At 34.4% G+C, this 72,089-nt stretch overlaps 2 long non-coding RNA genes across 2 annotated transcripts; one reads left to right on the forward strand and one right to left on the reverse strand.

Moving 5' to 3' along the window:
- Window positions 1-17,724: 17,724 nt before the first annotated feature.
- On the reverse strand, window positions 17,725-49,063 carry LOC127841372 (uncharacterized). Its single transcript, XR_008030949.1, has 2 exons — window positions 48,588-49,063; window positions 17,725-20,728 (listed from the first exon to the last, which is right to left on the reverse strand). It is a non-coding gene; the product is annotated as an uncharacterized LOC127841372 (long non-coding RNA).
- LOC127841373 (uncharacterized) lies at window positions 35,705-37,415 on the forward strand. Its single transcript, XR_008030950.1, has 3 exons — window positions 35,705-35,756; window positions 36,289-36,518; window positions 37,379-37,415. It is a non-coding gene; the product is annotated as an uncharacterized LOC127841373 (long non-coding RNA).
- Window positions 49,064-72,089: the final 23,026 nt, after the last annotated feature.

Consider the following 72,089-nt stretch of genomic DNA (forward strand, 5'->3'; position numbering starts at 1 on the left):
TTGCACAGTATTTTGTATTGTTTTCATTGTGTTCAACATGATGTGCCTGGCTCGAAGTATTATGCCATTGAGGTGTGTGTGATAAATTCCTTCTATTATATTTTTTTTGGTAAGATTTTCCTTCTTCAATGGAGGTGGTATAATTTGTGTTTCTTTTATGCATCTGTTTTTCAAGTGCTTCAATGACTTTTATGGCTTTATTTTCAAGTTTGTGTGTTTCTTTTTTTTTAGCTCACCTGAGCACAACTTGCTCATGGTGAGCTTTTGTGATCGCCTTTTGTTCGTCGTCTGTCGTGCAGCGTCAACATTTACCTTGTTAACACTTTAGAGGTGACATTTATTGTCCAATCTTCATGAAACTTGGTCAGAACATGTGTACCATTAATATCTTGGACGAGTTCGAAAATGATTCTTGTTGTTGAAAAACCTGGGTGCCAGGAGGAGTGGCAGTTTTCCTAATATGGCTATTGTAAAACCTTGTTAAGACTCTAGAAGTTACATTTTTTGTCCAATCATCATGAAACTTGGTCGGAACATGTGTCCCAATAAAATCTTTGACAAGTTCAAAAATGGTTCCGGTTGGAAGAAAAACATGGCCGCCAGGGGGCGGGGCAGTTTTCCTATTATGGCTATAGTGAAACTTGTTCACACTGTAGAAGTCAAATTTATTGTCCAATCTTCATGAAACTTAGTCAGAACATTTGTTCTAATGATATCTTGGACGAGTTCGAATATGGTTCCGGTTGGTTGAAAAACATGACTGCCAGGTGGCGTGGCAATTTTTCCTTAAATGGCTACAGTAAAACCTTGTTAACACTCTAGAAGTCAAATTTTTAGTCCGTCAGAACATGTTTCTCAATAAAATCTTAAACGAGTTCGAAAATGGTTCCAGTTGAATGAAAAAAAATAGCCGCCAGTGGTCGTGGCAGTTTTCCTTATATAGCTTTAGTGTATAGTAAAACCTTTTTAACACTCTAGAAGTCACATTTATTGTCCAATCTTCATGAAACTTAGTCAGAACATTTATTCAGACCATATCTCGGATGAGTTTGAAAATGGTTCTGGTCTGTTGAAAAACATGGCTGCCAGGGGGCGGGCCAGTTTTCCTTACATGGCTATAGTAAAACCTTGTTATAACGCTAGAAGTCACATTTGTGGTCCAATGCCTATGAAACTTGGTCAGAATATTTGTACTAATGATATCTGGGCTCAGATCGAAAATGGTTGAGGTCCGTTTAAAAACATGGCCGCAAGGGGGCGTGGCATTTTTCCTTATATGGCTATTTAGTAATGCGACTCTTTATATGTTTGCGATGAGTATAACAAGTAAAAAAATCCTTTTTAGTCATTATAGACATAACAAAAAACGCACAAAACATTTTTGGCCTGGGGCGAAGCTCCTAGGCCATAGTACTCATAACCGTTTTTTGAGTTGAGCTGACTTGGCTGGCTGCCAAAACAACCACGAATGAATGAATTTGGAAAAGTCCGATTTACCACTTGGCGGTCATTCATGCGCAATCAAAGAAGAGGGACCTATACAAACAAATAGGTCCCTGCAAAGAAGTTCTCAATAACCCGCATTGTGAATACAGAACATCACTATATAACATGACAGTGTCATAAAACGTGTAAAAAATATTATTGAAGCAAAATTCCTGAGCATTGGGTACGGCATAGTTTTTATTATTGTTTTCATATTCATGCGAGAATAAGTTCCCCACTTGACGGTCTAGGCCGAAATTATACGAGTGTCTACGGAGACAGTAAAAAGAATTTTTTCAGATACATTTTTTTAAGGTATTAGCATTCTTATGAACTTTGTGCTCCTTCTTTCGTACATATCCGTCAATCCGAACGTTATCCGGGAATGTGCAGAAAACTACGAATATTCTATAAATACGCTAGAAATACTAAATGTGGGATCCGCTAAATACAAAGACAACAAATATGGCCGACATTGTACCTGACAGATTTGTCGTTTAAAGAAAAAGCAATTTGCTATATTGAAAGAGAACGATTAATAAAAGTGTTATTATTGTTCATATAAATGTGACTGGAGTTAATGATAAACGTCAACTAATGCATGGCAGTGTTGATATTTATGGAAAAAAAAACGATTCCTGGAAATACGAACGATGTCAAACGGTTGAAAATTTTGACCACTGTGAAGAATAACGTTTAGAACCCGTGTCACTTACAACATTTTATATTGTTGGTGAGAAGTAAAAGGGGATAAAGTGGATTTATGCTTGTGTGATGACTGTAGCCATGTGAACGGGTAATCGTACGGCAAAACCCATCACGTAAAGAAGAGTCTTCAACTTTTCAAGAAAGGAATCCCTTGTTTTGCTATCAACACAAAGCTCGGAACAGGAAGGTACATAGATTTTTTTTTCAAGTATAACAGATTCATTATTCATAATTGGAGTAAAGTAGATTTTGTAGGAAAAGTGGACCCTGTCAGTGATTTTTACCACATAATCAGGCTCATATTTGCTTTCATTTTGAAAAAGAGATCGTGCCACCAAAGTGGGATGATTGAACTTTACCGGTACGCAACACTTAAAGTAACAATCACGCTCAAAAATATCGAATATTTCGTTAAATAAAGCTAACCCATAAAAAAATCAATGTTCCTTTTAGCAAAATGCAAAATTTCAACGTTAGATGTTGTCTGGTAGAATTGATTTAAGGAGATACAAAATGCTCGTTTTTATTTTTTTGTGGCCACAAATAATTCCATTTATATCTCCCGTGAAATATCCGAACATTTACGGGCGAACACGAGATTGGATACGGTAAGCGTCGGAAGCATGACGTAGCTCTCATGAATAATCATTCTGTGAAATCAAAATGAATTCTGGGTAACTGGAATTTAGCGAATGCGAAAATGGCTTGTATAAATTATGCAAAATAACGCAACCCGAATGAATCCGATCCTGACTCGAAAGCGAAAGTAGATTACATCGTGGAACGATATATAGATATTTAGATGCTTAAAACTTGCCGAATGCTTGTAATACAACGTTTTTACATCAATGTTTTTTGTTTTTAGGGTCTTCCTATTGTAATTAACCATCGTATGGTACTACTTGTTGTCGAATGTTTTTATATAGCATAATACAGTAGCCGTATGTATTGGTGAGCGTGATAGTGACTTTAACATCAAACAGCGTACCCTAACCTTAACCCTTAACACCTAACACATAGCAACTAACGCAACACCTTATAACTATTTATCCTATATATTTCCTTAGTATCGGGGGCTACCGCCCCCAAACCCCCGCTTTGTCGATAGTGGTAAACAACTGCGTACCGGTAAAGTTCAATCTAGCTGAAAAAATTTGAAAAAAAAAAGCATATTTGAATTTTATGACCGAGTATTGATGTTTTCCTCAAACAAACAACAAAAAAGTATATTATGTCCCAAATACAAAAATTACTATTATGAAAATGATAAACTTTTTGTGTGTTCATCTATATATATACATTCTTCATCCAAATGTTAACACCAAATACATGTATTATCCCTACTGGATATGTGGTGTTTACACTTACTTATTTATCAAGTTTAAAGGGGTTTATCATATAAAATACTAGTAATGACATGCTATGTCGTGAATTTCTGAATAAATAAAAACGATGACGCATATCATAATGGATCATTTCACACTTCTCATGAAACACTAATATCAGTTCTTACTCCTATACAAGTGCTTGTGTATTTGATATCTGTATATAATTATTTTGTATAATAACTTGAAGAAAATGTTGTCAATTTATAGAAACAACTTTGAGAAGGCTTGTTGAAGCCAAATTAATAAGAAAAGACCAAATATTTTTATTTTAATAAATACAAATGGTTAAAATTATTCATACACAATTTGCAATTGTGCATAATTTTGTTCGACTGAAACTTATTGATGAGTTTATGAACCTGTCTGAATATAACTACATGTACTAGTCAAATATCAACTTCAACATTTCAGTGATACATTGTATGCTGATTACCTGTGCAGGAGGAAAATGAAACCAGACAGATTATGGACTCAAATTCAACCCGTAAAAAAGCTAGGAACTTGCAATCACTGAGTGTTCTTGTTAACAGTCATGTGTTCAATGCTGCCACAACATAAATATTATAGCTGGCTCTGGACTCGACCTTATGCATCTTAAAATGTTCTTTGAACGCGATGGTCTCAAGAACATTTTTATAATGAATAACTTTGACGGTCAGCCCAGGGTCACCAATGCCAAGCGTCTTTTGGAGACACTTATTCCAACCTGTCGAAGTTCTTCAAAGAACTACCATGACAATCGTGTATTTGTTTTGTTTGTCATAATAAGTTTAATGTTTAATATCACTAGTATCACTAGTCATTGATACATTGATAAATCTATTTTCCTTTAAACGTGTTCGATTGAATGATTACATGTGCCTTGTTACTTAATTATTAATGTTCTTATTTCCATGTAACATTTTCAAGTCTTATTTATAGAAGAACCCATTTCACGTGCAATTTCAAACAAGGTTAGCAAATCTTACTGCACTGAGTAGGTTCCATCTCACACATGATATATGAGATGTATGTATGTTTATATGTTTATGGGTTTATTATAGGCTTTTCCTCTTTTTTTATCTTTTTATAATATTTTTTGAACATTTAGCTAATCTTAATGCCCACATAAAATTATAAAAATCTCAAATTCAGTATGGCGTTTCTGGAAAAGGGGGGTAACCTTGATTGTAAAGCGGGAACTTCTTGTTTTCACTGGTGACCCCCATTTTTAGCTTATTATTATAAAGCAATGTCTTTGCCATCAACTACTAGTTTCTGTATAGTTTTTTGTTCGTTTGTAAGTTTTTCATTGTTTGCAAAGTATTTTGTATTGTTTTCATTGTGTTCAACATGCTGTGCCCGTGCACGAAGTATTATGCCATCAAATTGTAGTTTTCAACTATGTTATTCAAAATGTTCCTATTTTTGGAGTAAGTATAAAGATTTCCATTATTTTTATCTCTAATTATGCGTTAAGAACAAAATTGAAATCACCACCAACTAAAATGTTAATATCTTTGTTATTTATTTTGTTGGAATGTAATGTTTCATAAAATTTGGATTCATCTATATTCAGGCCGTAAACGTTTATTAATGTTAATTGTGTTTCGTGTATTATTATCCCCCGCCAGAGGCGGAGGGATATTGTTTTGGCGTTGTCCGTCCGTCCAGCTGTCCGTCCGTCCGGCACTTTTGTGTCCGGAGCCATATCTTGGAAGTGCTTTGGCGGATTTCATTGAAACTTTGTATGAGTATATATATGCATAAGACGATGATGCACGCCAAATGACATTGTACACCATTTGTTAAAAACAGAGTTATGGCCCTTTGTATCTTAAAAAAAAGCTTTTTACTATAGGCACTTTTGTGTCCGGAGCCATATCTTGGAAGTGCTTTGGCGGATTTCATTGAAACTTGGTATGTGTATATATATATGCATAACAGGAAGATGCACGCCAAATGGAATCGTACACCATCTGTTAAAAACAGAGTTATGGCCCTTTGTATCTTGAAAAAATTCTTTTTACTATAGGCACTTTTGTGTCCGGAGCCATACCTTGGAAGTACTTCGGCGGATTTCATTGAAACTTGGTATAAGTATATATATGCATAAGAGGATGATGCACGCCAAATGGCATTGTATACCATCTATCTGTTAAAAACAGAGTTATGGCCCTTTCTTTGTATCTTGAAAAAATGCTTTTTACTATAGGTACTTTTGTGTCCGGAGCCATATCTTGGAAGTGCTTTGGCGGTTTTCATTGAAACTTGGTTTGAGTATATATATGGATAAAAGGATGATGCACACCAAATGGCATTATACACCATCTGTTAATAACGGAGTTATGGCCCTTTGTATCTTAAAAAAATGCATGTGTTTGCGTGTCGGCAGCCATATCTTGGAAGTGCTTTGGCGGATTTCATTGAAACTTGGAATGAGTATATATATTGATAAGATAATAATGCACGCCAAATGGCATTGTACATTATCTGTTAATAATGGAGTTATGGCCCTTTTTATCTTGAAAAAATGCTTTTTTGAGTGTCAAATATAACACTTTTGTGTCCAGCAGCATATTGGCGGGGGATATCAATTCAACGAATTTGCTTGTTATATCTATACTTGCTTGTCTGCCAATTATTATTTCTTTCAAGTTATCCACTGTTATTCCTGTATTACTTTTGATCAGTAAAGTGATGCCTTGTTTATTTGTATGTTGTCCGCTAAGATAAATATCTCCGTCCCATGCACTTTTCAATGTTTGTGCGCAGGTACGTGTGATGTGATTTTCCTGTAAAAGACTTTTTTTCGTCTAACCATTTGAAAATTTAAGTGTGTTTGTCTTTGTTATTTAGCCTTTTTACATTTAGAGTACATATGTTAATATTCATACAAAAGGGGGAGAAATACATGCCACTTTTCTTGTTTCTAACATTTTAAAATCATTTTGTAGAGCTAGATTATTTGTTGATACTAAATTATGCAAAATTATATTACGCTTTGACGTTAAAAACAATAACCTTCAATGTCCTACAGGTTGTTGATACATTCTGTTCATTAAATTGATCTACGTACTTGTTCATTTATTATGCCCCCCTTCGAAGAAGAGGGGGTATATTGCTTTGCTCATGTCGGTCTGTCGGTCGGTCCGTCCACCAGGTGGTTTCCGGATGATAACTCAAGAACGCTTGGGCCTAGGATCATGAAACTTCATAGGTACATTGATCATGATTCGCAGATGACCCCTATTGATTTTGAGATCACTAGGTCAAAGGTCAAGGTCACGGTGACCCAAAATAGTAAAATGGTTTCCGGATGATAACTCAAGAACGCTTAGGCCTAGGATCAAAGGTAGATTGATCATGACTCGCAGATGACCCCTATTGATTTTGAGGTCACTAGGTCAAAGGTCAAGGTCACGGTGACCTAAAATAGTAAAATGGTTTCCGGATGATTACTCAAGAACGCATACGCCTAGGATCATGAAACTTGATAGGTAGATTGATCATGACTCGCAGATGACCCCTATTGATTTTCAGGTCACTAGGTCAAAGGTCAAGGTCACAGTGACCCGAAATAGTAAAATTGTTTCCGGATGATAACTCAAGAACGCTTAGGCCTAGGATCATAGGTAGATTGATCTTGAATCGCAGATGACCCCTATTGATTTTCAGGTCACTAGGTCAAAGGTCAAGGTCACAGTGACCCGAAATAGTAAAATGGTTTCCGGATGATAACTCAAGAACGCTTATGCCTAGGATCATGAAACTTTGTAGGTAGATTGATAATGGCTGGCAGATGACCCCGATTGATTTTCGGGTCACTAGGTCAAAGGTCAAGGTCACGGTGACCCAAAATAGTAAAATGGTTTCCGGATGATAACTCAAGAACGCTTATGTTTAGGATCATGAAACTTCATAGGTACATTGATCATGACTCACAGATGAGACCTTTTGATTTTCAGGTCACTAGGTCAAAGGTCAAGGTCATGGTGACCCGAAATAGTAAAATGGTTTCCGGATGATAACTCAAGAACGCTTTTGCCTAGGATCATGAAACTTGATAGGTAGATTGATCGTGACTCACAGTTGACCCCTATTGATTTTCAGGTCACTATATCAAAGGTCAAGGTCACGGTGACCTGAAATAGTAAAATAGTTTCTGGATGATAACTCAAGAACGCTAATGGCTGCGATCATTAAACTTCATAGGTACATTGATCATGACTTGCAGATGACCCCTATTGATTTTGAGGTCACTAGGTCAAAGGTCAAGGTCATGGTGACCCGAAATAGTAAAATGGTTTTCGGATGATAACTCAAGAACGCTTATACCTAGGATCATGAAACTTCATAGGTACATTGATCATGACTCGCAGATGACCCCTATCGATTTTGAGGTCACTAGGTCAAAGGCCAAGTTCACGGTGACCTGAAATTGTAAAATGGTTTCTGGATGATAACTCAAGAACGCTCATGGCTACGATCATGAAATTTCATAGGTACATTGATCATGACTTGCAGATGACCCCTATTGATTTTGAGGTCACTAGGTCAAAGGTCAAGGTCATGGTGACCCGGAATAGTAAAATGGTTTCCGGATGATAACTCAAGAACGCTTATGCCTTGGATCATGAAACTTTATAGGTACATTGATCATGACTCGCAGATGACCCCTATCGATTTTGAGGTCACTAGGTCAAAGGTCAAGTTCACGGTGACCCGAAATAGTAAAATGGTTTCCGGATGATAACTGAAGAACGCTTATTCCTAGGATCATGAAACTTGATAGGTAGATAGATCATGACTCGCAGATGACCCCTATTGATTTTCAGGTCACTAGGTCAAAGGTCAAGGTTACGGTGAGCTGAAAAAGTAAAATGGTTTCCGGATGATAACTCAAGAACGCTTATGCCTAGGATCATGAAACTTTGTAGGTAGATTGATAATGGCTGGCAGATGACCCTTATTGATTTTCAGGTCATTTATTGACCCGAAATAGTAAAATGGTTTCCGGATGGTAACTCAAGAACGCTTTTGCCTAGGATCATTAAACTTGATAGGTAGATTGATCATGATTCGCAGTTGACCCCTATTGATTTTCAGGTCGCTATATCAAAGGTCAAGGTCACGGTGACCTGAAATAGTAAAATGGTTTCTTGATGATAACTCAAGAACGCTAATGGCTACGACCATGAAACTTCATAGGTCCATTGATCATGACTTGCAGATGACCCCTATCGATTTTGAGGTCACTTGGTCAAAGGTCAAGGTCATGGTGACCCGAAATAGTAAAATGGTTTCCGGATGATAATTCAAGAACGCTTATGCCTAGGATCATGAAACTTCATAGGTACATTGATCATGACTCGCAGATGACCCCTATCGATTTTGAGGTCACTAGGTCAAAGGTCAAGTTCACAGTGACCCGAAATAGTAAAATGGTTTCCGGTTGATAACTGAAGAACGCTTATTCCTAGGATCATGAAACTTGATAGGTAGATAGATCATGACTCGCAGATGACCCCTATTGATTTTCAGGTCACTAGGTCAAAGGTCAAGGTTACGGTGACCTGAAAAAGTAAAATGGTTTTCGGATGATAATTCAAGAACGCTTATGGCTAGGATCATGAAACTTCATAGGTACATTGATCATGACTGGCAGATGACCCCTATCGATTTTCAGGTCACTAGGTCAAAGTCACAGTGACAAAAACATATTAACACAATGACTGTCGCTACAACGGAGAGCCCATATGGGGGCATGCATGTTTTACAAACAGCCCTTGTTACAATGGTATTGGTAACTATGCCCTGCCTTCATTTAAATTGATCTCGATACAATTTTTTAAACATTTCATTATCATTAACACTTTGCTTTCCGCGTGGTAAGACCACCATTGTTAAATGAATGAATAATTTAGTGAATTAGTTAAATGTGTTTGAATATCGTTCCATAATATTTTATAACACTTGTTAGTGATGCTATCAGATCCCGAACTTTTGTTATTTTGCATTTCTTTAAGAGCTATTCCACATTCATATTCAGTTAGTAATCTGTCACATACTTCTTTTTCCTCTTCATTTAAAGCATGATGTGTTTTTTTACAGAGGGTGTTATTTCCGACAGTCTTTCGTTTATAGTGTTTCAAAAAAAATAGGCTTGTTCTATTATTTGCACAATATTCATATTCAGTTTGTAATCCTTCACATACTTGTTATTCCTCTTCCTTTAAAGCATGATGTGTTATTTTACAGAGGTCGACATTCTTTCGTTTATAGTGTTTCGAAAAATAGGCTTCTTCTATTATTTGACTTTTATTTGTTATGACTTTGCCATTAACTACTAGTCTGTGTACAGTTTTGTGTTTGCTTCTACGTTTTAAAATGTTTGCACAGTATTTTGTATTGTTTTCATTGTGTTCAACATGATGTGCCTGGCTCGAAGTATTATGCCATTGAGGTGTGTGTGATAAATTCCTTCTATTATATTTTTTTTGGTAAGATTTTCCTTCTTCAATGGAGGTGGTATAATTTGTGTTTCTTTTATGCATCTGTTTTTCAAGTGCTTCAATGACTTTTATGGCTTTATTTTCAAGTTTGTGTGTTTCTTTTTTTTTAGCTCACCTGAGCACAACTTGCTCATGGTGAGCTTTTGTGATCGCCTTTTGTTCGTCGTCTGTCGTGCAGCGTCAACATTTACCTTGTTAACACTTTAGAGGTGACATTTATTGTCCAATCTTCATGAAACTTGGTCAGAACATGTGTACCATTAATATCTTGGACGAGTTCGAAAATGATTCTTGTTGTTGAAAAACCTGGGTGCCAGGAGGAGTGGCAGTTTTCCTAATATGGCTATTGTAAAACCTTGTTAAGACTCTAGAAGTTACATTTTTTGTCCAATCATCATGAAACTTGGTCGGAACATGTGTCCCAATAAAATCTTTGACAAGTTCAAAAATGGTTCCGGTTGGAAGAAAAACATGGCCGCCAGGGGGCGGGGCAGTTTTCCTATTATGGCTATAGTAAAACTTGTTCACACTGTAGAAGTCAAATTTATTGTCCAATCTTCATGAAACTTAGTCAGAACATTTGTTCTAATGATATCTTGGACGAGTTCGAATATGGTTCCGGTTGGTTGAAAAACATGACTGCCAGGTGGCGTGGCAATTTTTCCTTAAATGGCTACAGTAAAACCTTGTTAACACTCTAGAAGTCAAATTTTTAGTCCGTCAGAACATGTTTCTCAATAAAATCTTAAACGAATTCGAAAATGGTTCCAGTTGAATGAAAAAAAATAGCCGCCAGTGGTCGTGGCAGTTTTCCTTATATAGCTTTAGTGTATAGTAAAACCTTTTTAACACTCTAGAAGTTACATTTATTGTCCAATCTTCATGAAACTTAGTCAGAACATTTATTCAGACCATATCTCGGATGAGTTTGAAAATGGTTCTGGTCTGTTGAAAAACATGGCTGCCAGGGGGCGGGCCAGTTTTCCTTACATGGCTATAGTAAAACCTTGTTATAACGCTAGAAGTCACATTTGTGGTCCAATGCCTATGAAACTTGGTCAGAATATTTGTACTAATGATATCTGGGCTCAGATCGAAAATGGTTGAGGTCCGTTTTAAAACATGGCCGCAAGGGGGCGTGGCATTTTTCCTTATATGGCTATTTAGTAATGTTAACACTAGAAGTCACACTAATTATCCAATCTTTATGAAACTTGATCAGAACATTTGTTCTAACAATAGCTCAGCTGAGTTTGAAAATGGTCATGATTCGTTGAAAAATATTGCCGCCGGGGGGGGGGGGCAGTTGTCCTTATATGGCTTTAGTGAAAACTTGTTGACGCTATATTAGCCTTATTTATTGGCCAATCTACATGAAACTTGATCAAAACATTATTTTGTCCCAATGAAATCTAAGCGAAGATTGAAACTGGGTCATATGAGCTTAAAAACTAGGTCACTAGGTCAAATATAAAAAAAAACATGTTGAAAGTCACTTTTTTGGTCTAATCTTCATGAATCAGCTTGCATTTGTCCAGAATAGTCTAGTTCCTTTTGCTCTCAGGTGAGCGCCTTAGGGCCTAACGGCCCTTTTGTTTTAAATGAGGTGCATCTTACTGTTGTGTTAAGTATCTTGCCTTTAATTATTTCCCATAAGGTGTTTGGATTTGCATCTTTGTTATCTTAAACTGTATTGGTTATTACCTGTTATATTTGTGTTTGATATTGTGTATCTTTTCAGAAGCTATTATTTACTTTTAAAGTACCTTGGGCCTCTTTCAGGTTGTATTTCATGCAGTTAAAGTTTAACTATCGAGTGATCAGTCATAAATCCTGGTTTAATGTTGCATGTGTCGATAATGTTGCAAATAGACTCGCATATTTAAAAAAATCTTATCTCCAAAATATTGCTGGTTTTGTGTTTGTGTGCCAGGTGAATTTTCTTTCATTATGATTAACTGTATGCCATATGTCTATCAAATTGTAGTTTTCAATGATGTTATTCAAAATGTTCATTTTTTTGGAGTGGGTATAAAGATTTCCATTTATTTTATCTCTAAAAATGGGTTAAGAACATTATTGAAATCCTCTCCGACTATAATGTTCTTATCTTGGTTATTTATTATAACATTTGGATTCATCTATGTTCGGACCGTAAACGTTCATTAATGTTAATTGTGTTTCGTGTATTTTTATATCTATACTTGCTTGTCTGCCAATCATTATTTCGTTCAAGTAATCCACTGTTATTCCTGTATGACTTTTACTCAGACAAGCGATGCCTTGTTTATTAGTATGTTGTCCGCTAAGATAAATATCTCCGTCCCAACCACTTTTCAATGTTTTTGCTAAAGTATGTTTTATGTGACTTTCCTGTATAAAAAAGACATATATTACTTTTTTTGTCTAACCATTTGAAACTTTTAGTGCATTTGTCTTTGTTATTTAGCCCTTGTACATTTACAGTACATATGTTAATACTCACACAAAAGGACGAGAATTGCATGATACCATTCTTGCTCCAAACATTTTAAAATCATTTTGTAGAGCAAGATTATTAGTTAATAGTTCATTATGTCAAGTTATATTAAGCTTTGATGTTAAAAACAATTACCTTCAATGTTCTACAGGTTGTTGATACATTGTGTTCATTAAATTGATCTCAGCACTAAGTACTTGTTCATTTATTACGATGGTATTGGTAACTTTGCCCTGCCTTCAGATTGATCTTAAAAACATTTTCAAACATTTCATTATCATAAGCACTTTCCTTTCAAAATGCCATCATTGACATTATATTGACTGAAAATAGTCTACCAGTCACACATAACTTAATTAATATCTCCCTTTTTAGCTCGACTTTTAGAACAAAACAAGAGCTATTGTCATAGCTTGGTAGTCGGTGTTCGCGTTTGTTTAGTTGTCTGTAAATCTCAATTTCCGCAAAGACTATCAAAGATATCCTCTTCAAATTTACAATACTTGCTCAATTTCGCCTGTTAAGTCCATACTGACAAGGCTGGTTACCATGTGACCTATATTTATGGAATTATCTGCCCTTGTTTTGACTTAGTACATAGAAATATTGTCAAATTCTCAACAAAAAACTTAATTTTCTCAAACATTGTCCAACCTTTCAACTTGACAGTCTGCATACTTATATAATATGATGACATGCAACTTCTGACAAAAGCAAATAACTTTATCCTTCATATTTTACTAGTTATTACCGACTTACAATTTCTCAAACACTATCGAAGCTTTCAAGAACAGTATCCAGATTAAGTTTGCAAATCCAGATTATTTGCAAACTTATTTTTTTTATTTATTGAACAATTGTTATGAAATTTTGCATATTTGTAGGGGGCATTGTGTACATACATATAATTGAAAAAAAAAGAGTTAAAATGTTTTTAAAAAGTAGAGTTATTTGATGATAAAGTTGCCATCCCCCGTGGGATCCCAACGGGGTTTTGGTTCCCCCGTTAAGAATTGCAATTTTCCAATGGGAGATTTTTCCAGACGGGAGAATTTTACCTATATTTTACAAAAAATGTAATTTAAATGTTATGCTTAGTTTTCTGTTTAAATGTTTACAAATACACATGCTGAAGTCATAATTGTAAGAAATAAGTACTTAAATAAGAAAATAAAGTGTTTGTAGATTTTCTTTCCCCGTTGGAGTTTTACGGGGGCTCCAGTGAAACTCCCATTTCCATTAAACATCCGTGGGAGGTTTGACGGGGGACCCCGTCAATCCCCCATTGTCAATAAATCCCAACGGGCGTTTGACGGGGAACCCCTGTCTAACTCCCATTTAAAAAGAACTCCAATGGGACTTTTACGGGGAGGGGGGTAGGAATCACAATTCATTTAACAGTTAATACACATAGCAATATATTACATTGTATAAAGACACCAAACTTTATTAAATAATTGATGTTTTCTTTTTAAGGTGTCGGAATCAAATAATAATTTTTGAGTTTTCTTAAATCAGTACCAAAATTTACGTTGAATATAATGTCCTTTTGGTAAAAGATTAGACCCCGATATTTCTGTATAGATGAATATAAAACGTACCGACCATAATTTTGCAACACTCACTGTATATATAAAGTGACTTGTCTCGAAAATATATTGCATTTACCTTTTGATAATCCAAACGTTGCTTTTATCCATTACTGTGATGATATATACAATCCAGAAAGACAATAACATTGGAAGCATAATTATTGTCATTCGGAATTGTATTTCTTTCGCTGTTTATTCCCGTGTAACAGTTTTGGAGGTTTTTTTCCTAGAAATTTAGCTTGCAAACATTTTCGGTGCAATGTCGTACCTTAGTGTACCGGTTACATTCCACAAGTTGTTTTTTTACACAAAATGCCTGAATAGGGCAGTGTGTTAGGTTCATTGTTTTGTTATTGTAGTTGTTTGTTTTTTATCTTTAACAACACCGTGCACTGGTAGCGTTATTAGCAGAGACATGCGGGAGTCTTCTTGAAACATACTGTACTGGCTAGTTTCAAATATGGGACACAACACCACTTCTCCAATAGAATCAATGATGTTTAAATACATTTGAGTTATATTTGCAGTTTCAGTTATTAACTGTTTTGTTTTCTGATAAGGATATGATATCCCAGACGTTAGTTCCTGTGCTGTCTTTTTCCCTCTAAACAAACAGACATATAACACCAAGGACTTATATCACTTTTCATTATTGTGTATAAAATACAAAATACCACACACAACTGAAATATTTGATATAACCCATATAAGCAGTATGATTTCCTTTCTAAATGTAATAAAAACTTAATTTTCAATCATGAACTAGTAGTTTCAGGAAAACAGGAAACCAAGAAAAAATGTGAAACCAACAAAGGCATAGAATTGTGAAATATGCAAGCCAGAGTTCTCGACTTATGATTGTTGAACGCTGCACTTCTATACACCACAACCTACCTTTGTTCGAAGTTTGATGTAAATGGGTCTTATTGTAATTACGTTATGACCCGGACAATAAAAAAGTGAGATAAATAAAGTAATGAAGGGGCTATAGCTATTGTTCTTGTGTCCTGAACTTCTCATCAGTGAGATCTATCCATATATGCATATATGAAGTTTCATGTGAATAGGTGATATAGTTAAAGACTAATACTCCGGACAAAGTACTGGAAGCTGCCCGACCCCAGGCATGACATAATTAATCCCTTAATATGGACTCCATTGGTCATTGTCGACTCGGGTACTACTTACGTGTACCCCGGGTACTCTTAAGTATACTAACATGTACCCCGGGTACGGTAAATATACTAAATCGTACCCGGTCGATATTAGACTGTACTCGAGTTGTATTCCCGCCTAAAATCCTATGTCGTAAAACGCGCTACCGATTATCTTAAACAAACTTCTATTTAAAAAAAACTGCCTCAACATGCTTTGTGAGTATGAGTTTCGATAATATAGAGGCCATTTTACAGAAAATTGACATAAATGTGAATATATTTAATTAAAAACAAGATGTGTTTGTGAAACACAATGTCCCCCTATATGACGTTTGACCTTGAAGGATGACCTTGACCTTGTGAAGGATGACCTTGACCTTTCACCACTCAAAATGTGCAGCTCCATGAGATACACATGCATGCCAAATATCAAGTTGCTATCTTCGTGAAACACAATGTCCCCCTATATGACGTTTGACCTTGAAGGATGACCTTGACCTTGTGAAGGATGACCTTGACCTTTCACCACTCAAAATGTGAAGCTCCATGAGATACACATGCATGCCAAATATCAAGTTGCTATCTTCAATATTGCAAAAGTATTCATAAAATAAGCGATTTGGGCCACATATATTTGACCTCTGACCTTGAAGGATGACCTTGACCTTGACCTTTCACCACTCAAAATGTGCAGCTCCATGAGATACACATGCATGCCAAATATCAAATTGCTATCTTCAATATTGCAAAAGTATTTATAAAATAAGCGATTTGGGCCTCATATATTTGACCTCTGACCTTGAAGGATGACCTTGACCTTTCACCACTCAAAATGTGCAGCTCCATGAGATACACATGCATGCCAAATATAAAGTTGCTATCTTCAATAATGCAAAAGTATTCATAAAATGAGCGATTTTGGCCACATATATTTGACCTCTGACCTTAAAGGATGACCTTGACCTTTCACCACTCAAAATGTGCAGCTTCATGAGATACACAAGCATGCCAAATATGAAGTTGCTATCTTCAATATAGCAAAAGTTATTGCAAAATGTTTAAGTTGGCGCAAACAGACAGACCAACAGACAGACCAATAGACAGGGCAAAAACAATATGTCCCCCACTACTAAAGTGGGGGACATAAAAATAGCCGACAACGACCGATTCAGCTTAAAATTTCCCGCGTACGTTTTAGTATATTTACCGTACCCGGGGTACATGTAAGTATACTTAAGAGTACCCGGGGTACATGTAAGTAGTACCCGAGCCGACAATGACCAATCGAGCCTTAATATGCCCTGTATTTGACAGACATATAAAAGAGACAAATGGAAAGGATGAAAAAAACAACACAGCAGTAATTAGTTTTATCAGAGACATAGATAACAGAGATAGGCAGCTCGCCAAATATCGGCAAACTCTCGCGCATCCAGTGGTTTTGGCAAGATAGGTTTAAACGCGCAACTGTTTGACGGTTGCAACGGTAGTAAACACGCTTATCAACATTTCTAAAACTCGCTTTCGCATTCCAGATTTTGCGATTTGAAACAAATATGTTATGTATTATTAAAATGAGAATGTATGCGGTATTATCACTCAACGGTAATGTGTCAATTAAAATAAATCACATGCCGCATTGTTTTATTAAGCGATTTTATCTGGCTCCAGTTTGAAAAAAAACAACAATGCTTACCGGTATATAAAGATGGCCTTTGTAATGAGATAAAGGAGCGATAAGAATCTTACGACAAACAACTAATAATAGGTTGTTTTAATTAGGTTTGTGTTTTTCATTTTAATTGCATTTTTCAAATTTGAATAATCCGAATGCCATTTACCTGTAGTATAATTTGAATAAATCTCTGAACAAGTTTTTCTTCTTAATGGAGAGAATCTGTTCTTGGTCTGCTCTAATCTGCTGTTTGTGTTCTTTGCTCTCTTAAATTACCGCTCAATTCAATGCACAATTTTACCAATAATAAATAACATTACAACCTAGAGTATATGTATAGAAATCTTCAGACCTGTATACTGTGCCATTCTCCGATATTTAGCATATCGATCAAGTTATTAAGTGACTTTTCTGTTTTTCTTCAACATGTCTTAGGCGGATTTTGTGTCATGGGGTGACGAGGATGAACATTGTGATAGTGAATTTGTTGAGGACATTAATCAGTCCGTTGTGTATGAGTGCCCAGAATGCAAAAAGTTAATGAAAAGAACATATGGATTCCATGTGTTGTTAAAAAGCACAATCAAAACTATAAAAGTATGTCCCCTTATGTACATAATGATAAACTAAATGAAATGTGTTCCGGCTTCTACAAAGGAGCTTATGCAACCATTTATGTGATACAGTCTCTAAGTAAACCTCTGTAGTAACAATTTTAGTCTGTGCAATAAAAGAATGCATGAACATAGTTTTTACAATTTAATGATATTTCATCAAAACTTAATCATTCATAAACACATATCAATACACCTGGCATAAAAATAAGCAATTTATTACACGTATTAAGCAAGTTGTTGATATTACAAAATTAATAACATATCAGGAGAAAACAGCTAATATTCTGCAGTGATGCAGGCAACAAACATGTAAGCATAAGAGCCATTATCGTATGGGGCAGGGTATTAATGTTGCTGAAGAAAATTCATAATCACATAAGAATTTTTCATCATGGAGATTGGACTATAAATGCGACTGAGAGTGTTAACATGTTTTTACCATAGTCATGTAAGGAAAAAAGCCCCGCCCCTTGGTGGCCATGTTTTTCATGATATCATTGGGACACTCTATAGAGTGTTAAAAAGGTTTTTCGAATCCTGGCCATTCGCTCCTACGGACAATCGCTCCTACGCTAAATTTGACAAGGCGGACAGTCGCTCCTACGATGTTTTGACAGGGCGGACAGTCGCTCCTACAATGTTTTGACAGGGCGGAAAGTCGCTCCTACGATGTTTTGACAGGGCGGACAGTCGCTCCTACATTATTTTGCCAACCCGGACAATCACTCCTACATTATTTTGTCAACCCGGACAATCGCTCCTACATTATTTTTGACTCCACGGCAAAACATATTATTCGCTGATCAAAGGCTTACACCTTTAATTAACCAACAATTAAAATTGCCAACCTGTTAACAGAAAGCCAATTTAACATGAGCCGATCAATTTGATTTTAATTAATTAATTTACTTACTGACAAACTATGTTACAGTTTGTCGATTCTGTAAATATAAGGTAGTTATAAGGGCACTTTGGACAATGGTTCCTACATTATTCCTATCAGGGACATTCGTTCCGATATTACATTTATTGGAATAAGTGCCATTTTGCGAATGGAATAAACATAAAAACCGCATTAAATCAATAATTGCTATAACAACAATGGTAGTATCAATTGATAATGACCACTTTGACACCTATGATGAGCGAACCGTGCATAAAGATTACAGAATGGCGTCACATTAAAGGGGCCTTTTCACAGATTTTGGCATGTTTTGAAGTTTGTCATTAAATGCTTTATATTGATAAATGTAAACATTAAATTTTAAAAGCTCCAGTAAAAAATCAAAAATAAAATTTAAAAAAGGAAAACAAAAGTAGCCCGCAGCAGGACTCTAAGTAAAAACGCATTAGCCAACTGAGCTATCCTGCCAAGGATACATAAGATGCGTATTTTATACCTTATATCATCGTAGTTTCACAAATTTAAACGACATCACTAGAACTTTCCAAATTATTCAATCGCTTCGCGTTGCAACGCTTAATAATTTTTAGGTTTTTAAATCGTCAAACGATGCATATAATGACTATAATAGACCATGGCAAATGTTCAGTAATACTGTTTCCTCACAAATATCATAACTAAACCGAAAATTTGCGAATTTGAAACAACTTTTCTCAATTTTGTCAATTTACCAAACCGTCAAAAGATCCCTTTAAAGTGAATTAAGGTTAGTAAACAATTGGCTAGGTCATTGTTTTCACATTTGACCCATTGATTGATATGACACTGAAAAATTTCTTAATCGGCATTTCTATGATTATTAAAATACTGAACGATTTTTGTATGTGTTGAATTGTAATATATTGATAAAATGTTATATGTATATGTTACAATAACACAAAATAGACAAGAACAATTATACATTGAATACAAAATTCATGAAATGCAACATGCTGGCGAATTCAAATGTACAGACATTTTCGATTTCAAATTTAAATATCTGGCTTATTTCGCATTTTTCCACACAAGTTGGCAATTTTAATTGTCGGTTAATCATAGGTGTTAGCCTTTGATCGGCGTACACTACATTTTGCCGTGGAGTCAAAATAATGTAGGAGCGACTGTCCGGGTTGACAAAATAATGTAGGAGCGATTGTCCGGGTTGGCAAAATAATGTAGGAGCGACTGTCCGCCCTGTCAAAACATCGTAGGAGCGACTGTCCGCCCTGTCAAAACATCGTAGGAGCGACTGTCCGCCCTGTCAAAACATCGTAGGAGCGACCGTCCGCCCTGTCAAATTTAGCGTAGGAGCGATTGTCTGTAGGAGCAATTGTCCGGATACCAGGTTTTTCTACAGCTATATATAGACATATAAGGAAAAATGCCCCACCCCCTGGTGCCCATGTTTTTGAACCAACCGGAACCATTTTTGAACTTGCCCAAGATATCATTTTGACAAATCTTCTGACCAAGTTTCATAATGACGGACAATAAACCGGAACAATTTTTTAACTTGTCCAAGATTTCATTTGGAAAAATGTTCTGACCAAATTTCATGAAGTTTGGACAATTAATGTTGCCTCAAGATTGTTTACAAGGCAAATGTTGACGCCACACAACACGCACTCTACGACTGCCAAAAGGCGATCAAAAAAGCTCACCAATAGCACATTGTGCTCAGGTGAGCTAAAGGGCAAAAAGATAATCACTAGAAATTTGTTCCCACAAAAAATGGTTCTGGGCAACTTCCTAACCATGAACATGTTCAGTAGTGTGTCCTGCTTCATTAACACATACTTTCATCCTTAAATATGTTTTGCCATGCTTTGATCTGAATGTAAAAAGCGAATGTCCAGGTCTCTAGCGTGCGTATTGACAATAAATTGCTTTGGATCACTTCGTTCAGTATGTTACACTCAACCCTGATAGGCACAGTGATCTCAACTTGACAGTCTCCAACGTCAGCTTAGTCTGGTTCTGTTGTTGAGGATGACTAACCACACTGAGTTGCTTTGTCTTCATACAATGCAGTGTTGAGAGAAGTATCATCCTCAGTTCTCAGTTATGGATTCATCCTCATTGAGCAGGAAACCATCCTCAAGCGCTGTTGGGGATGATTCATCATGTCGAGATGGCTTGTGCTTCTTCTGCACCCCATAACTCAGTCACTCCCTCCTGGGCATGGCCAAACTGAAAATACAAATGAGCATATCAGATGAACACCAAATAATATGAAATGTATTATATGCTATTCTAAATTTAGATAAAACAAGAGATGTGTTCATCAGAAACACAATGCCCCCTACTGCGCCGCAATTTGACCTTTGACCTTGAAGAATGACCTTGACCTTGAACTTCCACCACTCAAAATGTGCGGATTCATGAGATACACATGCATGCCAAATATCAAGTTGCTATCTTCAATATTGCAAAAGTTATGGCCAACGTTAATTTTTTTTTCGGACGGACGGACAGACTGACATACTGACAGTTCAACTGCTACATGCCACCCTACCGGGGGCATAAAATATAAAGGCCTCATGGAATTTATAAAGAAGGCACATAAGCATGCAATTTATAATGTTTCATATGTGAATTCTTTTTCTTTCTATCAGCATTTTAACCATTTTAACCCAACAACATTCAGGCTGTTTAGTTGACTTGTTACTGCATAATGTAATAATGGCAATTTCTCCATAAGATATAACAGACTACTGCAGTTGACGGCCAGTTACCTTTAAAATAGGATTTATGTGTGTTACATGAATATTGTAACTTAAAAACTCTTCCATTATACAAAATTCCTTTTCTTGTAATAGAATGAGCTTCATTTTTATAAATTCATTGTCATATTTCAGCAAATGAACACAGAAAGACAATAAACAACCACTCCACCATTTACACCACACAATAACTGGTAATAAGACAAAATGCTGTCTTATTTCCAGGTATTGTGTGTTATTTAATATTACCTGAGCTAAGACACCTTATTAAATTATCTTCCTTTATTATAAATTGATCAACAAGCACCTGTTTAAATTAAATTCTTAGATTTAATATTCCTTGATCAATGGATTAAAATTAAATTATTAATTAAATTCTTATCTTAATTATTAAATGACTCTTGTTTCAAAACTAAATTTATAAATTAAATCATATATTAAATGATCAATTTATTAAAACTTTCCTTAACTTATAAAACTGAAGCACTTTTTTAATTAAGCACATTCTTCGATGATTTTAACTACACAAAATAAACAAACCATTATTTATACTAATTTACACAAAGTAAGATTGTGAATGAGAATGAAGTCAAATTATAAATGTTTAAATTATTATAAAAAGTTGATTTAATTGGGGAACGCTAATCTCTTATCTGGCACCATACTGTGTCTGCCATTATAACTTTGATATACATTAAATGATATACATCACCATTCGGTGGACGGACGGACTGACCGACATGTACAAAAAATCTACCCCCTCTTCTTTGAAGGGGGCATAAATATGGGAAACCATAAAACTATTGAAATCAGAAATTTGCTTATATATAAATGCATAATATTATAGATTGATTATCAAATGAGGTATGTATTGATACGTCTTGCTAATTACAGCATTTAAACTTAGAGCAGATAATATAAAGATTTTTTAGAGAGTAAATTTTCCCCCCACAACTAAAATTTTGTACATAACATCTAACTGTATTTTTTTTCTTTATCAATTGCTGATTTTAAAAATTCGCTTAACTTTGTTAAAACAGAAAGAGCTTTCTCTTACATCATACATTCTCACAAGTCATATATTTGAACAAAATGCATAAACATATTTTTGGTGTTATTTTGATGCATGTGTATTGTGTATTTATTATTATGGTAGTTTGATGTTTAGCTGTATATGCTTATGTCGCAAATGAACTCGCTGTTCTGTTCTGTTAATTTTATAATATTGGGATTTATTGTGCTCGAATCAAAGTCAGGGGAAGTCTACACTGTGTATTAGCAACCTGCTGTGTTGATCACTATCTTATTAGCTCAATACACAGGCACCTGGCTACTGTACTGGAAAAATTGGATTTACTGCCAAAATAACTGATTTAATTTATTGCTAAATTGTTGTGTACCTTAAAAAAACTTCAATAAATAGTAAACGCTCTACCATTGTCTTATATTTATACCGTTTGAAAAAGTAAATGACAATTATTGCAAGCGTCCGTTTTATTTACCATTATTATTTTAAATACGCGTTCAATGGCAAATAATACAGGTAAAATCATTATTTGATGTGGATATCAGTACAGTTAATAAATGTTAATAAATGTCTATATATTCTAAGCATAGCATACGCAATTGTATAATTCCGAACTAATATTATTTACTTAAATATGATCTAGCTAGAATCAACATCAACATGGATCAACATCACCGTTGTACTTTTTATTTAGTTTTCAGTAATCTGTCCTTGAAATAGAGGTAGCCTTATTAAAGACAGCGCTAAGTGTGAAAATGGAGATTAAGAAATAAGATCTATTGCATCGCACTGGCGGTATAGCATGTAGTCTTAAATAAGACACATTTAAGACATGGATAAAATACAAATATGACTCATATGAATCTTTCATTTCTTCCAAAAATAAGCACGTAGTCACATATAAATAAGACACATTTAAGACACAGAAACAATATGAATAAGACACATTTGAATCTTTCATTTCTTAAAAAAAGCATGTGAATCTTTAGAATACAATATAAAATAACATGTATTACTGACACATTATTCTCAAACAACATGTTTAATTAAAAAAATGTATCCGTACAATACTCAATATCCTTTTACAATGAATTTAACAAGTTTTCTTTAATGACCGATTCATCAAAGAAACACAAATTCCCAACCATTAACAACATGTTCAATTAAAAAAAAAATGTTTCCGTACAATACTCAATATCCTTAAAAAATATTGCTCAAAAATCTGTTTTACTATATAACGTCTGGCATTTTTACCTATGGCATTTTTACCTGTGGCATTTTTACCAATTTACCTCTGGCATTTTTACCGCTGGCATTTTTACCTCTGGCATTTTTACCTATGGCATTTTAACCTCTGGCATTTTTAACGCACACCATTTAAATGGGTATCAAAAAGTAAATTTCAGTAGCGGGAAAGATATAATAGCAAATTCAATAAGTATTCTGTATTGATATGACAGAAATTAAAATTCAAGTATGAAATATGTCCACTTTATCAAATTCTAGTATTTAAATGGATCCAGTTTATAAAACTTCTTGTATTGAAATGGGTCCACATTCTCAATGTTGTCGTATACAAATGGGTATGCTTTAAAAAAAATCTTGTATCAAAATGGGTCTACTTTATCAGAGTTCCAGTATAAAAATGGGTCACATTTCGCAAGTCTCAGCGGAACACCTCACCCCCCCCCCCGGGTTTAATGTCTAGGTGTTTGTTACCCCTCACAGCAATTGCTATGGAGGGGGGGCTACATCTTGTTCGGATTACAATAATTTTAATGTTTAAGTGGTCATTATTTTATGTTATTTTCTATTGATGCAAAGAAATACTTAAACTACTTCCAAAAATGTATAATATATTATAACATTATTATTTTTTTGCAAGCATTCCCCACACATTTGGCAACGTCAATATGGTGAAATAATCAAAAATAATATTTTCATGATATTGTTGAAAACACAATAAGAATCTTTTATTGACATACCATATATATATATCGCTCAAATCAGCCAATGGAATAAATGAAGTGTCTTTATTTGTGTCTAGCCGCAGGAAATTTTATTGGACAGTCTGTCTTACAAAGGTCAGGTAAGGTGAAAAGCTGGCTTAGACAGCTTCCACGAGAAAGTACAATTGAAACATATACATGTAACTGTTAAGCATGTGCTAATTATAGCAAAAAACAAAACCTGCATATTTAATTGGCTCTGGAGATAATCTGTCTACTGGGGTCGGTGATGTCCCCCAATAGCTTATCTTATCAGTTAATTTATAAACTGCAGTGTGATAGCTCTTATAATGAAGTGAAGCAAAATGTCTATGTCACAAAAGATTGTTACTCTCAGTTGCAACTGGGCAGACATGTGGTCAATTACTCGAAAAAAAATCAATGAAATTAATGATTTTAACTTATTTTTTAACATGATTAATGTTTTTTTTCATTGATATATTATTAATTGGTAATCTCAACCAAAGTGATCAAATTGATTACAAATGTATTAATTCATGCATTTAATAATATTTGGGCTTCTAGACCCTTTATCAACCACTGTTCATCTATAAAAAAATCTTATTCTTATTAAGGGTGTCACGATACGCTCCCCTTCATTACTATACGTATCGCGGTACAGTGTGTACGATACAATATGTACCGGGATACGTATTGTCAGATGGAAACAACATACAAACCATTTTAAACCATTTTTTCAATTTTATTTAAAGACCTCTACATACATTCATTTCTTTAATTTGTAAAAAATGTAATTTTATTTTAAATTCATGATTACAAAATTTGTCATTTAAAAATGTGATATGAGATGATATTGGGAGAATTTCCGTTAACATTGATCCAATTACTGTGCCACATATTTTATTGATTGCGCCAATGGAATATTTCTTGCCGCGTATTGTTACAACATCCAAACATTAAAAGTTTACTTGGCGCGTTGGCGCATATGAAAAATGATGTACCGTACCATACGCACTCGAAGGCGTATCATGCACTGTACTGAGAGGAGACTATTACGATATACCGTCCCACACAGTACCGTGACACCCTTAATTCTTATCCTATTAACTTGCACAAAAAAGAAAGATGCATAGTACTGCACGATTATTGCATTTGATGTTCATGGGCATTTGAAAAGTGCGGTCACTCATTCAACTTCTATCAGAAAGGAAAGAAAATGCCAGAGTCTCTCCACTGGTGCAGAAGTTGCATGAATTGCTTTTTCAAAATGTAACTTGTATACATGGGTTAACATGGTTCACTAAAATTCTCATGAAATCAATTATTTGACTGATTACTTAACTGTTCCCACACCTAATTAAGCTCCAACACTTATTTTTTGCATAAATGCAGATCATCAATGCAATAGACTGTATTCGGAACTCCACTAATCGTTAGGTACAATAAACTTTTTACCATTATGACCCTAGTGTCACATTAATATTCTGGTACCGTACTTGCTTAGTTTGAACAAGACTATTTCCAAGCAATATAAGTCCAATACCGATGAAACTCCACCATTTTCAGCAATATTTCTAGTCTATTTGTTGCCATACCAATCAGAATTATTGACATTGGAACACAATGAATTGACATGCATAATCTCCATGTTGCCTTCTATCCATGTTTCATGAAAAAATATGTAGAACTTTTAAAATTATCGCAGGATCCACTATTTTCAGCAATATTTCTAATCTATTTGTTGCCATAGCAACCAGAATTCTTGACGTAGGAACAAAATGAAATGACGTGCATAATCTCCATATTGCCATCTATCCATAATTTCAAGTTTCATGAAAAATATGAAGAACTTTTAAAGTTATCACAGGATCCAGAAAAGTGTGACTGACTGACTGACAGACAGAGCAAAAACCATAAGTCCCCACCATTTTCACCTGTAGGGGAATAACAATACGCATTCCCGTGGATCTAGGTCAATTTTATTTGTACCTCATGTAAATTTGCGGAAAAACCAGTTGTAGGCAAGTTCCAAATAAGAACTATTGTTCAGACTTAATCCCTTGAAATACCCCTTGGACCGAGAGCTATCAGAGATCTACACCACTTGAGTAATTAACTACATGATAAGTTGGCAAGTATCTGATGTTGTTAATGTGTCATTTGTCTTCATGAATTGAAATTGAATCTGCTTTTTGGTCAAAAGTAATCATAATCATAAAATAATAATGAGTAATGACCTTGTAGAGGTAATCTATAAAATTATTATTTAAGTAATACAAAAGCTATAATTAATGATCAATCCATGATTAATGAAAAAAGTAATCAATTAATAATCATGATGATAACAGATTAACAATTATGATTACCCCATGTCTGCTACTGGCAACTTATTGAAAATATAACCCCATTTCTCAGGTAAAAAGTTTTATCAACTCATCAAATAATTATGAAATGGTCTTTGTACTAAATACTTCAGGTAAAAATGAAATTAGATTTAAAATTTGACATTTGCACAACAGTAGATAGCAGCTTGTGCTTCAGTGATGTGAGACACAAAGAAACTATTATCAAGCATGTGCAATACCCTTAATGTTTTGAAGCATATATAATTTGCATGAAATGTACAACTCTTTTATCTTGAAATAATTAATGAGAAAATCAGAGCTTCCCTTGACATACTTTTTTGTATCTTCATCACACCCTACGGTGAATTAAAAAGAGACTAAACAAAAACACAATTTCTGATAGAATATTGGAAATAGTGTCACAAAGCATTTGGAGATTCTCAGAATGTTCAAAAGAAATTGTAAATACATTTTAAATGTTTATTTATGGATTGTGATGAACATTTTAATGATCAATATAAAAAGTGCTTATGAAATGCTGGGAACAAATTAAAATGAATGTTGCCTGATTGAAATCCCATTGTGTTTTTTCCAGAGACTATTTATCATCTTTGATGTGAGGTGTGAGCATTTAGAAGCCCTTAAATCAATTGAAAGTCTGTCACATTGAATCTTAAATTATGAGTCTGAATATTGAATTATGTAAAAGGTCCCTTTTTTGGGCTGGACTAAATGACTGCCAACTTATGACATTGAACAACAAGTTTTACTGTAAAGTGTCAAATGAGCAGTACAACAATTGGCCCAGTGACACCCCATTTGCACAAATATTTGTTTGGTACTTTTTCAATCATTTTTGACCCTAGCATTATAACTCCTTAGTAAACTCCTAACAACAAGTATCGTTGAAAACGATGGATGCTCCCCGATGATGCGCTTTGTCAATCTATGTGTTAATAACCACCTAAAAAAATCTATTATTAGCCTCGGTGACCTTGACCCCAAATGACATCAAGCGTCATCAAAAGGTAGGTCTATATATGTAAGGTACCTACATGCCAAATATGTAAGAGATCAGTAAAATATTGAAGGCGCTATGAAAAACTGTAACAAAAGTGTGACGGAAAAATATATAATTAGCCTCGGTGACCTTGACATTTAACCCAGTGACCTAAAAACTCATCAAAAGGTAGAGGTCCATGCAAGGTACCTACATGCCAAATATGAAAGAGATCGGTAAAGTAGTGAAGGCGGATGGCCCTATGAGAAACTGTAACAAAAGCGTGACAGAAAATCTATTATTAGGCCTCTGTGACCTTGACCTTGAACCCAGTGACCTCAAACCTCATCAAAAGGTAGAGGTCCATGCAAGGTACCTACATGCCAAATATGAAAGAGATCAGTAAAGTAGTGAAGGCCCTATAAGAAACTGTAACAAAAGCGTGACAGAAAATCTATTATTAGGCCTCTGTGACCTTGACCTTGAACCCAGTGACCTCAAACCTCATCAAAAGGTAGAGGTCCATGCAAGGTACCTTAGACATGCCAAATATGAAAGAGATCCGTAAAGTAGTGAAGGCCCTATGAGAAACTGTAACAAAAGCGTGACAGAAAATCTATTATTAGCCTCGGTGACCTTGACCTTGAACCCAGTGACCTTAAACCTCATCAAAAGGTAGAGGTCCATGCAAGGTACCTACATGCCAAATATGAAAGAGATCGGTAAAGTGTTGAAGGCGCTATGAGAAACCGTAACAAAAGTGTGACGGAAAGAAGTAAGGAAGGAAGAAAGGACAAACTGGCCACTATATGCTCCGCCAAAATTTTATTTCGGGCAGCATAAAAATATAACACTTGTTTAACCCTTTCCCACACAAAAGCAAAGTGAATGTGGCTATGTGCAAACAGTATAACTTCAGAACAGCCTGTGAATAAAACGCAGGCTGTTCAGGTTTTATGCTGTTTGCTGCTCATCAGTATCTTAGGGTTGGAAATGAAGCCTTTAAAACTTGGATCTAGTAAGAAAGGTCTTTAACTAAATATAACTTTCTAAGTGACTACAAATGCGTCAAAATACGTATCTAAGGGGTAAAGGGATAAACAAAAAGTAAGGATTTGTAGTAAAAAACTAAGAAGATTGCCAGTAATATTACAAACAAATAAAACTATGTATTTAAAACTGATAATATTGTCTTTGTGAAATTAATCTGCAGATTCATTAGCCCATTGTTCTCGATAATTAAATCAAATACAACTGATAGATTTACCATGCCAACACATTGTTTAAAACAATTATTATAATACTTGTTTTCCTCAATAAAAAAACAACTTATTTCGTATTCATTTAAAATTAATAAAAAAACCTCAAATCTCGAGATTGTTTGACCTGAAGATAATAAGATATTTGTGTGGAGTGTGTCCTTCAGCTTATCAGTTACTGTGTTACTGATTGTAATCTAATAAACCGTGGGTGACTGTGCTCTCTAGGGGTCTAAGGTGACAAAATAAGATAAGACTGGATGCATGTATTTAAGAGGGCATAAGGCACTATTTGGATTTTTTATATTAATAAATGACATTAAATAAAAATGGAAACTAACAAACTAACAGCTCATAGATTATGGGCATTCAATAGTGGTGATATTATATTGTTAGTAAAAAACAACTGCATTAATTTATCAAAAAGAAACTTAACACATAAAATTGTCTATTTGGTATCTGAAAAATCTTTTTTTGCTGAAATTGTGATGTACACACCATCAATGCATTTGGTTACGTAATATCCCATATTTCTACGAATTCACTGATGGTATTGACACAACTTACATGTAACTGTAACAATAATAAATATTAATAATAATTATAATGCGAAAAAGTTTCCACCGTAGATTTTCATTTACAAGTAATTGATCGCCTGATAATAAAGGCCAATTTGGTGCAGTCACACCAGCAACCAGTATTCGATTTCCATTCTGGGACCAGGGTCCATGTAAATTGTTTCGGTGGTGACAATACGATATAGGTGGAGCTTAAATTAGGTACTCTGGTTGATCCACATGGCACATGACCGTGTCAACTTTAAAATATGTTTTTCAGTGAGTCAGAGATTAATGCATAGAATTAAGCTCTTAATATTGAAAATTCTTCCCACATTTTGAGTCTTAACTGCAGGAGCTCCAGGTCAACACATTGTCATAAACATGATAATACATATTCATCATCACACACTGTCATGTAATTATTCAGGTGAGGAAGGAACTAAGAAATAAAATATATGCACACATGCACACATTTGTTCACAACCTGTGGCATTCAAGCCTAAGATGCAGCAGACGTAAACATCCTCAGGTGTGAAAAATGATGTTCAATAAATTTAAAATAATCTACAGTAGATACACTTGATTAACCACACAGACGAAATCTACAGTACTGTAACGACACTGAATTGCACTTAAGTATGTGAATAATTTCATCATTGTTCAATTAATGGATTTTTTTCAACATTTGACCAACAAAATTTTTGTTGTAGTAAATACATTCAATACCAACAACAAAAAAATCAATTATAAAAGTGGATAACATTCATTAACCCTTTCAGTGCGGGAACCGAATTTTAAAGGCCTATGCAAAACGTGGCGTCTCATCAGGATCCAAACTGTTTGCTATTCTGATAGTATTCTTTGAAAAGAATCAAAGAAAATGCTAATTTTAGAAATTCAGCAGATGACATTTTAGCAGACGACAAATTTCCCAGCATGCAAAGGGTTAAGGGGGAAGGGGATATATTTTTGCCCAAATTTCAAGTTCCGAAAGGCAGCAAACAGTCAAATCCATTTCATCAAAACAGAAAGTGACACAAGAACGCCTATTTGTGTCAGTGTCATAACATAGCGCTAAGGCAACATGCATTGAAAATAAAACCAAAGACAAGGCCAGCTTCTTCACTTGTGAAACTATTGCCCTTGATCTTCCCCCCGGAAGCGAGACAATTCACCCCAAGACAATTCACCCCGAGGAGACAATTCACCCCCTAGACAATTCACCCCTGCTCCCTAGACAATTTTTTTTTATCTTTTGCTGTTTGTTTAGGATTTAGTAATTACAAATATCTGTTTTCTAAGGATAGTTATTTGTATTCTTTTTTATTTTTATGAAGTTCTAATAAAAGCATATTAAGATGTTCTCAGAATTTCTTTCTTTTTTTCATAAAATTACTTGCAATTGAAACATAACTGTGCTTTTTATCTATTGATGTTTGTTTTTGTTATTAACAATATCTTATTATTAACATTATCTTATTATTGTTTTTATGTCATTAAATAATTTATTCTGTGTTTATGTTTTATTTAAGATTGATTTTATTCATTAAAACAGTTTATACATTTGTTGTATTTGTAAAAAGTGTATAAATAAATAATAATGGGATTGGATACATTATTTGGAAATAATCTAATTGTTTTATTTGATAAGTTATGCAAGATTTCGAAATTTTTATAAAATTACTATATTTATTTTTAAATGGGAAATATAATAATAAAATATTTGTCACACAATCAGTCAACAAAGTAACAACACCTAAAAAACAACCTTTTTCACACCCATAAAGGTATCAATAAACAGATAATCTGTCAGGCATTTAGAGCTGATGAGGGTACTGATTATCTAATGGAAGATAAGGCTATAACTGATTGGGGTTGCTTAGAGATAAGGCTGTAGTATGGAATGAGTTAACATGCTGTATGTATGGCACGCCTGAACCACAAAAAAGAGAAAAACTAAGTTTAAGTAACTTAAACTTAGTTTTTCACTACTTAAACTCAATTTAAGTAACTTAATTCGAATTAACGCTACTAAATGCATTAAGTAGTTAAGAAGAGTTATTTTCTATTTATGTGAGAAAAATGAATTAAGCAGAGAAAAACTTAGTTTAACTCGTTAAGTGCGCCCGAACAACAAAAATTGATTTTAATTACCGTTAAGTTACTTAAATTGCATTTAACGCTGCTTAAAATTAATTTAAGTGCTTTCGCATCGTTAATTGTATTTAATTATTACTTATATGGCACGCCTGAACCACAAAAAAGAGAAAAACTAAGTTTAAGTAACTTAAACTTAGTTTTTCACTACTTAAACTCAATTTAAGTAACTTAATTCGAATTAACGCTACTAAATGCATTAAGTAGTTAAGAAGAGTTATTTTCTATTTATGTGAGAAAAATGAATTAAGCAGAGAAAAACTTAGTTTAACTCGTTAAGTGCGCCCGAACAACAAAAATTGATTTTTATTACCGTTAAGTTACTTAAATTGCATTTAACGCTGCTTAAAATTAATTTAAGTGCTTTCGCATCGTTAATTGTATTTAATTATTACTTAAGTAATAAAATTTTTACTTAAGTTGAATTATTAATTATCGTTAAGTCAAAACTCGCGTCCGAAAATAAGCATATGAAACAAGCGTTTTGATTGGTTGTCAGGTTTGTTAATAAATTCATGCCCGAGGTCGGAAGAAAAAGATTGCCATGTGGTACGAGCAAAAAATACAGATATTATAAATTTGGATTAGAATCTTAAGTCAGCTAAAATTTGTTTTAGTCTGGAATAACATTCAAAACACCCTTTCATCATCAAATTTTGCTGACAGTCAGTAACTATGCAATAAACACCAAAAACGATCCGCCCGTCTATATATTTCCGGGTCATATCGCATTTACCTGTAGTAATAACTTGTCTTGTATACGAGTAGTCATACCAGCTTGTATGTAGAAACTGGGACTATATTATATGTCCCAGGTAGAAATTAAAGATTATATCGTGTCACCGAATCCAACTTAATTATATTCTATACATGTAAATTTTGGCTTTGATTTTAGTATTTAAATGGAAAAAAAACAGTCTCCAGTATCTCAGTATTGGCAGTGAACTTATAAGTAAACAATCCCAAAAAGTACACATATCAGAAATTACCCAGGTGATATTTTAAGTCTGAGTGCACTATTGTCTTTTAAAATAATTTTAAATGTAAAAAAAGAAAAAAATGTACTGTTAACATATTATTTAGAAACATATCTAACTTAAGTGTTCTGATTTTTCCCCTTTAGAAATAAATAGTTTAGACAGAGACATATATTCAGTATATATTCCCAGTTTAGATATTAATTAAAAGAACTAATGTATGCATTTGTTAAATGTCATTCGTTCTTCCGAAATATTATCCTATATTGTTTGATGAGATTCAAAATAAACCTAATTAAGAATTTAATTGTTGTTTTAGTGCAGCAGTTAACAATTTATATTTTTTTATGAGTGTGTAAATATTGCAATGGTAACAAACGAATCCATAATACAGTATTAAAAATGTCATGAGGATCAGTGATTGCTCGTTAATTGTCTTTCATATCCTGTATTTGTTATTTCAGTTCCCTTTTTAAAAACAACCAACATTTTGTTGTTGTTTTAACAGTATTGGTAATTGTCTAGTTAATTGAAGGGTACCCCTTGATTACACATGGGTTGTTTTCTTAAAAAGAAGGCCATATGACATTCCACAAGCTAAGTCATAGTATGGCTTCATCTTTTTCTTATAAATAAACCACCACTCAATTGCTTGATCATAATTATCCTGAATTCAAGATGTCAGTTGGTAAGTAGCAATTTTATTTTTTGGGTGTTTTAGTTTTGTCAAAATTTAGTCAATAACATCACTTAAGCCATAACGCTTCGATAAAATGATTAAACAGATATATATTATGTTAGTATGCAAGTGGAAAGATATTATATGGGATCAGTTACATAGAGACCACACTCCATCCAAGAGAAAAACAGGGAATTTCAAAAAATAGTGGTCTCCACAAGTCATCCAACAAGTCCTTGTGTGAAAAAACAGCTAAAAGATGCTGTAATATGGTTATGGGTTAACACTGCTTGTAATTTTCCTGCATGAGAGCTTTTGATAATCATAGTCACATGTTGTTGTTTTTTTTTGTAATGGAATCCTAAAGGAATCCTTTGAATGAAAATAGAACCTTGATCAAAATTGCTTTTATACAGTGAGTTTCATGACCTTTAATAGTTGCCAACGATGTTGAAGAAACTTATTCAAATATTAATGACTTTGAAGTTTCTGACAATCCCTTTAATGAAATAAAATAAATTTAAATAGAAAATTCATATTCGTATTAAAAAAAATAAAAACATTTATGCAAAGACAGTGTTTTAACACCCTCGACTACCATCATATGGTATCAGACTCAATTTATAAATGAATTAGTGAAGAATAAACATGATAAATGATAGTTCCATAAAACTTAAGTCAGGAGTAAAGGTAGGAGAAAATTTTTGAGAAGTTTAAGACCCGGGAAATAGCTTAATTTCATATAAATGATCACACATTGGAAGGTATAAGAATATTCCAGGGGGGGGGGGGGACCAATTCAGGAAATTTTGCACATTTTGATAAATTGATGTTAAAATCAAGTTAATACTTGATAGCAAACAAAACTTGAATTTAGGACTAAATCATTTTTTGGAAACGACAATATTGCATCCTTACTTGAGTCAATTTAAAGGTTTCTACAACTCAAATGTATTTTATCTCCAGGATCTCAACTTTTGACAGCAATGTTTTATTTGATTTTTATAGCAATTTATGTTAGAACTGTGATAGGTCCATGCAAGTCCAAAATTTTACAAATATCACAATATTGTAAAATATGTCTTTTATGCTGTACAAGCTGTATGTATTTTTGTACTTCCTTGACCTGTATGGATGTTACTTTGCACTTTTATCTATTAAAGAAAAAACTGGGGAAGGGGGGGGGGGGAGGGAATAGTTAGATGTTCATGTAAAATTTCTGCCTTGCATATTCTCTCAACGTTTTCAGTGAATATTCCTATTTTAAAAACAACTAAGTTTATACAAGAGAAAATATACCTGTGTTGATTTATGCATTTTGCTTTGAATTTGCCCCTCCATGAAAAATAATTTTGGTATAGGCCTAAAATAAAATTAAGTTTGTTTGCCCTCCTCCGACCTACCCACCAAAATTGCCCCCCTACTCATAAAATTTTATTGCAAAGTTCTTACACAAATTTTATTTCTTTGATTTTTTTCATGTTTTAAACAGTTTTCTTTCAAATTAAAATTAAAAATTGAGACTTTAAAAAAAATATAATAATAAACCTACCTACCTACTCAACTAAAACCTGGTGAGTAGGGGAAGGACAAACAAGGATATTTTTAAGACTGGCCATATATATGTGTCTTTTTTGACAATAATTAGTAAAGATATAGAAAAATACTGCAAAGCTTTAGATACTGTACTAAATGTAAAAAATAATCTTGTTGAATCAGTGATGATGAAAACCATTTCATTTTATATTGCAAAAATAATGACACTGAAGAAAACATTTATCAATTACTATTTTACAGAAAACATGATAATAAAGAGGATTTTCAAATATTAGAAATGATACTGAATCCTTTTTTTTTTAACTAATACTGAATCTTAACACAAATCTGCAAATAGGCCTAAAAAAAAATTAGCTGTGTTTAGGGTAACCCGACCCTACCTAGCTTTTCCAGCCCCACCTAACTTTTTTATTGGCTTTTTTGGACAAGCACTGTTAAAGTCAACATCTCTGCTCCATTATGTCTATGTAAAAAAAAAATTTAAAAATAAAAAAAATTACCTACCTACCCTACCTAATTTTTTTCAAGGCGTTACCCGAAACACACAATTTTTTTTCTTTGGCCTGAAATTACTTGGCTCCTTCATTAACAGTCTATAGAACTGAGGTCAGGGACCTCTTGATTGCACATATATCTATGCAAGTTTTACCCTTGTCCGTCCGTCCGTTTTCTCTCTGTTTGTGTTATACAATTCTCATTTTATTCAGGTGGAAAGAGTTTTATGAGTATACTCATTGTATATGTTTTGGGTCATTAAGAGCTTAAGGAGAGTTGAATTCTCCCTCGTAGAAGGCCTTCGGCAGACCTCTTAATTTGTTTTGCATGTGTAGAGGAACTGCTATCTATTTGACCCAATTCTTTTTTTTTAACAGGTTGAAGTTTTACCTTTTGCCAGATGGTTGTGAGCTGCCAAAGTTCTCTAAGCAAGATGCAGCTATAGAGAGACACCAAGCAATTGGCTATGGTAAATATTTTGTTTTTAAAATGAATAAAAAAAAAATACACATATATGAAAAAGAAAAGATATGGAGCAAACGTCAGAGAGACCACACCCTATCCATGAGAAGAAAAAGGTTTACAAATTTTGAGGTCTAATGCATATATTGTAAACCAACAAAATAAATCAGGACTGGTGTCAAGAGATTTCAGTGGGGCAGAATGGTTCAACCCTCCAATAACATTGCTTATTAATAACTTAACCTGCTTTGAAGAAACTCTAATTGGCCTGATTTCATCTGGTTTCACAAGTTTAGGTGCCCTTATGTCATAGGATTACGACAGATACTCTTTGTAGATAAGTTTGTTTTGCAAAAGTGGGACTCAATGGTATCGTGTTACATTTATATGCTTTATATGTAAAGTTTCCATAAAATGTAGGATGTTATATGCCTTGTCTGATCAAAATTCTACATTTGCAGCAGATTGAAAAATCATTTTCATTGTTATAAACATATTTTTTAAATTTATGTTTCATTTCTTAGTTTGTTTTTCTTAAGGTTTTCCGCCTGCATACTACCACGATGGCAAAGGAAAAGCACATCCGTTTTCATTAGACCTAGCAGAAGCAGACTTCAAAGAGAACATCCGTTCTCTTTATGCCAGACTTACTGGAAAAGACTTCAGCCTGTTCACCAACACCCAGAGTCGTAACCTTGTAGCTGCCCCATTTAGCCCTACATATTTTAAGACACTAAAGTACCAGGGAACAGTTGTTATCAAGATACAGGTATATGACGTTTAAAATGAAATTTTAGCTAAAATTGTATACATGAATTATATATTAATGGCATTGCCAGTCTGTTTTTATAGCCAAAACACACATTCAAAATAAAACCTTCATTGTGCTGTTTGGTTATTGATGTTCAAATAACTTATTTGTTTTAATTTTTATTTTCCATTCATTACAAATGTAAACATCTCACTCATGAAAGTCTCATAGAGCATGTCTTGTTTTAATATTTGTTTTAATTCTTTTTTTTTTATTTCTCTATTTCTGTCTCATCGGGCACATCAAATATCAAACATTACTGTAACATAACTATTAAGATGAAACACTGAGAATAGAGATATACCATAATATGAAAATAGGCATTGCCTAAAAAGCGAACACAGCTTAATTATGTCATGTAACTGAGAACTTTCTGGAAAATCCCTTCTTTATGATATAACGATTTGTCTGGTGATGATACAATATCTTCTGCAACTGTTCATGTTAGAAAGATGTGATTTTTTATGGAGTCGTGTTGAAATAATCATATTTATTTGCTAGTGCGCTTATTTAAGTAACCACATTTCTTTTTTGTTTAAGTTTTCATATGTTAATACATTTGAGAGTTTATCATTATTGAAATCCCTTTCAATTTTTGATAATTTTTTTTGCCTCTATACAAGTCTATCATTCATGTACATCTACATCTGTTTGGCAATGGTATCCATGCCCCTTGGACATGTTTGCGCTTATGAAATTCATCTTGTTCATTAAGTCAGAAGCAAACAACACATGTATGTATCTTGCAATAAGGAATCCACATCTAGTTAAGTTACAAATGCTTGAGTATCATATAAATTTGTTTCTTAATTTTTCAGGATCACCCGCAAGAGAATACAGATAATGAGGTATATATATATATATATATATATATATATATAATATGCTTAGAAATATGCTTAGAAATGATATTAATTTTGGCATGGTTTTATAATACTGTCATGGGTTTGTGTCACAGAAACTCAAGTTTAGAACTTTTAATTGTTCATTGGTTGTGAATTAGTGGATAGTTGTCTCATTAACAATCATGCGCCATCTCCTTTTTACATGTTTGTTGAATTTACAGACAGAATTAAATTTCGAATGGGTCAACAATATGTAAAGCCCATTTTTTTTAGAGCACAATATATTTGCGGTCTATGACACTAAAGCTTTTATTTCACATATATGACTAATAAAGGCATATAGCTTCACAGAACTTCCAAGTACCCTTTTTTCACTCATAAATACCCTTAGTGTCACTTGGGATTCTATGGTTGCATAATAAGGAGGATACAAAGTAAAAATAAAAATTTACACCATTTAACAGTAAATAACAGTAAATAGTGGAGTCTCAACCAATGGACTAATCTCCATTTTTATATGTACTATCAACACTGTATTAAGATTTTAGAAATAGAATGAATACATATAAAATTAAATCAATGTTCTGTATTTGTTGACGTAGGCCATCAATCCCATGATTTACCCAGGATGAATGAAGCTGGGTCTGCAACTTATGAAATTATGATCAGATGCTCAAATTCTAAAAAAATATAGTTTTTTAACAGAGATTTTGGTCAGTAGAAATCTTCTTCTATTTTTGATATTCTTACATTTTTAACGTAATTTTGTTATACTGTTGTATCTTTACCATGTCATTATGTTGTGTAATTTATTGAATGATATCTTTAGCATAGTTGTTGAATAAAAAAGAACAAAATTTAATGGTTTCTTCTTCGAATTTATTGACCATCCAGTGACATTTCTACCAACGTTTGATTACAACTGAGCAAATTCTTTGAAGGTTTTTAATTAATTCCTCGTAGGGTGATATGTTAAACTAAGTTCTGTTGTGGTGGCTATCTTGGTTTGCAGGCAGGATCTTTCAGTACAATTCTGAAAGGCACACATCAAGTGACCATTCCACCAATATTAGATTCCAATCGATTAAGTTGTTCAAGACAAGAAGATTTTATGACTGAATTTCCAATAGAGTCCCATGTCAAACAAAGTTCAGTTATCTTGATGGGTTGGTTTTGGAAAAACAACTTAAGTCCATCGGTCAACAGGAAGTGGTAATCCGATAAATCTGAAAATGCCTTACACCGTCCAACTCATCATGATGAAGCTGGATACTATATTTCAAATGATTCTCTTTAGCCATTGCAGAGTTATGCATGACGGAAATAGTTAGAGACGTACGGACGGACAGACATCAGTGAAACTTAATGCCCCCGTCGTTTTGACGACCGGGGCATAAAAATCCGTAATTTACCAGCGAGTTGAAAAAAAATAGCAAAATGATACAGGTTTATTTGGTCCACATTGAGAAAGCTATTCTGGCTCTATTCTGTTTTACAATTTTTAACAATAAGGCCAAAAAAAAAAATATGTGTGTTTCCGGTTTCATGCCTGAAAAAAATAGGGTAGGTAGGTCGAAAAAGTTTTTTTTTTTGTTTTTTTTTTGAAAATCGGTAAAATCCGGAAATTTTTCGGGGTTTCTCCGAGTCCGGTCCGGTATTACATACTCTCCAAACCGGAAGTTGTGAAATTTTTCATGTTGGTTTGCAAAACGTGGTTTTAACTCAAGTTTACCGCGATTCAGACAGATTTTTATCGTGAAACATGCTTAGTAAAAGACAAATCTCGATGTTTGACAACTTTTGGCGCTAAAATAAGGTAGGGTCGGACATGAACACAATTTTGTTTTTGACAAGCTGAAAAAAATGTTAGGGTCGGGGCCAAAAAATAGGGTCGGTCGGGAAACCGGAAACACACATATTTTTTTTTTGGCCTAAGAATAATCTGCCAATATTTATCCAATGATGTTTTATCAGTGACAAACAATATCAGAACAAAGAGCCTGTCAGAGGGGTACTATTTGTATGGTAATCTAGACTATTTTATAGAAACATTTTTTTTACAATAAAAAAAATAGTTAAATGATACATTTGGCACTTAATTTGTTTTCAATAAACAAACAGAAGTGGTAAATGAAATAAGAAATGATACCTTTGGCCAACTCTCTAATTTGAAAACAAATTTCCATTTGACATTTTGTTTAACAAACAAACTCCTGATTAGTCAATCATATTTCAATTGACAAAGAAAATTTATTAACATCAAAAGATTATACAATTAAGGAATGAATCCCAATTGTTTTTAAACAATAATCAACACCTTGAATGGAACTCTTTATAAATTTGTTAATTGTCACTGATTAAACATTTGATACTCTTTGCTTGTTGTTGTGAAAACAAAACTTACATGATCATAATTATATTGAGATGTGATTGTTGTGTTAAACATTAACAGAAAATAAAATTCATGTCAATTTTTTTTACATAAATGATTATATAGTAGATATTTTATTAGGCCAAAAAAAATGATTGTTGGTTTCCCCTAACCCGGACGGGTCAATTTTTAGGTGCCTGGTCATAACTTTTTTTTTGCTATTTGAAAAAAATAAAAATAAAAGTTTACCTGCCTGGTCTTTTCTACACATTGAGGTTGTAATTTATGTTGTTTTCATAAACAAAATTGTGTCATATTAGTTTTAAACTAAGCTTTAAGGGCAAACTGACACTTCAATTCAATATCTTTCACATGTTTAATTTGCATCTTTAGAAAAAAATAAAGCATTACACATTCCATTTAAGAATTAAAAAAAAAAAAAAAAAAATCCTGCCTGCCGGGTCTGATTTTTTTGTCCATGTTAGGGGAAACCAACAATCATTTTTCTTTGGCCTTAGATAAGACAGGAAATGGGGAGGTATAATATTGTGAAATATAGTGGTGCCAGAATAACATTTCAAGTCAGGCTTCATCCGTGACGGGCCACACGTGAATGGGAGTGGATCAACCTGTTTGTACTGATTAAAATACGGGGTTTCTGAGAAACACCTGGTTAAAAATTGTTTTTTTCCAGCTTTAATATATAATACAAGAGGACCCCATGTATTCCTACCTGGACAGCCTTTGAAAACAGACTATACATGAACATGCACGAAAATATCATAAACAGTATATCCATGGCGAGGGGAAGGCTTTTCATGGGGACTCAAGGATGAAGCAATTTTAACTCCGGGATATTGGGAATGTCGTTAAATTTCTTAAGGAATTAAGGAAAAATGTTATCAAGAATCTGGATTCCTATCCAGAATTTGGAAATTTTTTCAAATTTTACATCAGAATTATAAAATAAACACACAAGTTTCTTGTGAGAATTTAAAAACAGAAAATTTGATGTGAATAAAAACTTAAGATCAGTCCCAGCCAAACTCAATTTATTTTTACTGGACAGGAGGTCCTGTAATATCAAAACTTTTACAGGACCTTAAACATTTTTACTGGACGGTCCTTTATTTATGTTTTGCATCAGAAAATATTATACTGGTCAGGAGGTCCTGTAAGTGTGGTCACCTTACTGGACCTCCAATTTTTTTACCAGTCATGTCCTGAGGTCCTGTGAGTTTGGCTGGGACTGTAAGATATGCATTGCGGTTTAGATCTATTTAAAACAATTTGCCTAACATTTTTTTATACCTTTATCTGGAATTTGGGAATGAATTTAATTTAATCCAGGAAATCGGGAAAGGACTCAAAGGAGCAAAATAATAGGTACAGGATTTCGGGATGGGACTCCCTCCTTACCCCCTTTATGCATGACAGGCCAAAAAGTTTGTTATATTTAGCATTCTACTCACCATAACGATCAACTGAATGACTGCTGTGTTGAGCATGTTGAGTCAAATCAGGGAGACTATCTCTGACTAACACTACTGACTGGATGGTGCTCTTCAGTAAATCATCTGGGACGGTGTGGTCATTCTCAAGTCTCTGCAAGTTTGTAAGAAGACTGGCGATCTGGGTGCGAGCTGCAGAAACGTCAAGGTTGCCGTTCTGTTTGCCTCTCTGTACATCTCTGAGTGTTATTGAAACTCTTTCAAGAACACTGTCAGCTGTAGGTAAATGCGTGCGTTGTAACCGATCCATTGCAAAATTGAAAATGGCGGTAGAAGAAAATCCTTTCCTGTTTACGTTTGTTACGACGTTTCTGATTGGCTTAGGTCTTCCGGATCATTAACTGACCAATCAAAACAATTCGACTTTACAACTTAAGTAAAATTCCTTACTAAAGTTGAATTCGTGTAACTAAAAACATATTTTAAGTAGAAAAACCTATTTTAACGCAACTTAATTGAAAATAGTACAATTGATAGAGAAAATCCTTGTTAAGTTGAATTTATTCAACTTAAGTAAGAAAATTACCATTAAGCACCGTTAATGCATTTTCGGTGTTTTAATTAGCGTTAACGCCGCGGGAACCACAAAAACTACTTAAATTCATTTTAAGCAGCGTTAATTCGAATTAAGTAACTTAAATTGAATTTAAGTAGAGAAAAACCTAGTTTAAGTAACTTAAACTTAGTTTTTCTCATTTTTGTGGTTCAGGCGTGCCATATACTTAAGTAATAAATTTTTTACTTAAGTTGAATTATTAATTATCGTTAAGTCAAAACTCGCGTCCGAAAATAAGCATATGAAACAAGCGTTTTGATTGGTTGTCAGGTTTGTTAATAAATTCAGGCCCGAGGTCGGAAGAAAAAGATTGCCATGTGGTACGAGCAAAAAATACAGATATTATAAATTTGGATTAGAATCTTAAGTCAGCTAAAATTTGTTTTAGTCTGGAATAACATTCAAAACACCCTTTCATCATCAAATTTTGCTGACAGTCAGTAACTATGCAATAAACATCAAAAACGATCCGTGTTTTGCATCAGAAAATATTATACTGGTCAGGAGGTCCTGTAAGTGTGGTCACCTTACTGGACCTCCAATTTTTTTACCAGTCATGTCCTGAGGTCCTGTGAGTTTGGCTGGGACTGTAAGATATGCATTGCGGTTTAGATCTATTTAAAACAATTTGCCTAACATTTTTTTATACCTTTATCTGGAATTTGGGAATGAATTTAATTTAATCCAGGAAATCGGGAAAGGACTCAAAGGAGCAAAATAATAGGTACAGGATTTCGGGATGGGACTCCCTCCTTACCCCCTTTATGCATGACAGGCCAAAAAGTTTGTTATATTTAGCATTCTACTCACCATAACGATCAACTGAATGACTGCTGTGTTGAGCATGTTGAGTCAAATCAGGGAGACTATCTCTGACTAACACTACTGACTGGATGGTGCTCTTCAGTAAATCCTCTGGGACGGTGTGGTCATTCTCAAGTCTCTGCAAGTTTGTAAGAAGACTGGCGATCTGGGTGCGAGCTGCAGAAACGTCAAGGTTGCCGTTCTGTTTGCCTCTCTGTACATCTCTGAGTGTTATTGAAACTCTTTCAAGAACACTATCAGCTGTAGGTAAATGCGTGCGTTGTAACCGATCCATTGCAAAATTGTAAATGGCGGTAGAAGAATATCCTTTCCTGTTTACGTTTGTTACGACGTTTCTGATTGGCTTAGGTCTTCCGGATCATTAACTGACCAATCAAAACAATTCGACTTTACAACTTAAGTAAAATTCCTTACTAAAGTTGAATTCGTGTAACTAAAAACATATTTTAAGTAGAAAAACCTATTTTAACGCAACTTAATTGAAAATAGTACAATTGATAGAGAAAATCCTTGTTAAGTTGAATTAATTCAACTTAAGTAAGAAAATTACCATTAAGCACCGTTAATGCATTTTCGGTGTTTTAATTAGCGTTAACGCCGCGGGAACCACAAAAACTACTTAAATTCATTTTAAGCAGCGTTAATTCGAATTAAGTAACTTAAATTGAATTTAAGTAGAGAAAAACCTAGTTTAAGTAACTTAAACTTAGTTTTTCTCATTTTTGTGGTTCAGGCGTGCCATATGTATGATTGAAGTGGACTTGAATTGAGTACAATTTTTGTAAAAAGTACATTACATTTCAAAACATTTTTAAGAGGAGCATACTAGTGGTATTATAGGAGATTTAATAAATCATGAGGTATTCGTGTATAAGTAGCATTTTAAAAAATTATAACATAAAATGCTGTGAATTTGATACTGGCTTTGAAATGAATACTGATAATTGCAGACTAAAATATGTTTCAAAACACAACATTACAAAACACAACTTCTATCACTAATCCTTCAATGAGAGAAAATCCAACAACTTAATGGATAATAAGAATAAAAATAATAATTTTTTTAATGAAACACTTTTGTTTATAGGCAGTTAAATAAAAATAATAATCAAAATATCAGGTGAACAACAATGGAATTTTGTAATACAATACCAGGTCTTAGAATTGCCCAGCCCAACATAATTATTTTTCAATGTGTGTAACTGAAGTCTTTGTTTATCTGTGTTGACACTTTGATAAAGCCTTGTCAGGTGTGTGAATGCTTATCATGTACCATCATGTAACTCTAATGGAACTCAAAACTCCCCATTTTTCTCATGTAACTGCGGCGTGCGGCAGGGAGAAAATTTATCGCCCATCCTCTTTTCCCTTTTCCTAAATGACCTTGGGAATTACTTAGAATCTAAAGGCCACCATGGTATAGAACTTACAAATCCAGAAAACGATATTGCTACTTTTCTCAAAATAATTGTACTATTATATGCAGACGACACAGTCTTAATTGCTGAAAATGCCCAAACACTACAAAACTGTCTGAATGACTTTGCTGATTACTGTAAAACATGGAAGTTAAATATAAATAAGGATAAAACAAAAGTAATTATTTTCGGATCATGGCAAAATAGAAACTTCTCTTTTAAAATAGACAACACGTCTCTAGAAATTGTTAACTCATACAAATATCTAGGTGTTTTTTTAGCAAAATCTGGTAGCTTCCTAACTGCAAAGAAACATCTTGCACAACAAGCAAGGAAAGCAATGCACCTACTCTATTCAAGAATTAATAACCTTAATTTACCAATATATCTGATATTAAAACTTTTTGATAACACTATCCTGCCAATATTAACATATTCAGCAGAGGTTTGGGGCTATGAAAGCATTGATTTACTAGAGAAAATACACAATGAATTTCTGAGAAAAATTTTCAATCTAAGAAAAAGCTCCCCACTTTATATGATATACGCAGAATTCGGAAGATACCCCATAGATCTCACTATAAAATGCAGAATGATTGCATACTGGAATAGATTAATAACTGGGAAACCGGATAAATTAGCATATCTCATATATAAATACATGTTAAACCTTCCTAACTTTGAATCTAAATGGATAAATTATGTAAAAATATCTTCACACAAACTGGCAGAAATTACATATGGCTAAATCAAGATCAAATCCAAAATAAAAATATAAAGTACACTTTAAAGGGCATATTACTTGATCAATACTAGCAAACCTGGCATACCTCACTTCAAAACTCAACAAAAGGCTTAAACTATTCAATATTTAAGGATAAGATTGAATTAGAGAAATATTTAATCACACTAACTAAATATGAATCATCTTTATTTATTAAACTTAGAACTGGTAATCACTTTTTCCCTAATGAGACAGGTAGATGGACCAATCAAGACATAAATGAGAGAACATGCCCTCATTGTACATGCAGAGATGTGGCGGATGAATTTCACTACATGCTTATATGTCCCTTTTTTAATGAACATAGAAGGAAGTTTATAAAAAAATACTACTACTGTACTGTACTAACAAATACGCTAAAATTTAAAGAATTGTTGACAACAAGGTCCTTAAAGGATTTTAAAAAATTATGTAAATTCATAAAAGTATTATTTCAAACATTAACCCGCTGATAAGTTTAACTTGGTGTATATGTTATATTATGTTTGTAATCTTTTATGTATTTCAACAATTAAACCTCATAAGACTAATTCATATCCACAAAAAATATTACTTTAAACGCTAACACGTTGATAAATTTATTTATGTAGAGAACAAAATCATGTCTAATGCAGTACTTTTTGCATTTCGTCTCAATCAATCAATTAATATTTTATAAGATGAATTAATCATCTTACATATTGGTATTACTACATCATAGTTCATGTTGAATACCTTACTTCATTCACTACGCATGTTTAAAATATTTTTACGCATGTTTTTTCAATCTGGCAACAAATATCAATGTCACAAATTTGAAAATACTGATTTAATCATAAATGTTGTTAGCAAATTGTGATTTATATTTTAAACCTTGCACTAGCCAAATTATATGCAATGTACATGTATGTTTGTATCTCACGCTTATTGTTAACCTTGCTGGAATATGTTTTTTAATCAATGACACTTGACACTTATTACTTATTGCAGCACTTCTACTCATCCCCCCTCTCCATCACCCATCCATGCCTTTCACCATTGATTTCATGTGCCATGTGTAAACTTACACAACTTCACAAATACATGTACAGTAAAGTACTTTTTGTCATGCAATCTCACTACTGCAGGTCAAATCGACACAATTTAGTACATGATTATATAAAGCTACTTGCTGAAACAATAGCATAAAGTCCTTTACTTACGAATCACATGGCCACTGACACAGGACAAACATGGGCATGGTTAATCTGGCCTGACACAACATCGGTCAATGTCACGTGAATGGGTCACTTCACATTTGATCATTACTTAGTTTAAACACACCAATTAATCCCAAGTAGAATTACATTAACAGACAATTTCGGTCTACAAAATGTAAATCTATACGTCACTTTTGAAAGTTTAGTTAATATGCGATCTATAAATGAAACACTCTCCACGATTATTCTATAGAGGAAACAGTGAAAACACAAACAATACGCACATTTCTGACCTAATTCCAGGGTTAACACACAGATCAGCGAAGCGCTGCAGACAAAAATTAATTAACCAATCAAATTCACCGGGTTTTAAATAGAACCGAATGGAAAAACCATAACTTTAGTCTGCATCAGTAATCCATGTAAACAAACAGGTTATTCAGGCCAAAGGAATAAAAAATGTTTATTTCTCAGGTCAACATCATCATTCCCCCACTCAATTCAAATGTATGTCTCATATCTTTTTTCATCTCCACTTCTCTTTCTCTTTTCTATTTTCTATGTAAAGTTTAACACCATGTCACAATTGTTAATAACTCTTTGTAAAAGATGCATTGTAACTGTATACTCATGTGTCACTATATTTGTGATTTGAGCTTAATAAAGGTTATGTTGTTGTTGTTGCTTGATTGTAATACCCATTAATAGCACGCTTCCAACCAGATTAAATTTCCTTTCTTTAATTAAGGTTTTCTTATCAATTAAACCATAATATTTTATTAAATAAATTATCCCATCTAACATGAATAAAAAAGTAATTGTCATAATGTAAAATTCTAAGAATTAAATGAAACTAATTAATCAACTTCAATATTTGACAAAGTTCTCAAATAATAAAATAGCAGTTAACCTAATAATATTATTTCAGTCTTCACAATAGTTCATTTTATCCACTAGCCATTCGGGCTACTGGAATGGTAAAGACAAGTAGCCCAGCAGCAAAATTACTAGCCCAAAGTAAATTTGTTAAAATATACACCCTGATAAAGGGTTTCATCTTTCAATAGCAGTTAATCTATCAAAAGTAAAATTGTATCCAGGGTATGTTAACTGTAAAGCCTATTGCAAAAACAATTGCAACACAATATAACAAGTCCATGTAATTATGTCCTTTATTAATTATAAGTATTTAACATGTGATAAACAACTTCTTCGTTCATCTAATCATCACTGCAATCCTGGAGATCCACTTAGTCAGAAACCATCCTGTAAAACAAGCAACCTGATTTTCCAGAAGTTTACTTGACAAGTGAAGGCATAGATGGCATACTTTTATCATACATGTTGACTTTTTTCTTATGCTGTGTTTTTAAGCGAAGCTTATTAAACTCTGTCTTACAGAAATAGCTTCTCCTTCATCACTGATTTTTTACCACTTTTCTTGAAATTCACGTTTCCGTGATTTTTCATAGTCATTTGTTGACTTACGATCAGAAGTGGGCAGTTTCTTGCCAGGCTTCACTCCAGCTACGTATTTAAGCATTATGCAGCCTTATGCGCGTAGGGACTTACAACTTTGGAAATAAACACACAAACAAGGTTACAAAGTAAAACGATGTTTATTCGGGAAATGCAAGCCGCGTACGTCGATAAGTTTACTTCAGCAGAAAACACATCAGCATGACGTGTGCCACTAGTAAATAACCAGTCTAAATTGTTCACCACGTGGCCTGTGTTACGACTCGAAAATGACCGTTGAATGTATGGACCAATCGGAACGCGTTTAAATCTCGTATTTTAGGCGAAGTTGAGCGAAGTTCTGTCGGAAATCTTCGCGAAGTACTCACAAAATAATGACTTTTATCACACTTAAAAATGAAACAATATTGATACACGGAATTTCTACTGGCCCGACGGGCGTACAATATGGCAATTTTAATAGGCCCGAGCTATAAATTACACGCCCAGGCCAACGGGCGTGCGCTTATTTCGCAATCTGTTATTTAAATCCAATGCACAAATATTATAAATACAAAATACTTCATTTGTTTCAATTTTATATGTTGTAACACAGTTTATAGAAAAAAAACATTGGTTGGATTGCATTTGACAAAAAACACTATTTCATCTTTCATTTACATACTACATTTATTATCTTCACATCAAAATTGTGCTACAAAGTCAAAATTATAACCCCAAACATCTGTTCACAACTTATTTTTAAATATGACAAAAGCAAATGACAATACAATATCATATAAAAAATATGGCAGTGAATTGTCTTGGGGGTGTATTGTCCAAGGAAATCAAATTCTGGAGTGAATTGTCCAGGGGATGAATTGTCTTGGGGGTGAATTGTCTGACACCCTTTCCCCCACCCACCTACTTTTTAATGAAAACTTGGAAAATTTTATCCATTTCATGGCATGCAAAGTACATTCAAACAGAATGCAATTCTAGTTTTGGCTACATTACTCATTAATTTCAACCATGTGCTGTGCTTATTTACCTACAAGTCTTTAGATTTTTCACAATTTACCTTCACAGTTCTGTTCTGTTTCTGCAGCGTGAAATATTGACCTTCGCAAAAACCTCCTTTTTGGAGATCCAAAATATCCTTGCAAGGGAGCTGTCGCTAGTTTCAATGTTGTTTTTTTTACAATATTTTGAGACATTCTTTCTTAAACCTAACACAAGAAATACCTTTTATAAATTCCTAATCGATTTTTAAAGACCATAGGTTACCCATACCCTAAAGATATGTAATTTTTCACCCTTTCACTGATATGTGCTAGGTACGACTAAAGAGCGTATATGTCTATGTAGTGTCTATCGCAACCGTTGTTTATTTTTGGTGTTTTCACTTCATATACACTTATATTTGTTAATGCAGCATCAACATACTACAACAATATCCCGGAAAGAGAAAAATAATGCATTTGAATATCAACCGTAGTTTCGTTTTGACAACTGACGACATACGAAGTGAATCTAAATCTAGTTTTAGTGCAGATTCGTTCATACGACACAAATACACTATTTTGTTTTACGGATCATTTCGGATTAGAGGACTGGGTGAGTCATGTAAAATATCGATTATAATATATACTTTTTACAAACAACTGGCAGCAAGATGAGTTGCAGATAATTCGTCAGTAACCACATTTAAACTAACTCTTTTGACCTATTAATTATGTTCAGCTCAATTCAACAGTGAAACATGCCCATAATATCACTTTAATTGTTAATTTGGAATTGTAATAATAAACCATATGTTACCTAATCAGTCAAGAAAGTAACAATACCTGAAAACACCATATCCTATTTCCCACCCCTAAAATTACAATAAACAGCTAATCTGTCAGTCATTCAGAGCTGATGAGGGTACTGATAATCGAGGGGTAGATAAGGCTATTACTGATAGGGGTTGCCTAGAAATAAGGCTGTAGTATGGAATACTTAAATATTTTAATTTGTCATGCTTTACAATTTAATATTTAATTAATTAATGTAGAACTGTAACTCATGTTCAAATTTTAATAATGCTGGGCAATTTTATTAAATTATTAATTAAATACACATTTGATTCTGTAAAATTGTATTATGACTGATTATTATTGTAAAATTAATAATCTTTGCGTACAAAAATGTTTCAATACATGTAGGTATGATAATCATATATACTCGGTTTATATGATACTAAGCTATACGTATTTGTACTCACGTTAACATTATTGTTATACGTGTTTTACTTATAATTGTGTGCGCAATAAGTTTTCCATAGGTAACGGGATCTTCATTAATAGTTTTATGACAAATATTAAATTCTTAATACTTCATAGTTCTATCAGTCTTTTTGTCCTATTCATTAAATTACAATATTAGTGTACATATTGTAAATCTTTGATAATGTGTGTAAATATTGAAATAAATATTAAAATAAAAGTATATAGATGTATGTCTACTTGTGTACATATTGTACAGCTTTGATACTGTATGTAAATATTGAAATAAATATTCAAATAAAAGTATATAGATGAATGTCTACTTGTGTACATGATAAAGCTTTGACAATGTGTGTTTCAAATATTTTAATAAAAATAATAGTTTAAAAAATATATTTTAAAAAGTACTTTTACTGTCTGTTATAATGTGCCGATAATGTTACCTGGTGTAAACACAATTTGTTAAAAAAAATGTGTTATTTTGTGAAAATATTGCAATAAAAAGTATTGAACTAAACTCTGAAAGTATTTCTCATTTGTGTTTATGCATAAATAACTCATTCAGAACCCATCAACACATCAATAGTTTCACTACCGTGCGAGTTGACTTTTAGGTACGAGTTGACCTCCGTGCGAGTTGACCAAACAACGTGCGAGTTGACTACCGTGCGAGTTGACTAAGGTACGAGTTGACTGTAAACCTTGTATTGTGGAGTCGTCGTGGTTATTGTTGGTTGTGTGTAGCCTAAAAACAATGTTCATATTCGCGAACATGACTTTAGAGTTCGAAACATGATAATGGCTAGAGAATTGATCTATTTATGTTAACAGTCTTAATTATATTTTACATTAAACTGTAATTTGTTGATAAAAACATTGCAGAAAAAGCATCATATTCGCTCGTTTCGTTCATATTCGCGAAAATGAGTCATATAATAAGTAGAATGATTATGTGATGACCTACTTCTATTGACATGAGGAAACTATTCCTCTTTTTGGATTTGAAACTTAGTCTGTGTCAAGCACTTGTATTCCAGCGTCCTGCACCCGTTGGCAGTGCTCTTGTCAACACTTGATACTGCTTGTCCAGAGTATAAATGAGAAGCTTGACATCCGATTAACACTTCAGTTAAAGAAACCTAGCCTTACTTATGAATCTTCCTCTTCATCTCTTGAAAATGTGTGTCTGTAAAATACAACCATAAGTCTAATATTTAATTTAAACTTTTTCATACATACATTTTTTTTTATGCCCCGAAGGCAGGCATATGGTTTCTGAACTGTCTGTCCGAAAAATTATACTTTTGCCATAACTTCCATACTACAGAATATTTTTTTCACTTGATATTTGTACACAACTCTTCTTTGATCAACACCTTCCCACGGACATATTTCTTGATGACCTTGGCCCTTGAACTCAAAAGTCAAAGCACCCAATAACTTAACATTCACCATAACTTTGTGGTTCATGATTGGATTTACTTTATTTTTGTCCATAACTCCCCTTTGGACAAGACCTTTCCACTGACCTATTTTATGATGACCTTGACCATTGAATGACCTTAGCTTAAAGGTCGAAGTGTTTAAAACTAGATAGACATATTAAGCACAAGTAACATATTAAACCTTCAACTTCATAACATCAGCATACATGTACACTGTATCTGGCAGCAAAATAGCGTGGATCCGTTTACATTTACTTCAGTTTAGTCACTACACTTCTTTCCAAGCACCCTAAATCTAGCCCAGGCCTTCAGCGCCTACGGCGCTTTGATTTAACAGAAGTGCTTATGCCATGTTGAAAAGGTGGGGTGCTTTAACATTTAATGTTTATCAAATGCAACATGCTTCAAGAACTCTTGTTTCGTATTCTAGACTAGAGACATAGTTAAAATCAATGCCTATAATTGATAGTTTGACTCTATATGTTTGAGCGTTTGGGTTGCTTGTATGCATATGTTGTGTAAGAATTGTATTTTTATTTTCAGGAACATACGATGCGTGTCATTATATGATTTAATAAATAGCTTACGGTACGAAAATCTGTCCATACTTAAGTTCGAGGTTTGGGAGGCGGTGTGCGGTCTTGAGGCTTATTATCTCCGGGATTGGACATTATCGCTTCCAAGCTGAATATGCACGGAGGTGCGGCAACAACTTCAGCAAATGATGGCACTGTTGCAGAAGATTTGGGAAATAGAAGTTTAAAAAGGAGTTGACCCAGTCTCTGGTCATCCTCCTACCGCAAAAAGGCAAGGCGAGAATTTACGCATCATCAGCCATCCCAGCAAGAGATGCTACGCATCATCCTCAACCGATTAAAAAGTAAGGCATGTTGCTGCTTGCGATAGCAGGCTGGATTCCAATCTCCGCGGGGCACAGTTGAACAAATTAGAAAAACACATGCTTTAGTGTTGTAGCTCGTACAAGCACGTTATAAATGGCCAATTACGGGTTTAAAGACAACAAGACCATGCTACTCAGCAAGCGTTCATTACCAAAACTCTTAGTCGTACAAAACACCACAGGTTACATTCAACTATTCATTTACACACAACACTACATTCCTCCCCACCTTTAAAGAAAAACTGCATAAAGTTAAATTAAACAAATTACTGAGCAACATTTTAAAAGAATAAGTAATCAAAGTAATTTGTTTCAATGTCCATGTAAATAAAACACAAAACTTCACAGTCCTTATAGATTAATCAAATCTCCACTCTCATAATAACTCTGATAAAAGTTTCTTTACTTAAACATATCAAGGAAATCTAAAGTTTCACACAATTGTTCAAAGCATAGGTATTTATGTGGGAGGTAAGTCATAATGGTAATAATAAACAACTCACATTCAACATACACTCATGGTTCAGGCATATAATCAGAGATTACTTGACTAGACAATAAACATTAGCAGCCATATGCTTAATGGGAAATCCTTTTGATACTTTGTTTAATTATTATACAACAATATAATGTTATTAACTTAATCCTAATGTCTTAAGTTTAATAGCTTGTCATTGCCTATAAATGATCATGGCGTAAAATGATTATTATTTTACATTGATAAAACAATCATTTAACAATGTTAACAATTTAAACAAAAATTAAACTTATATCAAAACTTCCAATGATTTTTCAAATACCATGATCTTGAATAAAACAGACACTGCTAACCTATGTCAGTTCAAAATCACAGAGTCTCTTAGGCATTCCCGCTGCTCTAGGTGGATTTCTGCGCAAGGGAACAGGAGTCATTGTAGGAGACAAATCAGATTGACTCGAACCAAGGTCAGGTAACTGAGGGACTGGACATTCAACAATGCTTTCAGGTTCACCCTCAGGATCAGGATCAGGATCAGGAATACTAGCATTAACAGGTCTGAAATGTGAGGAATTGCGAGTAATGGTATGACCATTCCTATCAGCGATAACCATGCTTCCACGTCTCTCTTTGACTGTGTAAGGGTCAGGGTTATATGGAGGTGTAAGTTTGTCAACCTTACGCTGTTTGACCAGCACCTGGTCACCTGCTATCAATGTACACGGACTTGTGTGACGTCTGCTGTCTGCATACTGTTTCATCTTTTGCTTACTGTTTGCATCATTTATCGCCAAACGAGTAGAGACAGAAACAGGATAGACAGGCTTTGAGATTTCAGGTAGTCCCATACTCATCTTTCTCCCAACAAGGGCTTCAAAGGGGGATATCTGAGTGGATGCATGGGGAGTTGCTCTATAGTGCATGAGAAAATCATGAAGTTCATCTCTCCAATCACGGTTCGCAGCAACTGCAGCCCTAACAAACTTGTTAAGTGTGGCCATAAACCTTTCTACAGTTCCGTTGGCCTCAGGCCAAAGAGGAGTAATTCTTCGGTGTTTGAACCCACAGGTAGAAGCAAACTCTGCAAATTCCTGTCCCTGAAATGGAGGACCATTGTCTGACTTCAGGACAGAGGGAAATCCTTGTCGAGCAAAGATAGACTTCAATCTAGGTACAACAACTCTGGCAGCTGTCGAATAAACAATCTCCACTTCTGGGAACCGGCTGTGTTCATCCATTACAACAAGCAAGTATTGGCCAGATGGGAAAGGACCTGCAAAGTCAACAGCAACTTCTTCCCATGGCTTAGAAGGAAGCTTTGTAGGACAGATAGGTTCTCGTTTGTTTGGACCGGGATATGAAGCCTGACATGGGATACAAGATCTAACCGCATCCTCAACCATCTTATCAATGCCGGGGAACCACACCTTCTCCCTAACTAGTTGCTTTATCTTAACCATGCCTTGGTGGGTATGGTGAGCAATTTCGACAACATGCTGCTGCAAGGAAGTGGGAACAACAATGCGGTGGTCACGCAAAATAACACCATCTACTATCGAAAACTCATATCGAAACCTGACAAAGGACGTACAATCGGAGTGAGACCAGTTGCCGGACTGAATGGCTGTCATAACTTTCTGCAGTGTAGCATCCTCTCTGGTTGCGGTTTGAATCTCCTGTAAGGACATAGCTTTCGGTACTGCCTTCTGGACAATGAAAGCAACATGAGCCTCAGCTGCATTATCACGTTTTGGCTTCGTGAATGGGTGCCTGCTCATATAGTCAGCAGGATTCAGGTCATCTTTACCTGGACGATACTCGAGTGTGAACTGATACGGCATCAACCGAAGACGCCATCTCTCAATGCGCGCAGAAGCAGGTTTACGACTGTTCACAAGACCTAGAAGGGGTTTGTGATCTGTGATCACCTTGAATTCAGAAGCAAAGAGATACAGATGGAAGTGCTCAACACCATAAACAACAGCTAACATCTCACGATCTGTTTGTGAATATCGCTGTTCCACGTCTGTGAGTGCACGGCTTCCGTAACATATAACTCTACCTTCCTGAGTGAGAATCGCTCCGACTCCAACAGGGGATGCATCAACAAGAACCTCAGTTGACTTGTTCTGGTCAAAGTAAGCCATCACCTTAGTACTAGACAGAGCAGATCGCAAACTATCAAAAGCATTTTGGGCATCACTTGACCAATCCCAAGGAACATCTTGCCTAGTGAGACGTCTGAGTGGCTCAGTCATGGTTGCATATTGAGGTATGTATCGAGAAACATACTGCGTCATGCCAAGGAAAGATCTTACTTCAGCTGGGTTTTGAGGAGCTGAGTGACCTACAATAGCCTTAATTTTTTCTGGATCAGCCGAAACACCTGTATCGCTGAAAACATGGCCAAAGAAAGAGATTTTGTTTACAGAAAAGACACATTTATCTCTGTTGAGTTTGGCACCACATCTGTTCAGTCGCTCCAATGTAAGGCTAAGTGCTCGATCATGATTTGACTGAGATTTACCATGAACAATGATGTCGTCTGCCAAGTTCTTTGCACCAGGGATGTCAGCAAGGAGGTCTGCAACCGTCTTCTGGAAAATTTCAGATGCAGCATTCACACCAAACAATAGACGTTTGTAGCGCCGTAAACCAACATGAGTGACAAAAGTAGTGATGTACCTGCTGGACTCATCAAGTTCAAGTTGGTGGTATGCGTTGGACAGATCAAGTTTGCTGAATACTGTAGAACTATTCAAATCTGACATAAGTTCTTCCACAGTTGGCATAGGGTGTTTCTCCCTAGAGATAGCCTTGTTAGCCTCACGCATGTCAATGCAAACACGAACACCTTTTGACTTTTTGGGGACAACTACAACGGGGCTTACCCAGGGTGTGGGACCTGAAATAGGCTCAATAACATCAAGGTCTTCAAGACGCTTGAGTTCAGCCTCAACATCTTTGCGTACATGGAATGGAATTCGCCTATGACGCTGTGTCACTGGGGGAACATCATGATCAATGTGCAGTTTCACAGAGATGCCCTCTATCTTGCCCATCTTGCCATCAAACAGAGAAGGGTACTGATCTGGAATAGAACTTGAAGCTGCAAACGAAGAAAATGCAAACTGAACAATATCCAGAGCTTGAGCAGTTTTGGCCCCAAGGAGACAGCTGGACTGCCTAGAGTCAGTGTTACCTACAACATACATGTCAGCAGTAACTGTTTTACCCTTATAATTGATGGTTGTTCTAAAATAACCCTTAACATCTAAAGGTTGAGATGCACCGTATGCAAAAATCAATGGTACAGGCTGTTGAAGAGAAGGTTTGCTGCTCATGTTATTGTAAATATTTTCATTCATTATATTTACACTAGAACCAGTATCAATCAAAAATTTAACATCACTGTTAAAAATATTAACACAAACAGAGGGTATGCTAGAATTTGTACAACAAAGGTTAAATACAGATTCATCACTAGAACTATTTTGTGTAGCTTCTGAAGTACTGGCTTCTGTATAGTTCACATGTTGTAATCTTGATCTGCAAACTGTTTGAAAATGATTTAATTTGCCACAATGATGACACTTCTTCCCAAATGCCGGACACTTCCGGTCTACATGTTTGCCACCACAGTTACGACAGTCAGTGCCAGTTCTTGATGCCTGGGATGGGTTGTTGTAGGAACCACGACCTCGTGAAGATACACTACGACCACTCGAAGACACACCACGACCACGCGAAGATACACCACGACCACGCGAAGATACACCACGACCACGCGAACCACCAGGGATAGTGTGGATAGCGTTAGCGTTAGCTGTTTGCCGTCCCTCCATGTCAGACGCTCTAACCTCGGAAACCTCCAATGCGCGAGCCTCTTCAATAAGTCTGTCAAGAGTAAAGTTATCTCGCAGAGCTCGACGTCTGATGCGTGTAGACGTGCATCCTTGTATAACTTGGTTAAGGATCTCAGTGTCCTTGTTGTGAAATTCACATGTCGCTGCAAGGGTTCTTAGTCTTGTGTAAAAGGTGTCGATCGACTCACCAGATTCTTGTTTCGACTGCCTAAACTTATAGACTTCGTAGGTAAGATTCTGTTTCGGAGTGAAATAGTTTTTGAATGAGGAACACAATTTTCCATATTCGTCAGGGGTTTCTATGTTATCACCGTTTTCATTCTGTACAGTTTTAGTAGAACCTACCCCTTTTTGTTCATCAGTGAACGAGTCATATATGTCGAAACACTCTTCGCCACAGTAATGCAGAAGGAGAGCCTTTTTGCGCTTGTCAATATCAATGTCCAGTGCACAGATTAAATTGTCTAATTTTTCCGTCCACTTACGCCACCGTACGCCGGCTGAATTTGACGAAGAATTTGACGTGTCGCCGCTGTCATGGATGTTGAACGAAGGAAATGGAGGAAGGTTGGCCATCCTCGTCGCCAGTTTAGTGTTGTAGCTCGTACAAGCACGTTATAAATGGCCAATTACGGGTTTAAAGACAACAAGACCATGCTACTCAGCAAGCGTTCATTACCAAAACTCTTAGTCGTACAAAACACCACAGGTTACATTCAACTATTCATTTACACACAACACTACACATGCAACACCAACGTGAGGACGTCCAACACTTCATCGTCTTTACGAAAGCGCTTTACCGCGTGTCGCTTGATTGCCTATTGCAGGTTTGGATGGAATTCAACATTTTCAAAGGGCTGGTGCAAGTCATACAATCTATGTAGAAACACCATCAGCGCAGTACTTCTCAATGGACGGAAGATAAACTTCTTCAGAACAAAGGTGGGCGTTTTTCAAAGATATCTGCTCTACTCCAGTATGTTTAACCTTTTCTTTGCATGAAAACACAATGAAGGAAACCTTTCAAAACCACCATACCTCCATTTACATCTTTCATGGTGGCAACAGAAGTTAACTCTTACACATTACAAATATAATTTATGGTAGAGCAGGAACATGCGGGATAAAGGTTAGCCCGGAGAAGTAGATGATCATAGTTAACAGCGTGGAAAACGCCAATGAAGACTTAATTATTAACAGCAAAAAGCTGGAAGAAGTTACAAGCTTAAGTACTTATTAGCAACCCTGCCCATGGATGGTACCAGAACCGCTGAGGTCCGAATACAAATTGCCATGGCGACCGGGGGGATGGCGATACTGAACAGGTTGTGGACAATTAGATGCATACGCTTACCCACAAAGCACAGGCTCTACAAGTCCCTCATAGTCCCCATCCTCCTGAACGACTTTCAGACCTGGACACTTTACGCGAACACAGACTTTTGAATACAAGTGTGTCTTAAGATTGCTCCGCATTTCCTTCATAGTGTACAAGACAAGTATATCCGAAAAATTACAACAGCACGTGTTTGCTTACAATTACCTCTCATTGCAATATTCAAACAAAGAAAGCGTTTGGTTTGGACAGGTCACCAGACACGACTCTCGGTACAAGACTGTGTGCAATGGCCCCATGTATGAGCTGCACCCAAGAAGCCCACAACAGACCTGAATGGCGGAGGATCTGTTTGCAATCGTCTCATATTTCCCCCCATTGGCAAGACCGGTCAAGGCGATGATAAAGGTGCTGATGATTATTATTGCGTTTTGAATTAGGCATAACACGGTCTGTGTCGTTGTTTATTCTGATTGACAAAAATAACATTTGCTTACTGTGTTAGGAGAATGCAAGTGAAACATTTCAAAATGTCCAATGAATCTCATTCACAAACCCATTTTGTCATGGCTTCACTTGATATAAATCAAATTGTGGTCAAGAAATATGAACACACATACAGAAATTGTATATGTATTTAGAAGCATTTAATGTACTGACTGTGGATCGTGAAGCGTCTTAATATTTACATTACAATGTTCTCACATCAGAATGGTCCTGAATGATAGTTTAACATATGTTATCATTCTTATATGAATGTACTGTTGCTTTTAATACCAACTCGAGGTGTTGCCTTCCATAGTTCGAAAGGTTGCAACTTTCGTTCATTACGTTTATTAAAAATGTTGCTGAATGCACATCTTTGTTTAGTACATTGACGATTGTTATTTTACATGCAAAGTTGTTTGGAAGATTCTAACTTTTTAGGACGGTAATTTAAAGCTGTTTACTGTCCATTCACCGCAAAGTAACATATTACAGTGGAATTGTAAGACAAAAATACAAACGCTGAGAGGCTCTTACAACTGATGCCATTGGAACAACAGCACGGTACTTTAACTTCTGAGTGGTGGATCTAATGAGTTAACACGCACATACGCACATAGAATTCCTTCTTCCATTAGGGCGCGCCCTAGACTCTTTTGTCTTTTATTCCTGATACCATACAATTAAATTTCAGGAGGAAAGATTTTCCCGATGCAAAGCTAAGACAACCACCGACTGAAAATAAGATGTCGCCTTACCATCTGAGCTTAATTTGTTTTTCTTTTAACCATGCATTTAACCTTGCATTAAAACATGCATTTGTCGTTAATAGTGATATTGCAACAAGTTGCGTATTTCGTAGTTGTTGAAACGAGTGTTCGTAAAATAAGATGAGCCTAGCTAATTTAAATATAGAATCCATTCCTGGAGTTCATTATGTTAATGATATTATAGTTGAACAGACAAAGTCTATTACAAGACATTGCATATTACGAATTGAACATTTGACATTAAGTAAACTTATTTGAAAACGTTTGTTTGCAACTCAATCGCTAACCAATCAATTGGCACAATAAACACAAAGTCCTTTTCCTATAAACAGGCCATTCTATCACAACAACACCATAACATCGAATTACTTAATCGCTTCTCTTATTAAGATGGACAATTGATTTGAGCATTTTTAAGTACGATACAAATGGTTTTAAATAGACTTTCGGCGTTCAAATGAATAGTGTTGCCAATTTGGTTCTTAATATGCAGTTGCAGTACCACGATCTTTGTGCGTGTAGAGAACGCCTAATATATTAAACAGGATAATTCAATTTGAACTAAATCTAATGAAAGCCAAATTGATTGCCTCATTAGTTTGCATTAGTTTACTGAACGTTATGTACGTTAATTTAATAGGAAACGAATCCTATGTTCCATTAAAACATGTTTTCGCTTAGTACATTGAGATTCATTTGTCCTTATATCTTGATGGATAAGACAAACATTACTGTAGCTTTAATATCATATACATGACAGCGGCGATTATGCTCATACATTTGATATAGGAAACTAAAACATCTTGCAACAAGCTCGCATACATATAATGTTTAATCAATATCACAGTTGGCAATAACAATTTGTTAATTTGTAAGTACTTGGGAACTACTACCCAAACAACCATAATAACACATCAAATCAGTGTAGGAATGTCCAACTACATTTTGAACAATAAAAAACCTAAGGTGTCGCATAACTGTTACTTCAACAACAGTGTCCTCAGACCTATTATCAGGTTTTACAAGATTGTTGAATATCAGTGGGCGTTTTGTTCGACCATATTCCGTGATTTATGTGATTAAACACAGTTCCAGTTCCTTCTTTATTGACAATTTCTTGCCATCAAATCTCGTTTCTTTTCCTGTTATTTAAGGTTCCGGTAATCGTACATGAGTGACTCGCAGCGTCCGAGACGACGAAGAGATTCGATGACACAGTATTCATCAATATGTCGAACCTTTACTGTAACGTAATTAGTGGGATCGCTTTGGATATACGATCCTGTATACCATGAACCACAGAAATAAATCAGGAGAAATTGTGTTACTATTAATTTTGGGTTTTCTGGTTTGTATTAAGTCTCGAGAAATTAAATCTTATTTTTCTGTAAATGCATTTAAATACTAATTTTTCTTAAATTTCCACTATGTGAATGTTTTTTTTAAAATGCAAATGAGAAGAATTGTATGTTTAGAAGACGTGTAATTGAGAGATAACTGGCTTAATAGAAAAATGATATGGAATATAATTATCTTGATTACTATGGCATTGACAGTTTGGTAAAATGTATCATAGTTTTTGCAGTGAACAGTAATATTATGTAAAGCAAATTAGGTATCACATTTCCTGACTTAAAAAGGTACCGATATGTGTAGCTGTTTGATAGAGAAAACATGTTTTTAAAAGGGTACATAAATAGAACATATACTTATTATATATTGCAAAATTAAACACAATTGAGAGTATTAAACATTATTCTGCTTAAGAACCTAAAAAACGGTTACGAACATGCTGCATTCCTTCTTTCAACTGGGTTTTAGTCTGTAAGCTTGTGCTTTAAAATATCATTCAACACTATTTATGCCGACGTATTGCTTTAAGTAATTCATTTACTGTAATTATGTATGTTTATCACATGTTAACATCCGAAATTCTGTTCAGCACAGTATGCAAGATTGTTGACATTCAGCCCTTCATAAGCGAAAATGGACAACATACCGCAAGGTTTTTGTATCCATTTTGTATCGTGTACGGTTATCTTTTTAGTCTCATTGCATGCAATCGTTTGACATTAATAACTAAATAAAAACATAATATTTGAATTCCTGTACGTTATGTTAATTTATTTTTCAAAACGTGATAACAGGTAAACTGGGCTTTCTCTAGTTTTTAGTTTATTATATCAAACATAACAATTGTAAATCTTACCAATATGCAACATAGATAAATGTGTCAAATGTTGGAATATATGCGTTAGTAGGATTATAATGCGCATGTTAGTGCGTGAAAACATTATTTAGTCTAGAAAACTAAACATCAACATACTTCTTAAATTTACTAAATTATACCAAATCTACTATTAACAGTGTATCCCATACTGAATCGAGGCCAGATTTCAGATATACGATAATTACATGTTGTTCCGCAGAATTCTTCTATCTCCAAAAATTAGGAAATGTCTTCTTTAAAAAGTACTATAAATACATATATTATTTTAGATTAACGAGTTTTAAATAAAATTCAAACTGATCGAGCTGTTAAAAAATATTTTGCCATTTATAATTAAGTGAAAATTTTACAACGTTTCATATGTGTCACATGGGTTTTTCACAACGAAAACATCTTTTCATCAAATCAAATTAACTCGTCTAATAATTGTCTTGAGTAAGAAAAGGTCAATTTTCTGATTATTGAATCGCTTATTTTTGTTTCGCGTCCTTACAGGGCATGACGAATCGGTTTATTTTAATATGGAAATAGAAAACTACACGAGAATTTGTGCTATAGCAAATACTTTGAAACTTTGTGTAAATAGTTGCAATTGACACTGCTCCTAAAAAGTTACTTATTACAACTGTTAGTCTTTCGCAGCTCATTTTGAATGTTTTCCGAGTCTGAATTTCGGCTCTTATGACCATAGACAAGGACAAAGTTTTAACACATCAAGAAATAAAATTACATGTATTAACTCCGAAAATATTTATTCTGTCGTTTTCAATTGCAAACATGCATCGTGATCCGCAGCACCAAATATACAAATAAGTTATTTAGAATATGTATAACAATAATATATTTCTTCTATATAAAAGTTGAGGATTTTGGTCACGCAAAAAGGCAAGACATTATAGTTTTTACCTGTTTACATCGAAAATACACTACTTTGGAGCTATTAAAATACCATAATTCGGTATATTATTGATTTATTTTTTCGTATGTATTTCATTTAAGTCTTTTATTCTAAATTAAAATAACAATTAAAATAATTGCAGGAAATTATAACGCAAAAAAATGAATGAAACAGCAACAACAATGCAGTTGCATATTTCAAAACAAGTGAACAGATAAACTATGTTTTCTTAAAAAAAATGTACACCGGGGCTTCTCCTGGTGCCAAATATTCACCATTCTTCCGAAGTTCGCTGCCTCATTTTCTGGCCCCTCAATTATTACCATCACCAGAGCACAAAGGACAGCAGACTTCAGGAGCATGATCCGGCATGATTTTCTGTTTTTACCATTATCATTGTGCTGAAACCACCCTTGTTTTCTGAAATGTGCACAATGTTTTTAATTCCCCTGAAATTAGAACTATAAATCGTTTTGATTTAAATACGAATAGATATTTGACAAAAAAAAACATATTTCGTTTGTTATTGTATTCTTGTCAGCTTAGTGAACTTACCAACGGAGCAGTACCGACTACTGAACGCACTGGTGTACATATGTAACGTTACAACGTATGCAGAATGAGAACATCATACCTACAAAAGAGTGGATTAGTTTTAAAACAATTGTTGTATTACATAGTTTATAATATGTTTCATAAAGTTATATTAAGATATGCTTTCATATTGAACTGTTATAATATGTGGTGTCTAATCTTTAATACAACAAAATATACTGACGGAAAAAAGTTTAGCTACATGTGTTCACATGCATATAAATATTGACACATTAAAATTGTTTCCAATTTATTTTTAACCATGTAGCTAAACTTTTTTCCGTCAGTATATGTGTCTGATAAAATGTCCAGTCCAGTAAAAGTTTCAAATGCATTATTCTTTTGCGATTTCAGTTTGTGTTGGTTTCACTTAAGACTTAAAAATGAGGTTTGTAAGGATAGCATTACTTCCTTCAACATCTGTTACCCATGAACAACCTTGTTTCCAACTACAGTCGAACCCACTAGCACGAATCTTGAATCGCAAGGTTGGTGGGTAGGTCTCATGATTCCTAGTAACGTTCTCAAAAGTTTGACTTATTGCAATCTCTGACAGCGACGATATTTGCAGATTTTCCAGACATTGGGACTGATATTTTCTTCATATCTTATTATTCTGCCATGCCTAAAAACTAGAGAAACAAGAAATGTGTTTGTCAGAAACACTATGTCCACTTCTGCGCCGCTTTGACTTAGTATTTTTGACCTTTGACCTTGAAGGATGACTTTGACCTTGACCTTTCACCACTCCAAATGTGCAGCTCCATGAGATACACATGCATGCCAAATATGAAGTAGCTATCTTTAATTTAGCAAAAGTTATTGCAAAAAATGTTAAAGTTGGCACAAACAGACCAACAGACAGGGGAAAAAATATGTCTCCCACTATAGTGGTGGGGGACATAAAAATAAAGCGTCTTCCGTAAATTTCGAATTAGCTTTTAGATATTAATGCATTTAATGTTAGTACTGTTATTTAAGTCGCTTTTGAGTAAATAGTGTGAAAACAGTTTAAGTAATAAAACTTTCTAACAAATTGAGCATACTTGTATTGCTCTTACGCCACTTGTACCGGTAATAATCGATCATTATCGACCATTAGTAGGGGACACACATCATGATTGTCTTCACCCGCGTCTTATCTGAGCCCCTTATGAACATACAGCTGACTAGCGCGTGCGTGTTTCAATTGGTCGTTAGCTTAATGCAGACAGCATTTGGATCTGAGGTTACAAGCGTTTGCGAAATTTTCGAGCGTCGGAAAATAAATTGCCTCGGCAATCTTGATTTTGAAGTTCAGGCACCGCGGGAACGCTGTGCTAAAACCGCCCGTGGAAAAGCTTGCGATATGTACGTGTGACACTGTTACCACTAAAATATTATTATATGTCGGCAATCATTAGTACAAACTGGCACATTATGTTTGCTTTTAAATGGAGCAAATTGTCTTCATTGGAAATTGCCTATCCCTCTGAAGACAACATTTCTGTTTTCTAGCGAAACTTGTGAATTTGTTTAAGCTGCAGGCCGAGTATAGTATTAGCCAAGATTCATTTATCAGGGTATCAAATCCTCACGATTGTGTATGTTGTTGTTATGTATAAATAAGAATATTAATATATTTTATAAGTGTGTGTTAATTATAGGCAGGGATGTTTTTTTCCGATGACAATATCAATCTTACAATTTGGCTATTTTGTATCTATGCGATTTTAGATATTTCTAATCGTGCACAATGATGCACAAAACGAGTGGAGTATCATGCCCGATAAAGTTTTTGTTGCTCAGTTTTGCTCAAGAATAGCCTGTTTTGTGATACATATTGGTTATTACAAAATAAAGATAACAACGATTTTGCCTTAGTATATATACCACGCTTCTTCTATCTGAAATAATATTCAAACGAAGAATATAGCTTCTGATAACGCATTTAAATAATAAACCAAACATTACAATAACGAGCTTCTCAAAACTGGTCTGACTGGGAAAAGTGCGTATTCCCTCTTAATCTTGAACAGCTTTTACACTAAACATTCTTCCAGCACTAACATTGAGAGGCGAAGTTTTGTATCCGCGACAAGAAAAATTCACTTTAACGTTTTATTTGTTGTATTCTTATTTTAGGTTCTCTAAAAGTTGTATAAGAGCCATTTACACGCCTCGTTCATGTTAAGCATTACCAGGGCATTCCAAAATAGCCATTGCTCATGGCGAGAAAAAGGAATGTTGGCTAGGCAAAATGACCTTTTAGAACTATTCGATGAAATGTGTTGATCTAATGTATTCATAAATAGTCCCCCAATATCACATACAAACAGTATCTTAATTTATAATAGACTAGTATTTCAATATCAAAACTTTAGTCTCATTGGGCGGAAATACAGTTGACACATCTCAGAGGCCTTGATTTATTTAAAAATGTAAGAACGTTATTGGGAGTCATAAAGACTATTTTAAATCAATTATTCTGCGAATTGTTTGTTCAAATGTGTTGACACTATTGTATTCATGGTTGTAATTTGGTTTACTGTGTATGAGTTTTTCTTTAAATACTCATTTTTACGAACTTAATTAATTGCCACAAAATAAGGACATTATAGACTAAAAATTGGTGTAATCAACTTGTGTTGTACCGAATGTTTTCTTTTTGATTAAACATTAATATTGGTTATTATTTTACTTTCGAAATAAAGTACGTAATTAAAATAACAAAACCGTAAAATCCATAAAAGCTTCAGGTCCAGATATAATACCATGCAGGGTACTCAAGAAATGCAGTACAGAAATATCCCCAATCCCTACTCTTATCTTTAAACAGTCCCTGTCCCTTGGAAACATCCAATCTAATTGGAAGCTTGCAAATGTATGAACAGTCTATACAAATGAGACAAACGTAATGCTATACATTACAGACCAATATCACTTACATGCATTATCTGTAAAATACTTAACCATGTCATCAATTGCTCTAACATGTCCGCCCTGGATAAAATAATATTTTATATTACCTCCAACACGGGTTTAGACCTTCCCGTTTTTGTGCAACACAACTGATCATTCCTCCAAAACCTAACACAATCAAATAATCAAGGTATACAAAATGACATTATTATTATGGATGTTGCTAAAGCATGCGATAAAGTACCCCACCTGCACCTCTTATACAAGCTTAAATACTATGGAATTAATTCAAATACTTTCTTCTGGATATCTGACTTTCCAACAAATAGAAATCAGACTGTTGTCCTGGAGGGAACCATGTCAGACAAGGTACCTGTAACCTCCGGAGTCCCACAATAGTTAAATAACAAAGCAATAGTTAGGCCTAAACTAGAATATTCTTCCAGTGTCTTGAATCCACATGCAAAAGCACAAATAAATCAACTGGAAAAAGTAACAAGACGTGCGGCAAAATTCGTAACAAACAGATACCACAACACCAGCTCATTATCTTATGATAGACACCCTAAAATAGCCCACTCGTGAAACACTCAGAACAATATCTCGTCTTATCATGTTATATAAAATTATCCACCCCAAAGTTGCCATCACTTCTCCAGATACTCTCCTTGTTCCTGTCGACCCAAGATCAGTTATACAATGGAATTCACTACCTTCACACATACATGAGGCAGCCACAGTAAAAGTATTCAAACCCCTTACTCCTGTGTCTGTCATTGTCCCACTTATCCACCTGTATACACTTACAATCAACATAATTTTACACGAACACCCAACTGGGCACCTTTGTACAGTTTTCACCCCTTAACTTATAGGCACAAAAACTTCTATTTAGAGGGATTGCTGTGCCAAAAGAAGAAGAAGAAGAAATATTTTTTTACTACATATAAATAATTCAGGTAACTCAACACAGTACCAGAATTGTACATGTAATATATCAATAATAGTAGTGTTGTTCTTTCCTTGTAGGCTATGTATCAGTTATATATCAGTTAATTTTGATATTATAAATATTGCTTCATATTGCATTAATGATTTTGTCTCAAATCCCATGCTACGCGGATCATACATTTTAATGTCGTACATAATGTACCCATACACACGCCTCCACGAAACCGATGACATGTCTTGCTAATGAGATTAGTTTACACATGACTGTTAATAATACGGCTAAGTGCCTAACTATTGGTTTTAAAGAAAAAAGAAAGGCCATCGCAGATGCGTCAGGTAGACTAAAGAAGAAATGTTTTTGGTTCGCAAAGGACTTATTGTCATTTTGGATAGAGTCCTATCAAGTGGTTTATATATGCTGTTTCTTATTGTTATAGTCACCAACAGTCGCATAGCTCTCCGTTAGTTCTATAATTGGTTTCTAAGATTAGTCACATATCCTTGTCGATGTTTCACAATATTTGTTAAAATGGCAATATCGTATATTAGTATTAATTGGTTACTGTATCACGTTCTCATAATGTCCACAAGCCGAATGTTGACCAATCGTTTCGTCATCGTATTGCTATGCTGCAGTTCACATTTACTGATGCTAAAAAGCATCTTATTTGCTCTGTGTGGACCGTGCTCTGTGAAAAAGGGTTGTCATGCATGTGCGTAAAGTATCGTCCCGGATTAGCCTGTGAAAAGCGGACAGGCTAATCATGGACGACACTTTCCGCTTGTATGGTATTTTTCGTTTAAAGAAATTCTCTTCTTAGCAAAAATCTAGTTAAGGCGTAAAGCGTTGTACCTAATTAGCCTGTGCGGACAGGCTTATCTGGGACGACATTTCACGCACATGCATTAAACCCCCATTTCACAGGGCACGGAACATATATTGTATTGCAGTGACTCAGATTGAATATAATGCATACGCCACATAATTGCCGTTGCACAGACAAGCTGTATTTGCCAAACATGAGCTTAATCGAAGTGTCATTGGACAAGAAGCGTGCTTAACCTGTTGAATGCTGGGAAATTTGTTGTCTGCTAAAATGTCTTCTGCTGAATTTCTAAAATCAGCATTTTCTTCGATTTTTTTTAGGAATACTATCCGAATAGCAAACAGTTTGGATCCTGATGAGACGCCACGTTCTGTGGCGTCTCATCTAGATCCAAACTGTTTGCAAAGGCCTTCAAAACTCGGTTCCATCACTGAAAGAGTTATTTTTTTCTAAAATCAAGTCTCTACATGTGTGTACGATGGCTGTAGATTTATCTATTGAAATTCACATACCTTATGTTTGATAAAACATTATGACTGCATGAATACGGTAAAATCTTGGATCTTATAAATGATGCGTCAATAGTTTGATTGTCAAAAGTTTTGAAAAAATATCAAGTTCATATGTTTCATGGTTGTATGCGGATTGTTCTTGTTCTTGTTGATAATGATTATGATGACGTTGTGTTTCCCTCGCTCTTTAACATTTGGGACGGTGAGCTGTCTAATTTAGGACAATTATGTTTATACATTTTATAATTTAGCTACACCATTATGTTTTTATATTTATAATGTTGTACATGCGTTTACTAAGTGATGGATTTCTGCGACAGTTTCTAGTATTGTGATGATATTTTCATAGGCCCCGCAAATACAAAAATGGTATACTTGATAGTGTTAAATTTTGTAGAACTTATATGTGGACCTCCTTAAGAAATCAACATTCACAATAAATACACAATATGTCTTTAGAACATGCGATTGAAAATTTAATATAATGAACAGAACTGTTTAACAGTCTAGATTAAGTTAAGTATCATGCACAGATATACAAGAACTTACTATTCCCCCTTTGGCATTAACCAGTTTTAGTATAAAAACACGAGGTAATAATTATTTTAATGGTATCCGTTCTTTAAAAAAAGTATACTCGAAGCAATTTGATTTACAAGGAAACTGAAACTGACGTTTGTTAATGCATGAGGAAATGTTCAAGCTCACTGTTTCTTAAATGAGTTTTCATGCAATTGTTTTCTTGCTGTGTCTCATTCATTTTAAACATAACAAAAACATCTTTAGACACGTCTTACAATACATTATCCGCAAACGACTGAAAAACAGGGCTGCTCTTAACCTCATAAAGTGTACACTTTTTAGAATTGATTGTATGTATTTATTGTACATTTATGTGACGTACACTCATAAAACTGTTAAATTAAATCGTATTTTTCAAAAGGAAGAAATTGCTTCTGAACTGTCTTCATATTTCATAAGTTCCTACAGAGACATTACTTTTTATCTCTCGATGACCAGCATTTGCAGTTCGGATAATGATAAGAAACTGACACAAAATAATATAACCAGACATGTGTACATTTCTTTAGAATGAATAATAAAAGTGGTTGTTATTATTCATGTGCGCGTGCCGTACTGATTCAAACGGCCAGGAAGCATACTTGCTGAATCATTAAAACCAAATCGAAGCGGGTCAGTAAATGACATACATGAAGATACATTTAAGATGTGTAGTCGTACGATGACATAAGATAGCATATTTATGCGATACGCAAGCAACCCATGATTACAGGTTCTCGCGAATTTACTTTTCATTACGTAACACTGACTTATGTTCCTCTTGATCACATATACCAATCTTACTTGGGCGTTTAAGAGGTTCAAGCACGGATGAATGGACAGTTCGTGGCTGGAAAACATTCATAGAAAAATGAAAAAACAACACCTTTCAACTTTGAATAATAATCCTGAAATATATTCTCCAAACCTTGTTGGACTAAGTAGCATAATGTATGGCGTAAATGAAAAAAGACGCTTAAACTAAATATGCGTCCGTAGTTCAAATATTAATTTGAAAAATACCTAAAACTATGACCATATAGTGTACTACAATTATAATACCTTGCCATCCTGTGAAGCAGACTAAACTCTAAAAATGCAATTTACTTCATGCAATGTTATTTTCACAAGACAATCGTGAATATGATGTATAAAAAGCCGTAAGGCCAATCTGCTATAAAGATATTGATTTTAAGTACAAGAAGATGTAAATACTTACCAGACACATACACATACATGTGAACCATTAAGTATTTTAAAATGCTGACGTCGTTTACTAATATAGTATATACTTCAACGATGAATTTCCTTCAAAGTAAAAAAAAATCCTGTTTTGCAAAATATTGTTAGATCTAGGTAAGCTTCGCAATTTTGTTTTGTTATCCAAAATCTCAATTAAACGCATAGTAAACAACCAGTCAATAACTGCACCGTCCTTGGCAAAACTAGACAGTTCCATTTTAAGGTTACTAAGGAAATTACACAATTTAAATTAGAGAAATATGTGATTGTCTCTGATTTTTTCCGAATATTGCCATTATTTCTTCGCCAATTTGAATACAAAATATAACATGTATGCACAATCACCAAATATGACAAACATATCTCAAACTTACTCATCAAACTGTACACAACTATATTCGATTTTCAATAGTTTTGTATCTTTATAAATCACTGTTCGTTCTAAGATATCTCCTAAAGTGGTATACTGTATCCTTGGGGAAGCAACCTAATCATTAATAATAATGTTTCATAAAAATACTGAAACACACATCTTTGGTAAGTATGTAAAGTAACAATTACCCTTGAATAACAAATTCATGAACTATATTCTTGTTAATATCCACCACTTTTCTAACAGAACATCCACTATTACAATAATAGCACCAATACCGGGATAACCACATTGGAACAGTCAACGCTAAGCATGGGAGATTTAAACCGGTTTAGGGTGGGGACGAACCTCACAAAACTTTAAATTAACTGTTTAAAACTGGTTCCATCGCTTCGGAACGGTACATGTAAATAACTGGATGATTAAACCGGTTTTTAAGTTAGCCAAACCACATTTATTTCAAACCACACGTGCGTGTAGAATTATTATAATCAAATGTTCATATGAAGACGCTATGATAACATGAATGTCAAAATGTGACGCGCGCATCGAATATTACCCAACCACACTTTGTCAAACCAAATAGGTGTAGAAAGATCATCCACGTCTCAAAACATAGTTCTACTACTTTCAGCTTTTTAAGACTGAACTATGAAAACATTAACTATACGCACTTCCATCTACTTCACACACACACAAAATCGAACTACTCAAGTATTAAAGATAGCAAATCATGCCCCAGAAACTATATGAGGAGAGAAATGACTGCTCTTATCCGCATCTTATATAACAGTACAACTATAAACATAACATGATTACAAAAAGGATCACCACCTGGGAACGACTTAAGTCGCTGATGAAATAGAAACTTTTTTATTCAGTGTATTCAGTTCATTTGCGCTGTTAATATAGTTCATATATAACAAAAATAGCTAGTTGCACTTTGCATAAACATGATTAAAGATAAAAAGACATTTGTAAACGTAATGTATTGAATATTTGCCCGATAATTTTTCTTGAAATGCCAAAGGCTGTCTGTACTAACAAAGTAATCCAACATCTAAAGAAAATAATCGCTTTCTATAAGGACACAAATGTTTAAGACACATTGAATAAACAGTATTCGAAATGACATATCCATAAATATAAAAGATAAGACAGAGGGTCGGTTAAATTGTGTTCGACGTCCTTTTTATAGTTGTAAACTTCAATTAAACTAACTTACATAACCACAGGCTAGACGCAATTCTGTTACAAGTTTTTTTCATGTGGCTTCAGTGTAAATTGTGTTGCGAAATGTTCTTTTCATAACTTTTTTATCTACATACGATAAGTTTCAGAGTAAATATATGTATGTACGATATCATGTACTTTTAAGTTTATGTTATACGTTTAAAGATGATTTCAGACATTATTCATTAATTTCATTTTAACAACATAGCCCTGGTCATATTTCGTTTGTAAATATGAATGCATGCAGAACGGTCTTGTGGAATTTTTTTTTTTTCTCTATTTTACGTTTTAGTCATTAATTAGAGAATCATTTCAGAATAAGCTTGTGTTGATTTAAACCAGGCTTTTGATAAAATTATATAAGGCGATTACTAGAAAAGTACACTGTATCGTACCAATGACGCTAATCATTATAAGTCCATTATGAGTTTAATCAGAACACGGCATGCCGACGACATGTGGGAGATAATGATTAAGCTTTTTTTTTATCTGTAACGGTCTGTTGACAATATTTAATGGTCTGTTATTATCGTCCGTTATTTTATGTATATAAAATGATGTTGTGGACAAAATAAAATATCCGTAGTATACGTATTGCATTATAATGAACAAAGTAAGTATATAGTCACGCTTGATCTTCGTTTCTTAATTGGTTAGATTGCAAGCCTGCGTATTCAGATTGTGTTCCCGAGGTGTGACGTGAACATTT

The sequence above is a fragment of the Dreissena polymorpha genome, chromosome 8 (assembly GCF_020536995.1).
Source record: "Dreissena polymorpha isolate Duluth1 chromosome 8, UMN_Dpol_1.0, whole genome shotgun sequence".
Classification (NCBI taxonomy): domain Eukaryota; kingdom Metazoa; phylum Mollusca; class Bivalvia; order Myida; family Dreissenidae; genus Dreissena; species Dreissena polymorpha.